Source organism: Gossypium raimondii, chromosome 10, assembly GCF_025698545.1.
Source record: "Gossypium raimondii isolate GPD5lz chromosome 10, ASM2569854v1, whole genome shotgun sequence".
Lineage (NCBI taxonomy): Eukaryota > Viridiplantae > Streptophyta > Magnoliopsida > Malvales > Malvaceae > Gossypium > Gossypium raimondii.
In genome coordinates this window covers 40,838,250-40,910,338 of record NC_068574.1, presented here as the reverse complement: position 1 = coordinate 40,910,338, position 72,089 = coordinate 40,838,250, and the positions used below count along the sequence as shown (strand labels likewise).

Here is a 72,089-nt window from a genome sequence, read left to right as displayed (position 1 = left end):
TACCTTGTAAGAAATATGGGTAATGCTGAGAAAAGTAAAAGGGTATCTTTTATCCTGTTGGGGTCAATGTTTAAGTCAGCAACAAGGAAACAAAGGTACTAGGGGCTTCCGAGTTACTCCTTCGGCTTTTCTCTATTCTTACACTATCTTTATCTTGTTTTTATCTCTTTAACAGAGTACGTATTCAAATAGCAAACAAAAATATTAATTCATACAGTACAATTTCATTTTAATTTTAAAAAATTAGTAATCTAATTTAAACTCTTATCATTGTTAACCAGTAAGATTAACAAGTGGATGAGGTGATGACTTGGATGGCAATTTACCTTCACATGAGACAGAGAGCCATTGATGATGGTTGTGATGTTCTTTGTTTTGGAGTGATAGATATAGAGTTTGGAATGGAACCTACCTCTTACAACTTTTATTGTGAGTTTTCATATGAGAGACAAGGTTATCTATATGTTTAGAAACTGCTGATAGTGAGATCATACTCTGTGGAAGGTTAGTTAAGTGCGTGATTCATTAAATTCAATTAGGTTTACCGGACAGTATAGAGATACATGATGGAGGCATAACAAACATAAACATCAAAATACATTCTAAAAATCTAATTTCCTAATTGTTATCTGTCTCCTTACAACTTCTCCAACCATTAAAATAGTGATCACTCTCGCAATAGGTCAAACCATATCTAAACACTAACTAAAAAGAATGTCCCAACATTACAACAAAGGTTTTTCTTTTTGGAGGCCGGGGGAGTAGGTTTTCCAAATCCATGTCTTGTGAGCGTGAAAGCCAAGAGATCTTAGCATAATGTCCCCATTAGTGAGATGTTTGCCCTACACTCCCTCTAATAAATTAATTCATTTTTTTCTTTTTTCTTTTTTTTGTGTGTGCCTGAAAATATAGTGGGAGATTCAGGTCCCCTACACCAAAGTATTATTTTGGGGTATTTGGTGTTAGTGGAGGAGCATAAAAAAAGGGCACAGTGTTTCATACGTCATATGCAAACACTTGAAAAGCAAAAAAGAAATAAAGTAATGATGATTTGACTCTCGGTCACCATAATTTCATCAGCAAATCCCACTAAAAAAAAAAAACTTGGTTGATTTTACAATTGTCCTTGCCACCATACATTTCCGTTTATTACTGTGGAAAACAACTAGTTAACAGTTCACTTATTATTACAAGTACTAGATCCTGTCTATAGAATCCTGGTTGGAATTTAAGCTTAGAGAACCATGTAATGAATCTATACACGTGTTTGGAAGCCAAGAAAATTGAAAAGGATAATTCAAGGTCTCCACTACTAATAATTCTGGTGGTGTTAATTTAAAGAAATTTATTTCATAATTTTTTTTACTGAAAATACATCATTTATCAACTCTTAATTTAGTGGATTTAAGAGATGATAATGGATCCTAATAGAATCCAATTTACGTGGTTGTTTTCAATAATCTTTTTTCTCTAATTAACTCCAGGTGGATGCCAAATTGCTACATTTTAGTTGGTTTCGTTGTTGAATCTTGTAGTCCAATATACATATAAACTTACGATTATTAATAAACAATTTGATGGTGGGATCTTCTCTCCTCTTAGTCTTACACAAAATAGCTAACCTTTTAACATTCTAATTCTTTCATTTTGTTTACCATATTTTACTATTGCAATGAATACCATAATCCAACAATTAATATGACATAGATTTATCAGGTTTATTCTTTAAATTAACTACATTTAATAATACATTATGCATTCATGTTTATATAATTTTAAAAGAAAAAAAACCTTGGAATAATGATTTAAAAAATACGTTATCTCTCCATTTAATTTTTTTACTTCTTTTAAATTTATAATATTTATCAAATCATTCTAAAATAGATAAAAAATTACTATTTTTAATTTTACTAATATAATCATACCTTAAATAAATTTTCATATTTAATAATATGATAATACATAATATATAAAAGGTTATTTTATAATGCATAAAAAAATTCATGGTTTTTTTTTTAAATACAACCTACAATTATATCAATGACTAGTTTGTGGCCCATGCGATTCTTGTTAGTATTTTAACCATCATTGAAGCAGTTTCCATCTTTGTGCTGCTTCGATCTGGTAAGATTAATTAAGAGCAGTAAGTATTTTTTATATATGTTTTAGAGTACATGTATAAAATTCGTGATTACTTCTCTTAATAGTGTCGTCTCAAATGTTTAAACTTATATATATTTTTTTAAGAGTGCAATTAAGGTGTAGCCAAAGGGATAGGCAAAGGCCTTAGATCCCCTAGGCTCAATAAGAAAATTGCCAAATAGCCTCTCCAAAATTAAAAGAGTAAGTTTTATCCTTTTTAACCTTTAATTAAATGAAAATACCATAATTTTAGTTCCTTCAAAGCTAATGATTTAATTTAAGTATTTTAATATAAAATTTTTAATTTTAGCTGTCAAATTTTATAATATTATCTTGGTCTCCTTAACAAATTTTCTAGCTTCGCTTTCTTTTTAACTGCGCTCAACATTTGTTGGAAGAGTAAAAATGTTTTAAAGGGTTCACTTTGCTACTTTTTGTGGAGCAGTGTAATATAGGGAAACCCCACCTCCATAGCCCTAAGAAGCTCAAACAAAGGGGGAGGGTGTTGGTGTGGTTTGTGGAGAATGAGTTAGCAATGCAGAAGGCAAAGCAATAAGTAATTGAGGAGACGTGGTTGAGGCCCCAACTTATAATGACCAAATAAAAAACCTTGAAACAAGGGGTTCCATAGTGCTTTACTGCTTTCTCCCCCACCCTATACCCCATTTTTAATCAAAATCTCTCTCGAATTACTTCTCTTTATTTGGAATATTCTTCTGCTTAGATACCTTATACTATGCTAAAAGCATCTTCCCTTTTATTTCTTTTGCATCTCTCATGCAACTGAAATTGCTTTACCATTTCCCCCTAAAAAATAATCAAAAATTTTAGGTAACCATCCTTTTCCTTCCAATAACCATATAATTATAACAACTTTTTATTTTTGTTACAGGAGATTGAAGGATTTGGCCAATCAAACTATAGGTCTAGTGACAAATTTTGTGTAGGTTCAAGTTGGTATTTGCAGGGCAAAGTCAAAATTTTTTTATGTAAACACCAGGCATATGCAGGTTGTATGAATCTATATCCCAATTTATGAAACCAAGTCCATCAAACAAATCTTTATGATGTGAAAACATATTATATTAATATATATATTTTTTTTTTCTCAAAGAGACAGAAGATTCACGACTATTGTCACATAAAAGAAAGCAAAGCAAAGCATGTTTATAAAAGGAAAAAAAAAGCATAAAATTGAACAATCAATGGAACAATGAGTACAGCTTTCTTTTCTTTCTTTCTTTCTTCTTTTTTTTTAAATTCAGTAATTAACATATAATTCTAAGGCAAAAGAGCATTTATTTGATGAGATTTTTCTTACAATATTGAATAGATAAGCATTTTCCTCTATCTGGAATTGTTTTATTTAGAAGCAAAATCCCAAGCTTTTTCATATTTGGTAGACGATATCTGCTTAACTCATTTACATCTAATTTTTGTAGTACATACACACTTTTAGAAGAAAAATAAAGAGCTAAGGATTACCTTTTAATGTTTGAAATTAAAATTATTAAAATCGACAACTTGATCATAGTACATTAAATACAAATTTAACTAATCTTAAGAAAGTGCCCTACTTAAAAGCACTCTTTACCAAAACTTTTAAAATATTAAAATTTGGACACCACCTATGGTGAAATTAATAAAAAATTATTAAAATGAAAAATAATGAAAATTATTAAAAAGAACAAGATAAGTTATTTTCTTTTTACAAAGATAAGGTGTTATTTGATGGTTAAAAATTATCATGCAAATAGTTTTTAAAGGTATAATGATTTATTTGGTTCTTTAATTTTATAAAAAAAAGTAATTTTAGTTATTTATTTATTTTTCGTCTCTTTTAATCTTTAAGCTTGTATTGTTTGTCAAAATCACTCCAAAATTAATGAAAAGTTAAAGTTTACTAACTTTGTTGTCGTGGCAATCCACATGTATACCACTTTAGCAATTAATTAATTTTTTAAAAATTAAAAATATTTTTATAATTTTATACTTTTTTTAATAATTTTTAATTTTTTAAATTTAAAAAATTTAATTAATTGCTAACTTGGTGTCCACGTGGCAATTCGCAAACCATCGCACTGTAAAAATTGGATAGGTTCGATCTATGGTCATTGGGTCCTCCTAAAAAGATCTACTAAATTCATCAAGTTGTTCCAAAGAATCAAAACGGCCAGTTATTAAAGGAATTCCTAGTCGACTCTCTGTAAAATACTCGTTTGGACAAGAACTTCCAAGCACATCATAAGCTAAACTTATGCTGACGAATAACCAACCTACGATGAATAGGGAAGATATAGGAATGCTATGAATAGCCCAGTATCGAATACTGGTAATAATATCAGCAAAAGAATGTTCTCCTGTGCTTCCAGACATGCCGAGCTCCACATATTCTTGTAGGGGATTGATTCCGTAAAAGATGAGATCAGTAAATGGGAATTCACCGAAACTCAATCTTTGTGAGATCGTCAACATTGTACCAAATGTATTTTTAGAGTATATCGAATCAGTATAGCTATCCTTCCTCTGACACAACAACGCAATTTCTAACAGTATATCAACGTGAAGTGCTAGATAATTTCTTTCTTCTTCTTGCTTGTCGATGTATAACCAGGTTAGTAAAGTTAACAGAGTTAACTCTTTTTATTTATTTTGAGTGATTTGACAAATAGAGCAAATTTAAGGGTTAAAATATGTGAAAAATTAAATAGAAAATTAAAATGATTTTTTAAAGTTAGAAAGCCAAATAAGTTATTATGTCTTTTTGAAATAAATTTATTTTCAATTTTAATTAAAACAAAAATATTTAAATGACAGTGCTTGAGAAATTGAAAGTGATAAAAAGATTAGGTGAAAAGTGTTGTTTTGTAAAATAAATAATTATAAATTTTTGACATAATTAATAAAAATAATTAAAATTTTATGTTAAATAACATTTATACTATTTATTTCTTATTTCTTATGTTTTATTTTTATTTTTAGATATCACTCAACTCAATTAAACGTATATGTTCATTTATACACCAATAATAGAGTTTAAAATTTCTTAAAATTAAGTGTTTTTAAGTAGTTTCTTTTAAGATTCAACTACTTAAAATACCCGTAATAATATTTATTGTTTGTTGAATTCTTTTAAAAACTTAAAATCAAGTTTATATCCAATTAGCTCGTAACATTAATTCAATAAAAGATCAAATTTAATAATATATCTATATACGATAAAATTGCCTCTTGAAAAGATTTTCAAACCCCCAATAAAAATACCATAATTAAATAGGAAAAAACCCTTAAATTCAATCCAATTGATAAAATTATTTTTAGAGATAAAAGTATAAAATGGAATCTCATCATAGTAATTTATTTTCCTTTTATCATCTAATAATAATAACAATCCATTATTAAATTCTTGATGCACCAATGTAAAACTTTCCTTCTTTTTTTTTTTCTTATTTATTTTGTGTGTTTAGTGCCAAAAGTTTGCTTTACTTTTTAAGCCAAAAAGCAAAATTTCCCAAGTAAAGTATGAGTTTTATAACTCCAATTTTCACAACATTATTTACCTTTTACTGTATTACTCCATAAAAACAGCAAAACTAGCCAATCAAAACACAATTTTAACTTTAATTGCCTTTTTTCAACTTTTTTTTCTTTCGCCTTTGAATTTCGTAATGCAAATGGTATGTAAGAGACTAAAAAGTAATTAATTTCCAATGGGGCATGGACATTACCATTATCGAAGACTTCTAATGGGCATTGCTTCACTATTGAGATCATTAATTACTTCATCAAATGGATAGAGGCTACTGCATGCGTCAATGTCATCATATGCCGATGGTATTGGAAAATGCATTAAACTTGAATGATAACGCGATAGCTGAGAGTTGTAATCAATTCAAAATCAGACACCACAGTTTGTCACTGTATAGCAAGACAATGAATTGCAAAAATGACAGAGACTTACAAGGACTGGCATGGGAAATCACCATTTGCCCTCCTTGCTTGACGAACATCTATCAAGATTTCTATCAGAGCAACGTTGTTCTCTTTGGTTTACGAGATTGAGGTAGTTTTACCTATTGAAATCCCCTCTCTCCGGGTATTAGAGTTGGAAGGATCCAATCGCGACGTGATCAGTTGGACCTAGGAAAAGGGTTAAAAGCTATTCATCAGGGTCAGATGTACCAGAAACAAATGATACGAGCCCATAATAAATAGGGTCATCTTAGAGAATTCCACGAGAGGGCTGGATGTTGAAAAAGATCCTTCCTCAACAAAAGGATTCTAGAGGGAAATGAAAGTCAAACCGGGAATGTCCCTATGTTGTAAAGAAGACCTTTTCTAGAGGAGCACTGATCCTGGGTGAAATTGCTAGTCCTATAAACTCAGATCCAGTCAAGAAATACTTCGTTTAAAGAAGAGGAAAGGACCAAGGTGAAAACTCGCAAAGAGCACTTCGAGTTAGAAAAAAATGTGAAAAATTAAAAAGTGAAAATGAAAAATAAAAAATGATGGAGAGGCTAAGGGGAAAACCCGCAAAGGGCACCTTAGGGCAAAGGGGATTTGAGTTGAAAACCCGAAAAGGGGGCTCAAATATTGATTAAAATTAGGCATGAGGTGATTAGAGCAACTCGAATTTTGATCATATTGAGGCATGTGGTGATCTTGCTATGCTTGAATCAACAGGAAAGGATAGGCGACATCTTGGGGCATCGACAAAGCAATGTAGATCTCCTAAACACATGTCAAACTTAGAATGGTCTTCAGAAAGTTTGTACAGAGAAGTTCAAGCTGCGATATCTGGGGCACCCAATTCTCGTATTATTTATATTGAATTTGTTGTTCTTGGAATACTTTTTTTTCTTTTCCAAGATATACATTCCCAATCAATTTCTTTATTATCCTCATTTACTATTTTTGGTAATTTATTCATTTTGAGCTATGCTTAGAACCAACTTTATTCTTATCCATTGTCATGACCCTTTTTTGCAAGCATGTTGCATTGGAATAATGATCAATGGACAAATAAAAATTTCACACAGGAAGTTTTGCATATTACTCTGAAAAGTTTCTAAATAATACGGGAACCTGAAACAAGACTATTGTTTAAAACGCACCAAATTTAAAGGTTGGAAATTTGAGAATGAAGAGTCTAAATTTAGATTTTCTCTTTGGATTTTGTTGTCAAATTCATTGATTGACAAGATGCCATAAACAAGCAAGCAATGATCACCAAGCAATGATCACCAAGCAATAGGAAGAGGTTACCTCGGACAAGAGAGCCTTCATTTGCGCATAAGTCTTTGGTACGACACCCTGGGAATGATGTAAGGAACCAGAACGAGTTAGATGCTATAATAGAAGAGGATTGAGGAAAAGCCACATATTTCTACCCTTGGATTGTAGTGGGAGAATGATGGTACAAATTTTGCGCCCTAATGGATTAAACTTTGAGGTTTACAGTGGGGGGTAACTTGGCTAAATGTTTCCTCAGAAAAGCCAGTCAAGCAAGAAGGCGTTGTAGCACGTCAGTCACAAAGCCTTAATAAACTTGGAGTAATGACAATCTAAGCGGGATCATTCTCGAAAAAAATAAAACTTTGCGTTCATGCAAACATTATTCACATGTCGAGTTAGGAGCATTGGATTCATCTTGATCATGCCATCTTAATCATTAGGCATAATTAGGTTCATTATACAGGTCATGTTCCCCACAGAACAGATCAGTGAAGATAGCGGATCTTGTCTTCTTGCATCGACCACGAAGCAGATCGAAAATACTAGTTTTACTTCCCAGGCGATGCAGTGGAACAGATTAAAGCCACATCGGTGAATCTTGCTTCCCCGACATTGCAGTTAAAAAGATTAAAGCTACAACGGCGAATCTTACTTCCCAAGTAGTGCAGTGTAACAGATTAAAGCCACAACGGCGAATCTTGCTTCCCTGACATTACAGTTAAAAAGAATAAAGCCACAATGGTGAATCTTACTTCCCAGGTGGTACAGTGGAACAGATTGAAGACACAACGGCGAATCTTGCTTCCCCGACATCACAGTCAAGTAGATTAAAGTTACAAGTTACGAATCCTATCTCCCCAACATGGTGGTAGAGTGGATCAAAGCAATTCCTATATCTCTGAAGATGCAGTAGGATGGAATGAGGCTACTTGAAGAAAAACACCAAGGTTCAAGCTCGACCGGGCAAAATTGGCCATTTTTTTAGTCTTTGCTTCATTCCCGTTACACGACCATGAAAAAAGAGGGGCAGCTGTAGAGCCCAATTTTTGCCCGGGCCCAGGCAAACAATAACCAACCAAAAAATAATAATAAAGTTCAAGTCCATTTACAATAGCCTGTGTGGCCCACTACCCAAACACTAGCCTAGCCCAATATCTAACCTAGTTAACCTAGCCCAAACCTAAACCCAACTACATCTAGCCCAAAACAGAAAAAGAACCAGAAACCCTAGCAGCAATGGCTGGCCTCCAGCGCCGCAGCCACCAGGGCTTTCCCTCGGCCTCACGCACGCCTCCGTACTCTAGTACCTGCTGCAAACAAACAAGTTAAAGTAGTAAAAACGAAAGAAGACAAAAATAGCGAAAAGGGAATGAGATTTTGATATTTTTCTCTTTTTATTACTGAGTATTTTCGATATAAAATGGATGAAACCGAACGAAAGGGGGGGACGGATATTGTATGAAATCCTTGAAAGAAAAGCAATAAAAAGACAGTTCTTAAAGGTGATTTCAAAGTTGTTATTTTTCTCTGTTCAATTTGTTCTTCGTTTTGATATATATATATAAGTAATAAAAGAGAAAGAGAGGTGAGGGGAGGGCTACCTGGTGGCGCAATCCTGGTTCTCTCCGTCGTCATCGGAGAAGGGGCTGGGATCGGAGGCCGTTCGAATGCTCTCAGAACGCAGAGCGGCGCACTGAGTGGGTAGACTTAGGTTTTTTTTTTAAGTTAGATTCAATAGAAAATGGTGCCAAATTTTAGGGTTTAGTTTAGCTTTTATATAAGAGAAACGTCGCCGTTTAGGGCCTATTCAGTGGCCTTAAAACGACGTCGTTTTGGACCTCTGACCCGCAACCCGACCCAACAGTCCACAGGATCCGCGTGTTTGCGGTGAATGGGCTTTTTGCGCGATTGGTCCCTCAGATTTTGCAGCATGGTGCGATCTGATCCTTTTTAGTTTTTCTGATTTTCGGTTGCGAATTTTGCTTCTATTTCGATTTGGTCCTTGGACCACATGCAGTCCCTCGCTTGAAATGCCACGTTTTGGGACTGGGAATTATTTCCCTGAAAGTCCCTCGCGCTTTGAGCGCATTTCATTTCAGTCCTCTGGCAACCCTGTTTTATTTATTTCGAATTAGCCTCGAAATTTTGTTTTTAGCTCAATTTAGTCCCTTTTTTTTCATATCTTTGCTATTTTATCATTATTTTTATTATTAGTAGTTTTGTTATTTTTATTTTTAATATTATTATTAACGTCATCATTACTATAGTATTATTATCTTTATTACTATTATTACTATTATTTTTCTTATTACTAATATTATTGTTAGTATTACTTTTATTATTAATATTATCACTGCTATCATTATTACTTATTATATTCCTATATTCATTCGTTTAGATTTGAGATATATTTATCTTATTGTATGTTGGTTATTATTATTTGCTTATACATATCCTTTTATTTCAAACTTTATCATATATATATATATATACACATGCATATATAGGTTTTATATTTTATAGTTTTTAATACGTACATACACACATTTTATAATATACATACATATATATATTTTCACATTTTTTAATTTTATTTATTTTTCTTGTTATTATTTATTTATCTATTTATGTTCCAATTATTATTTTAAAACGTTTTAATTCTATTTATTTATTTACTTGTTATTATAATTGATTTGTCTCTTTTATTTATTTATCTTAATTTTGTTGTTGTTCGTATTAATTATGCTTATATTTTCATATTCATTATTGTTTAATTCGCACATTAATATCGCGATTATGTCTACCATTTTGTCTTTTTATTTAATATAAATCATGGTTTTAAAATAAGCAAAATTTCACGTTTAGATTCGAGAGGATTGAGCCCTAACATATTGGGTTCCGATTTTCTTCGTTGAATCCAAATAGTCAAAAACGCTCTTTAATTAACACACAAATAAAAAGCTCTTTCTCGGGAATTCAATACGTGGTGTCCTAACGCATTGGATATGACATATTGTTTTCTCGAGACGAGAATTCTTCTAACAAATGAAAATAAAGGTAATATTCAATATTTAGGAATTTTGTGAAGTCGAACCCTAACTTACTGGGTTTTGATTTTCTCACTTGACCCTAAGTAATCAGATATCCTTCTCAAAATGCATAGGCTTTAAAAGTCAAAAGATAAACTTAATTTTGAGGATTCAAAATGTTACACTCTAACTTACTGAGTGTGACAATTTATTTCTTTGGAGTAAGTGAGTCTCATCATCCAATTCATTTTATCCAAATTTTCTCTTCAAAGGATTGTATTCTAAAATCTTTTCAAATTTTCGACACTAGGACATTAAACAATCAATTCGATACCAAATTTGGGCGTCACGAGGGTGCTAACCCTTCCTCGTGCGTAACCGACTCCCAAGCCTATTTTCTCAAAATCTGTAGACCATAATCGTTTTCAAGGTGGTCCGATCACACCTCAATAAAAGGTCAGTGGCGACTCCAATTTTCTTTTTTTAATAAGTCGACAACTACATTTTTGTTTTCAAAAAAATGGTTTCGATAGCTTGGCGACTCCACTGGGGACTTCAGTGAGTCAGGCCGTAAAATTGATTGTTTTTTTTTGTCGAAAATTGAAAATTTGATTTGGAAAATTACGATCCTCTCTTTGCATTTGTTTGTATGATTACTGTAAATTGAGTTTTATATCTTGGCATCATATTGCATAAAGGCTATTTAGTCTTACCCTTTTAAGTGGGAGTGAGAAGCTACTCTTTCGTGAGGTTTTCACCTCCGTGCAGGATAGTGGATCACTGTCGGGATACATCCGTACCTATGTCTTCGTGAGATTTTCATCTCCGTGCAGCCATAGGGAAATGTATTCCCCTGAACCGAACTCGGTCTGTATGAGCCTATAATAGGTGAAGATCAAGGAATCTGCTGGTTCGGGTACCTTAACTTTAGAGCCAAATCGCATATAGAAGAACTTAGGAACCCATCCTAGGTAGAGCCACTCCAAACCCCTAGTGGTACCTGACTAGGTACTTTTATTTTCCTTGTTTGCTTTTGTTTTGTACTAACATATCTTGTTTTGTTTTGATTATGATTGCATTGCATTGTATCTGCATCTTAGGAAAGAGATATTTATTCAAATCCAATTACTAAATTAGAAAGCTTGTCATGGAATACGGATTCCTTGATAAAGTGGAAAACAATACGGCTGCCTGAATATATTCTAAGAAACACAAGAAGAACGAGGGAAGAGTTCGTGACCTTACTTCGTGGCCTGAGGATTCAAGGCGATTGTTTAAAAGCCTTCGACGTTCCAAGAAGCTGACGAGCCTTATGAAGATGGGCAGATGATGGATCACAACCATGATCAAGAAAAGGAGCTAGCAGTGGCATCTATCGGCGAGATTGTCTCAAGCATGCAGATAAAGAAAAAGATCGATGTTGTCTTTTGAAATATAAGGGAGAGGTCGTACATGCATCTGCTTTATGTAAAGGAATTTACTTTCTAGTAAAGTTTCCTAAATGTAATTGAATCAGAATCAACGTCTCTTTAGGCATGCATTTCATACATCTACATCATATGCATTAAAATCCATTAAAAGAGTCTAATGGAGTAAATTTATTTCAGTTAATCTGAAAAACCAACCAACAAAACATCCTTACGGTACTCGTCACAAAACTAAGGAAATGGATCAAAGATTAGAGAAATTAGAGCAAATTCAAAAGGATATGCAAGAACGGTTACAAGTACAAATGCAAAAGCGGCTAGATAAAATCCAAGAAGACATGATGGAAAAATTGATCAAGGCTCAAAAAGATGCGATGGTTGAATTGACCTATCTACTGACTAAAGGAGTAAATAAGGGGAAAGGTCCTATGGTAAATGATGAAGAAGAAGACAAGGATAGACCTATCTATCCTCTAGGCTTTACGCCTCTGCATGCACAAGTTCAGACTGAGGTACCTCCGCGCAGATCCTCTGTTTCAATTGGGCCTCAGCGGTTTCAAACCGATGTTTCAATACCGGTGAACTTTCTGGCCGGATCAGGTCCTAACCCTGGTGATAATCCGTTTAATCTTGCCGTCCCAGATTTTGATGAAACAGCTGAAAAAGGAAAGGCGAATGCGGAATTGCCAAAACAGTGGGAAGATAGGTGTAAATGGTTGGAGGAAAAATTCAAAGCCTTGGAAAGCACCGATAGTCACCATGGAATAGATGCAAAAGATCTGAGCTTGGTTCCAGACTTAGTACTCCCTCACAAGTTCAAGATGCCTGAATTTGAGAAATATAGTGGGACCAGTTGCCCTGAAGCCCATATCACCATGTTCTGTAGGAGAATGACTGAGTATATTAACAACGATCAGCTATTAATACATTGTTTTCAGGATAGCCTCATTGGAGCAGCGTCGAAATGGTACAATCAGTTGAGCCGTACCGAGATTGGTTCATGGAGGGACCTAGCACAGGCATTCATGAAACAAGACGGTCATGTAACGGATATGACCCCCGATAGAATCACCTTGCAAAATTTGGAAAAGAAATCGAATGAAAGCTTTAGACAGCATGCACAGAGGTGGAGAGAGGTTACAGTCCAAGTCAAGCCGTCACTCCTAGAGAAGGAAATGACGATTCTCTTCATCAACACACTGAAAGCCCCGTTCATCACGCACATGTTGGGAAGTGCTTCAAAGAGTTTCTCAGATATAATCATGAATGGTGAAATAATTGAAAACGCCATCAGAAATGGAAGAATAGAGGGTGGAGAGAGTAACAAAAAATCAGTCTTAAGGAGAAAAGAAGATGAGATGAATAACATAAGTTACTTAAGGTCAGTAAGTCATCCAGGTAAAGGGGTCGCTAGTCAACAAGGTTCATTGAGACAAGAATCTGGAGTGAAACCAAGTACTGAGAAGCTCCAGTTTACACCAATTCCGATGTCGTATAAAGAGCTGTATCAACGCTTATTCGATGCGCACATTATTGCCCCTTTCTACTCAAAGCCCCTGCAACCTCCGTACCCCAAGTGGTATGATGCGAATGCACAGTGTGATTATCATGCGAGAATTGGGGGACATTTGATAGAAAATTGCACCGCCTTTAAAAAGCTTGTTAAAAGGCTCATTAACATAGGTGTTGTCAAGTTTGATGACTCTAGTGCAGAAAATCCGTTACCCAATCATAATTGATAATGGAGTGAATGCAATGCATGAAGAAGAGTGGGAAATGTTCACATCAACGAAAAGCAACTGAAGGATGGACCTTGTTAGATATTCGCCCTTATAAATTTGGGAGTGTTCTAAGCAATTAGACTGCGGAAGAAATCCCTATAGTTTTTAGAGCTTATTTACAGTAATGTTCAGAACATTTTGTTGTTTTTAGCCTAAAAATGATTGAAATAGGCTCATGACTGAACGTTATTATTTTAATGAAAAACATCTTTATAATTATTACTGAGCCAATATTTTCATTCTTTACAAACAATTCCAGATTCCTTCATTCTTTTGGATTTTCTTCCAAATTATTATTCATTCATTCATAATCATATGGTACAAATAATTATTAATGAATTTATATATTCTTTTGTATATTCTTCGGTACTTATTATGGGTCTCCAGATATCAATTACGTGAATGACTCTGCTACAGACCTAGATTTTCCTTTTGAGCGGGGCATGTGTTTAGAGGGATCTCATGACTTTGAAAATGACAAAGATTGTACCTTATCTCCGAACTTGTTGAGGATGGTTGAACAAGGGGATAGACAGATCCTACCTCACAAGGAATCATTAGAAATTGTGAGCTTGGTGAAGATTAGAATTGACCTAACCGTAAAGATGAAGCAAGACTTTGTTGAGTTACCTTTAGAGTTCAAAGATGTCTTTGTAGGATCATACCAGGATATGCCCAGGTTAAACGCTGATAAAGAAATCTGCACAACAGCACGATGTCAAAATTTGTAGTATGAACAATGCAATTTTTTGCCGGGGTAATGCCTCTCTCGTTGACTCAGCATAGCTTTGCCTATTTCAAGTCGAGTTTCCATCCCTTCAAGATGTTGTTGGATTTTACTTTGATTAAAGAGGAAGATCCAAAGTTTTCTGTCGTAGTTGCACCCCAAAAGGATCTATGAAAGAAATCTGATACTAAAGAAGGTTTTTCACATACAAGATGAAGGTGGAAGATCTTATGTGGGAGACTTTATCAAGAAAAATATTGGTTCTGGTCAAAAGGGATAACAAGGACTTGTCTAATCCTATGGGTTCATATCCAATTCAAAAAAAAATCAAGCAAAACCAAAATAAAAATCAGAAACAAAATAAGAAAAAGAAAAATGAAAATCAAAGTCAAAATGAAAATAAAAAAGAGAGAAGGAAAAAAGGAAAAAGAAAAAAGAAAATGAGAGGCCAAGGCGAAAACCCGCAAAGGGCGCTTTATGACCAAAGGTGGTTTTAAGTTGAAAACCCGAAAAGGGCGACACAAATTTTGAGCAAAATAGGGCATGGACATCACCATTATCGAAGACTTCTAATGGGCATTACTTCACTATTGAGATCATTAATTACTTCATCAAATGGATAGAGGCTACTGCATGTGTCAATGTCATCATATACCGATGGTATTGGAAAATGCATTGACCTAGAATGATAACGCGATAGGTGAGAGCTGTAATCAATTCAAAATCAGACACCACAGTTTGTCACTGTATTGCAAGACAATGAATTGCAAAAATGACAGAGACTTACAAGGACTGGCATGGGAAATCACCATTTGCCCTACTTGCTTGCCGAACATCTATCAAGATTTCTATCAGAGCAACGTTGTTCTCTTTGGTTTACGGGATTGAGGTAGTTTTACCTATTGAAATCCCCTCTCTCCGGGTATTAGAGTTGGAAGGATCCAATCGTGACGTGATCAGTTGGACTTAGGAAAAGGGTTAAAAGCTATTCATCAGGGTCGGATATACCAGAAACAAATGATATGAGCTCATAATAAACAGGGTCATCTTAGAGAATTCCACGAGAGGGCTGGATGTTGAAAAAGATCCTTCCTCAATAAAAGGATTCTAGAGGGAAATGAATGCCAAACCGGGAATGTCCCTATGTTGTAAAGAAGACCTTTTCCAGAGGAGCACTGATCCTGGGTGAAATTGCTAGTCCAATAAATTCAGATCCAGTCAAGAAATATTTCGTTTAAAGAAGAGGAAAGGAAGAAGGTGAAAACTATCAACGGGCACTTCGAGTAAAAAAATGTGAAAAATTAAAAAGAGAAAATGAAAAATAAAAAATGATGGAGAGGCTAAGGGGAAAACCCACAAAGGGCACCTTAGGGCAAAGGGGATTTGAGTTGAAAACCTAAAAAGAATGGCTCAAATATTGATTAAAATGGGGCATGAGGTGATTAGAGCAACTCGAATTTTGATCATATTGGGGCATGTGGTGATCTTGCTATGCTTGAATCAACAGGAAAGGATAGGCGACATCTTGGGGCATCGACAAAACAATGTAGATCTCCTAAACACATGTCAAACTCAGAATGGTCTTCAGAAAGTTTGTACAGAGAAGTTCAAGCTGCGATATCTGGGGCACCCAATTCTCGTATTATTTATATTAAATTTGTTGTTCTTGGAATACTTTTTTTCTATTCCAAGATATACATTCCCAATCAATTTCTTTATTATCCTTCTTTACTATTTTTGATAATTTATTCATTTTGAGCTATGCTTAGAACCAACTTTATTCTTATCCATTGTCATGACCCTTTTTTGGAAGCATGTTGCATTGGAATAATGATCAATGGACTAATAAAAATTTCACAAAGAAAGTTTTGCATATTACTCTGAAAATTTTCTAAATAATACCGGAACCTGAAACTGGACTATTGTTCAAAATGCACCAAATTTAAAGGTTGGAAATTTGAGAATGAAGAGTCTAAATTTAGATTTTCTCTTTGGATTTTGTTGTCAAATGCATTGATTGACAAGATGCCGCAAACAAGCAAGCAATGATCACCAAGCGATAGGAAGAGGTTACCTCGGAGAAGAGAGCCTTCATTTGCGCATAAGTCTTTCGTACGACACGCTGGGAATGGTGTAAGGAACCAGAATGAGTTAGATCCTATAATAAAAGAGGATTGAGGAAAAGCAACATATTTCTACCCTTGGATTGCAGTGAGAGAATGATGGTACAAATTTTGCGCCCTAATGGATTAAACTTTGAGGTTTACAGTGGGGGGCAACCTAGCTAAATGTTTCCTCAGAAAAGCCAGTCAAGCAAGAAGGCGTTGTAGCACGTCAGTCACAAAGCCTTAATAAACTTGGAGTAATGACAACCTAAGCGGGATCATTCTCGAAAAAAATAAAACTCTGCGTTCATGCAAACATTATTCACATGTCGAGTTAGGAGCCTTGGATTCATCTTGATCATGCCATCTTAATCATTAGGCATAATTAGGTTCATTATATAGGTCATGTTCCCCACAGAACAGATCAGTGAAGATAGCAGATCTTGTCTTCCTGCATCGACAACGAAGCAGATCGAAAATACCAGTTTTACTTCCCAGGCGATGCAGTGGAACAGATTAAAGCCACATCGGTGAATCTTGCTTCCCCGACATTGCAGTTAAAAAGATTAAAGCTACAACGGCGAATCTTACTTCCCAAGCAGTGTAGTGGAACAGATTAAAGCCACAACGACGAATCTTGCATCCCTGACATTACAGTTATAAAGAATAAAGCCACAATGGTGAATCTTACTTTCCAGGCGGTGCAGTGGAATAGATTGAAGACACAACGGCGAATCTTGCTTCCCCGACATCACAGTCAAGCAGATTAAAGTTACGAGTTACGATTCTTATCTCCACGACATGGTGGTAGAGTGGATCAAAGCAATTCCTATACCTCTGAAGATGCAGTAGGATGGAATGAGGCTACTTGAAGAAAAACACCAAGGTTCAAGCTCGACCGGGCAAAATTGGTCATTTTTTAGTCATTGCTTCATTCCCGTTACACGACCATGAAAAAAGAGGGGCAGCTGTAGAGCCTAATTTTTGCTCGGGCCTAGGCAAACAATAACCAACCAAAAAATAATAATAAAGTTCAAGTCCATTTACAATAGCCTGTGTGGCCTACTACCCAAACACTAGCCTAGCCCAATATCTAACCTAGTTAACCTAGCCCAATCCTAAACCCAACTACATCTAGCCCAAAACAGAAAAAGAACCAGAAACCCTAGCGACAATGGTGGCCTCAGTATGCAGACCACCGTGGCTTTCCTCGGCCTCACGCACGCCTCCGTACTCTAGTACCTGCAGCAAACAAACAAGTCAAAGTAGCAAAAACGAAAGAAGACAAAAATTGCGAAAAGGGAATGAGATTTTGATATTTTTCTCTTTTTATTACTGAGTATTTTCGATATAAAAGGGATGAAACCGAACGAAAGGGGGGGACGGATATTGTATGAAATCCTTGAAAGAAAAGCAATAAAAAGACAGTTCTTAAAGGTGATTTCAAAGTTGTTATTTTTCTCTGTTCAATCTGTTCTTCGTTTTGATATATATATATATATATATAAGTAATAAAAGAGAAAGAGAGGTGAGGGAGGGCTACCTGGTGGCGCAATCCTGGTTCTCTCCGTCGTCATCGGAGAAGGGGCTGGGATCGGAGGCCGTTCGAAAGCTCTCAGAACGCAGAGCGGCGCACTGAGTGGGTAGATTTAGGTTTTTTTTTTAAGTTAGATTCAATAGGAAATGGCTGCCAAATTTTAGGGTTTAGTTTAGCTTTTATATAATGGAAGAATCGGCGCCGTTTAGGGCCTGCTTCAGTGGCCTTAAAACGATGTCGTTTTGGACCTTTGACCCGCGACCCGACCCAGCAGTCGACAGGATCCGCGTGTTTTCGGTGAATGGGCTTTTTGCGCGATTGGTCCCTCGAATTTTGCAGCATGGTGCGATCTGATCCTTTTTGGTTTTTTTGATTTTGGGTTGCGAATTTTGCTTCTGTTTCGATTTGGTCCTTGGACCACATGTAGTCCCTCGCTTGAAACGCCACGTTTTGGGACTGGGAATTATTTCCCTGAAAGTCCCTCGCGCTTTGAGCGCGTTTCATTTCAGTCCTCTGGCAACCCTGTTTTATTTATTTCGAATTGGCCCCGAAATATTGTTTTTAGCTCAATTTAGTCCATTTTTTTTCATATCTTTGCTATTTTATCATTATTTTTATTATTAGTAGTTTTGTTATTTTTATTTTTAATATTATTATTATTAACGTCATCATTACTATAGTATTATTATCTTTATTACTTTTATTACTATTATTTTTGTTATTACTAATATTATTATTAGTATTACTTTTATTATTAATATTATCACTGCTATCATTATTACTTATTATATTCTTATATTCATTCGTTTAGATTTGAGATATATTTATCTTATTGTATGTTGGTTATTATTATATGCTTATACATATCCTTTTATTTCAAACTTCATCATATATATATATACACATACATATATAGCTTTTATATTTTATAGTTTTTAATACGTACATACACACATTTTATAATATACATACATATATATATTTTCACATTTTTTTAATTTTATTTATTTTTTCTTGTTATTATTTATTTATCTATTTATGTGCCAATTATTATTTTAAAATGTTTTAATTCTATTTATTTATTTACTTGTTATTATAATTGATTTTTCTCTTTTATTTATTTATCTTAATTTTGTTGTTGTTCAGTATTAATTATGCTTACATTGTCATATTCATTATTGTTTCGTTACGCACATTAATATCGCGATTATGTCTACCATTTTGTGTTTTTATTTAATATAAATCATGGTTTTAAAATAAGCAAAATTTCACGTTTAGATTCGAGAGGATTGAGCCTTAACATATTGGGTTCCGATTTTCTTCGTTGAATCCAAATAGTCAAAAACGCTCTTTAATTAACACACAAATAAAAAGCTCGTTCTCAGGAATTCGATACGTGGTGTCCTAACGCATTGGATATGACATTATTTTCTCGAGACGAGAATTCTTCTAACAAATAATAAAGGTAATATTCGATATTTAGGAATTTTGTGAAGTCGAACCCTAACTTACTGGGTTTTGATTTTCTCACTTGACCCTAAGTAATCAGATATCCTTCTCAAAATGCATAGGCTTTAAAAGTCAAAGATAAACTTAATTTTGAGGATTCAAAATGTTACACTCTAACTTACTGAGTGTGACAATTTATTTCTTTGGAGTAAGTGAGTCTCATCATCCAATTCATTTTATCCAAAATTTTCTCTTCAAAGGATCGTATTCTAAAATCTTTTCAAATTTTCGACACTAGGATATTAAACAATCAATTCGGTACCAATTTTGGGCGTTACGAGGGTGCTAACCCTTCCTCGTGCGTAACCGACTCCCGAACTTATTTTCTCAAAATCCGTAGACCATAATCGTTTTCAAGGTGGTCTGATCACACCTCAATAAAAGGTCGGTGACAACTCCAATTTTCATTTTTTTATAAGTCGACAACTATATTTTTGTTTTCAAAAAAATGGTTTCGACAAGACTAAAAAGTAATTAATTTCCAATTAATAAGGTCTAATTATGCCCAGTCGCTCTACTCTTTAGTCATTTTACTTTTAATTTCATAAATCTAGTCATTTTTCTTTGTCTAATTTAAAAATTAAGATAGCACTTTGATATGGTTTTCGAGAATATGATTCAATTGATATACATAAGAAAATACAGATCGAATTTCCAAAAAGTTACACTGATACATTTTATTCACTATGCACTCTACTAGAAATGTGAAGGTAAATTCAAAGTTACGTCATCAAATAAAATATAAAATATTATTAATTTAACAAATTGATATTTATTATTAATAAAATTATTTTATTATTAATAACCATGTAAGTTAATCTATTTATTTTAAATAAAAATAGTTTAATAAAATTATCTTAAAATAAATATTTAATATGTATGTACATTAGAATATATTTTAAAATTTAATTTAATAGTATTTAAAATAAATTTAAAATTAAATATTTTTTATGATTTTGTGGTGAAAAGTATTGCACATAAATAAATAAGAAAAGGGAAATTTTGTCTCAGAAACAAGTTTTAACTTATCAACTATATGAAAAGTTACATTCCTACCATTATTCAAAGGAATAACATCTCCAGATTTGAAGGAAGTAACTCGCAATCATTCGCAAAAAAAGTAATATTCTAAGGAAATTTAAATATTGATCACTTTTTATCATACCAAACGCTCTCTAAAATCTAGATAATACTATTAATTGGCTTTTGTTAAATTTGTATGGAGTTATCAAATGGGCTTAATTTTTAAATAAGACCAAGTTTCCTTAGGGGCTATAAATTTCAAAAGTGAGAAGAATAGAGGGAGTAAAAACATATATAAACCTTTCCAATAAGAAGAAGCTAACTCTCCACTTTCTCCACACGTTTCTATCTCTTCTCTTGTATGTCTCTCTCTTTTTCTCTATATATAAACCTCACTAATTCCCTCTCAAACCCCTCCGTGCCCTCTCTCTCTCTCTCTCTCTTTCCTTTTTCTTTCTCATTTTCCCACTGTCATCTCCCACCAACATTTCTTTTTTCTCTCCACCAACAATAACAATATAGAAGAACACCAACACAACAACAATGGTGAAGTTCTCAAAGGAGCTTGAAGCTCAATTAATCCCTGAATGGAAAGAAGCCTTCGTTAACTATTGGCAACTCAAGAAACATGTAAAGAAGATCAAGCTGTCTAGGACTAACAAACAATCTGCCTCAGCCGAGTTTACCCATGATTTTGGTCGCTCAATCCTCGACCCTATTCGTTTCATCGCCTTGAAAGTAGCATCAACGACCAAGCACTTCTTCACCTCCTCCAACAACATTACTGATGAGATCATTCAGGTATAAATCATTAATAAGAATCACAACAGGAAAAGTGGGTTCTGCTCCTTTTTTGCATTTCTTCAGTGATTTCCACATAAAGTTGTGGAAAATTGAACTTCTCTTAGAATTTTCTTCTTCTTTCCCTTCCCTATTGTTTTTCTGCAGATATTGTTTCGCCTACGTACACTAATACTATTTCCCTTCCCCCCTCACAAACCGATTTTCTCACCGTTTGATCAATGGGTCCCATATATCAAAGCTTCCCGACGAATCTCTATATTTTGTGAATAAAAATTCAAGATTAATATCAACTCAACTATTACACTTTATAGTTAAAGTTATATGGTTAGTGGAATTATTACATCTTTTTTGTCGTTTATATTTAGTTATTTATTTTCATTTGCTTGCAAAATATTTAAAAAATTCATAATTGGAAACACTTCCTTTCTCTACATTCTTGGATATATTTAGTATAATGTTGGATGGAATCTTGAAGATCAATATAATGGGGGGTTGTCTTCTTCTTTATTTGTGATCATTATTTAGGCTACTTTATTTGCAAACTTCCTTGAGAGATTTCTGATTTTGTCACGAAAGCAAATAAGCAACGGTTTCAAGTTATAATATCACGAAACTAACGTGAATATAGAGACGAAGGAAAACAACAGCTTATACCCAAAAAACCAGTGAAAAAGACATCAAAGCATGAGCCTTCCATATATATACCAGTGCTTTTCATTATATACTTTTTTCATGTTATAGGTAAGGAGTAAAAGCATGGATTCAGATGAAGAAGTACTCTATCAAACTGAACTCCTTCAATTGTTTTCTGAAGAAGACGAGGTACGTTTAATTATACCCCCGGTCCCTATACTTTTCACACTTTCAAATTTTAATCCCCTTAATTCATAACTGTGGTAGTCGTCTTTTGATAAATTTGAATATTGGGTATTTAATTGTCAAATGTTAGTCAAAGTACCATAAAGGCCCCATATTAGGAGGTAGATTGTATTTTGCCGCTTCTACTAAAAAATGGACAATTAGTCTTTGAATGTTAGAGCAAAGAGTAATTTGGGCCTTCTATTTATTTATTTTTCATTTTTACTATTAAAAATTAATCTTTGTATGTCAGCATAAAGTATAGGTAGCACGTACAGGGACTGATTTGCCTATTTTTTTAGTAAAGGAGGCAAAGTATTTCTACCATCAAATGTTTGATTTAAAACATTAAAATCCATTTCATAACACATACCCGATAGTATTATAATTAGAAGGACTAAATATTAAAAGTATGAAGAGTATAGGGACTGTAGACGAATTAGACCTATGTATATATAAAATCATCTTTGCAAATAAAAGCTCAAAACGATTCGATAATTGCAGGTGAGGTTGTTTTTCGAGAGATTAGATGAAGAGTTGAACAAGGTGAACCAGTTTTACAAGACGAAAGAGAGTGAGTTCTTGGAGAGAGGGGAGATTCTGAACAAGCAACTTCAAATACTGTTAGACCTTAAACAGATCGTCGGCGACCGCCTACGCCGGCGGAAGTCCAATGCAGGGGGTCTTCTTCATCGTTCATCCGCCTCGTTTTCTTCTACCAACTCCGATTCTTTCTCAGGTGCCCATCATTTTTCTTCTTTAATAATCTCAAAATATTATGAAAATAAGATTCTAATTTGAGACAATTACGCGTATCGTGTTCGATTTTGTGAGCTCAAGCTTAGCTAGACGGGTCATATGATGATTTTCAATTGCTTGTGGAAAGTTGGTCTGACGTGGCCTTATAAAGTCAATTTTCTTTTTTTTTTTTACTATAGTCAATTTCGTATGTCAATCGTTTGGTTATATGATTATTTGGTACTTTTAATATATATATATATATATATATATATTTGAAGTATGGCTTTTTAATATATTTTTTATTTTTAAAAATTTGTATGAAAGATTAACGAAGATGTTAGTGTTTTGGGTTTAAGTTTTCTTTTAATAAATTTTTAGTATATATATTTTATATAAAAATTATAAAAGGATAAAGTTACTTTTAAAAATAATAAATTTTAAGTTTTTTTAAATTGAATTAATAAACTTGTATCACTAATAATAGTATATATATATTAACAATCAACATTAAAAAATTAATAATACAAAGAAAATTATCATAATTAACTTATAAAATAAAAACAATTTCTTTAAAATGATATTATGTTTTTGTTACATTTTAAATATATAAGCTTTTATAATTATTCTTACATTTCATTTTGGATGGGTTGTGGGTAAAATTATTATCTGTAGATTGAATAAATTACTCGACTTTCGAACAAGTTTAATCATGAGTGTAGACATTTTGAGAATTAAAACTTAAAAAACACTAAACTCAAAATCTCACTATAAATCACCGACATAAAATAATTTAAATTCAAAATTAATTAAAGTACAATCCAATCAAAATCCTAAGTTTGAAACAAAACTGAAGTTAGAATACGATATAAACAGAATACGAAGGTGAGCAAAATGGGATGCAATTTATATTAGCTATAAAGTTAAATTATTAAAGAAAACACAAGAAATGATAAGGAAAATAGTAATAAAATAATAAAAGTACGTGGTATGATTGTAATTGTGAGAAAGGAGTTTTGACTGCGGTCTTTATCTGGAAAATATATGAATATGATTGTTACTTTCTCCTTAATTTAATATTAATCAAAGATGGGTGGCTCCACAAATCATTCCACAATTATATTTTCCTACATTGCGTATCCTACTTCATTCATTTTCCTTCTCTTTTATTTATTTATTTATATGTACAAGTATTTATTGGTCTAGGAATCATAGGGTTGGGGTTGGATTCATTGGATTACTTATTTTACTATTACAAATAATATGTTAATATTGATATTTAAATTTAAAATATAACATTTTTAAAAATATTCACTATTAATTCAATTTAGTTCATACTAGTTTGAATGGTTTAGATTTTTATATATTGTTGTATCAAGTGTATTAATCTTGATTAAGACTTAGTTTAGGAATACTTTCAAAAGCATTTTGGAGAAAAAATTACATTTAAGACAAAAGTATTTCTAAACAAGCCAAAAATTATTTCTTTCAAACAAAAAATTGGCCTAAAATCAATTTTTCCGAAATTGAAATTTTAACTTCTCTCCAAATGTACTTTTTTTCTCAAAAATACTTTAGAAACATTCCTAAACTAAGCCTAAATCCGACAAGTCGTATTTATTTTTTGTTTTAATATTTTGTTTTTCATATACATATTTGAATCATATTTTCATGTCTTAAATTCATATCTATTCAAGATTTGAATTCCATAGTAGAACGAACTTCAACTTAAATATTAAAAAGAATAATTTTAAGAAATGTATTTTAGTGTGTTTGCATATTTTATCAATTTAATTATTATTGTTTAGTTAAATTTAATCATTATCTTTTCATTAAGAATTAAATTATTTTTTAATAGAAATGTTAACTAAAACATTAATTTTTCATAATATTGACATGATATTATTTATCTTATTTTTATGTCAACAATAATAAAATTTTATTTTAATTTAAAAATTATAATTTAATTTTGATAGGTGAAAAGAATTATCAAGTCAAATGAGTAAAATAAAAGGAAGATTTTAGATATACATGACTAAATAAAGTAAATGGAAAACAAAGGTGTAAGATGTGTCTTGTCATCTCTGCCTTACTTGTAACAACAAAACTAATCAGTTTCCACACCTCTAGGGTTCCAAACTTCAATCCCTAAATCTAAAAATGAATTAATAATACAACTATTTATATACATTGTATTGTATGTCAAATAGATAAAAGGCAAAAAAAAAAAAAAAAAAAAAGGTGATATGTTTGGCATACAGCAAAATTCATGCTGTCCATATGACTTCCTTTTCAGGTTTTGATTCTCAATAATACACCTGTCCGCCTTGATTGACTAAGTGACGTCCAATGTTCACATTCTTTAACAACCTTTGTTGCTAAAGGTTAAATTAATTTTTTTCATTTAAAAATATATAAATTAATCTTTATCTTTTCAATCAAACGACAAATTTGATATACAATCAATAATTTTTAATCATAAAAATGGTTGTAATTTGGAACAGTAGGATGAATTTACTGTTGCTATTTTACAAAACAAGTGGAAATAAACATCATTCATACATGAGTGCTAGTAGGCCAAGATTTGAAAGCTGGTTGAATTCAAATTCAATGCAATTTTGGTTTAGGAATTTGATTTGGGATTTTCTGTAGTAATTTAGGTTTTGAATTACACGGTGTAAATCTGCATAAAAAAAAAAAAGAGATTAGATTGAATTGATTAAATTGTGGTGGTTGAATATTGTTAAGTGGATTAATGAATGGAACTAATAAATGCAGAGAACCCCGCGGAATTCAATGATAGCTCCGCGGAGATGTCACAAACAGATGAGGTGATCGCAGCACTAGAAAGGAATGGCGTGAATTTCATGAATTCGGCAAGCAGCAGGGCCATGATGACTAAGAAAGGGAAGCCAAAGGTGGCGATGAGGATCGACATCCCAGCTACCACACCGGCTCGTACCATCTCCGCCGTCACTTCAATGCTTTGGGAAGATCTCGTTAACCATCCCAAGAAAGAAGGTTCTGGTGATTTCATCAACAGGAAGAAGATTCAATGTGCTGAAAAGATGATTCGAAGCGCCTTTGTTGAACTCTACAGGGGTCTTGGTCTGCTTAAAACTTACAGGTTATTTGATTTTTGACTCTTCACTGTTGCATGGAAATTAACATATGAACACACGTAAAGCTTCTTTCTTGCTTTAATTTGCAAGTAGAGATTGGTGGGTGATTGAGATTGAGAGCGATGGATATTACTTTGGCTGTTTCTGGATTTTAGTTTCTAGATTTGCTTTAATGGTCCACCACTTGACTGTCAAAATGTCATGCACGTAAATGACATTTAGAGAACCAGATGTGGTTTTGGGCCTCAACTTTGACTGGCCTAAAATTCTCCAACATTAGTGCTTTTTTGGAGGTGAAGTTTTTAATATTTTTATCCACTAAAATCAAGTAAAATAGAGTGACACTCTATAATTTTATGCATTATCAATGAACTAAATAATTTGTCGTTAGAGAAATCAAAAATGGTTTTGGGCCTCAACTTTGACTAGGTAGCCTAAGATTCTCCAACTTTAGTGCTTTCTTGGAGGTAAAGTTTTCCATATTTTAATTTACCAAAAACAAAATAAAGTGACACCGTATATTTTTATGCATCATCAGTGAACTAGACAATGTGCCGTTAAGAAGAAAATGAAGGATGGATGATAAATGGAATTCCCTTGAAGGGCTATTTATCAGCTTTTTATTGGTTTTATTGCATTTTTCTAGTTGCTAGAAAGATACTATTTTCTGTGCTGATCAGATTCTATTATGTATGGACCATTTTTGGCAGCTCACTAAATATGGTGGCCTTCACAAAGATACTCAAGAAGTTTGACAAGGTAATATATCAGCCTCATTACAGATTACAGAAATCCCAAATAGTGGAATGAATTCCAAAGAAATTCATTGTTTTGATGAGCAAAATATAAATTCTTTTATAGATCAGAAACTTTTTTAGGAATGCATGCTACAATTATATAAGATCTTTCTTTTGTTTTTCTATAAAAAAAAAATGGTGTATTTTCTGGTTTGGACAGGTATCAAACCAACAGGCATCAGCAAGTTATCTGAAAGCAGTGAAGAGATCCCATTTCATTAGCTCTGATAAGGTAAAGTTAGTATATTTCACATCTGTATATTTGGGTATATTAATTATTTCTTAAGCAATAAGGTAATTATTGGATGAATAAGAACCACTTCCACAACCTAATATTTTGAAGATAAAAGAGTTAGAATCTCATATGGATCATGTGATCACGTAACTTTGTATTATTAATTACTTTAATTTAGTGATCAAACTTTATTCATGATATTGAAATCTCATCATGTATTTTTCTTCCCTAATATCATGAATCCAATTTGGTTTGGTAATTAAGGTTGTAAGACTAATGGATGAAGTGGAGTCCATTTTTACAAAGCACTTCGCCAACAATGACAGGAAAAAAGCCATGAAGTTCTTGAGACCTCAGCAGCAGAAAAACTCTCACGTGGTCACCTTTTTTGTTGGTAATCATTTTACTTGGAAGTTGAAACATTTATTTATGAAGAGAGCGCATTGCTTTTTTTCCTCTTAATGACAATAACATAATCACTTTATCATCTAAAATTCAACATATATGACTCACTTGGCCAATAAAATAAATCATGGTCGGTAATATGATGATGATTTATTGAGAGGGGATCTGGGGCCCCTCGAAACAGTGAGGCTGACATTCAAAGAAAATTTATGGTCACTGATTTTACTTAATTTGCTCTTCTTTACTCTTTTTCTTTTTCTTTTTTTTTTGCAGGACTGTTTACTGGCTCTTTTGTATCATTGTTTAGTGTATATATAATACTGGCACACTTGTCTGGTATATTCTCACCTAGCAAAGGAATAGCATACATGGAGACTGTCTACCCTGTTTTCAGGTGCTCATACTCGTTTGCCTCTATGAGTTTTATCATTTCAAAATTCCATGTAATTTCAATCATTACAAATATAAGCAGTACTCCAATTCGGATTTAAGTGTCACATATAAGTATGTATTTGACACGTATATGTTCCGATATTTTAAAAGGAAAATAAAGATTAGGAGCATCATAGTTGAACAGAGAACTTGCAAGTATAGCATTAATGTCTCAAATGCACAACAGAACTGACCCTATAGCCTAGCCTACTAAACTGTTTACCAAGTTTAAGTTTACTTATTAACAAGTAAAAATGGGACACTTAGATTGGTTTCAATTACTGACAGGAAGAATTAATTTCAATTTTGTGCAGTGTATTTGCATTATTAAGCTTGCACTTGTTTTTGTATGGGTGCAACTTGTTCATGTGGAAAGCCACAAGAATAAACTACCACTTCATCTTTGAGTTTGCACCAAGCACAGCCCTCAAGTACAGAGATGCATTCCTTATTTGTACCACTTTCATGACTTCTGTGGTTGGTGCCATGGTCATCCACCTGTTATTAAGGGCTGGACGCTTTTCACCTTCTCATGTTGACGCCATTCCTGGAATCCTCCTTCTGGTACTGGTTAAACAACTCCGTTAGTTTCTATACTGTTCGTAACCAAAAACTTTTGAAGTATATGAAGTTGTGCTGATTTCCAATCTCAATTTCCAGATTTTCATTGCCTTGCTGGTGTGCCCATTTGACATCTTCTATCGGCCAACTCGATACTGTTTCCTACGAATAATTCGTAACATAATATGCTCTCCATTGTATAAGGTAATTAATACACTTGCAAGTTTCTTGCCATTATCTTTTAATTGGTTTTGTATGAAGTTTCAGAAGAGGTAACTTAGCATGTTCTTGCTTTGGCTTATTGTGTATATATGCAGGTCTTGATGGTGGATTTTTTCATGGCTGACCAACTTACTAGTCAGGTAAATTATTCAGAGACAAGCAATGGAAACTAAAACAAAATATTAGCTCTCATTTTAGAATTATTTTAGAATCATCACCATCATATCTATCTTTTTTTCTTACTACAGATTCCTTTGCTAAGACACTTGGAATCAACAGCCTGCTACTTTCTTGCTGGAAGTTTCAAAACCCATGAATATGCAACATGCAAAAATGGAAAACTCTATAGACAGCTTGCTTATGTTATCTCATTTTTGCCATATTATTGGCGAGCCATGCAGGTACATGGAATCCCTTGCATTTCATTATTTTTCCCATGAAAAATTGCATAATCATTACATGACATCAGTTTTTCAGCTTTCAGTTATTCAATTAACACTGTTTTTCAATTTAATTTCTAGTGTGCAAGAAGATGGTTTGATGAATATGACCTGAACCACTTGGCTAACATGGGGAAATACGTTTCTGCCATGGTGGCTGCCGGTGCCAGGCTCACATATGCTACACAAAGCAACCATCTATGGTTTTCTGTAGTCTTGGTGACTTCAGTTGTGGCTACGGTTTACCAATTATACTGGGATTTTGTCAAGGATTGGGGGCTTCTTAATCCAAATTCCAGAAACCCTTGGCTTAGAGATGATCTAATTCTAAAGAACAAGAGCATTTACTACCTCTCCATTGTGAGTTATCCTTGGTCAAATTTGATACCATTGTCTTGTTCATATATATATACTATTTTTTTACCACTGAAGCCCATAATGACACAATTCTGTAATTACAGGCCTTGAATGTAGTTCTAAGAGTTGCTTGGATAGAGAGCATCATGCGGTTTCGGATCAATCCGGTTGAGACAGATTTGCTAGACTTCTTCTTGGCTTCCCTCGAGGTTATCCGACGAGGGCACTGGAATTTTTACAGGTATTTATAACCATCAAACATTCCTAAACAAGCCATATGATTCTTAAGTGAAGTCTTCTAATCTAATCTAACACTTGAGAAACCGTTACTGAACAGGTTAGAGAATGAACATCTAAACAATGTTGGCAAGTTCCGAGCTGTAAAGACTGTTCCATTACCCTTCCGTGACGCAGATTCCGATGGCTGAAAAAGATTGTTAAAAGTCAGGGAAGAAGTCCCTAACCAAGCTTACATAGAAGGCAATCCAGGGATCAACATTTGTTATAACAATGTGGAAGATCTGATCTCCCCCACCATCAATCACATATCCATTCCAATTTGTAGAGTACTTAAAGTGCAAGAACAAGTACCAGCATCCAAATGGCAACATTCTAACTTGGATTTGCTGGTATCTGAATCAATCTGATGTCTTCAGCCAATACTCAAAGGGCATTCTTTTTTCTCCCTGTAAGTCTCTGTTGGATATGATGAAGAATGTAAGTTTAGAATTCCTTTTCTTTTTGAAGTCAAAATGTATATTTGATTGTCTGTATAATGATGGGACTATTGATCATCAGGCACAATAAATTTTCTAATTGTTCTTATCTTGTACAGCTTTTCTTCTCCAAATTATTGTTAATGAGAAAATATTATTCCATTCCCTTAATGATAGAAGAAAAATATGCAGCAATTCAGGGGAAAAAAAACAGGCTCATTAAAGAGCAAATATTGACTAACAAATTGAATATGTACTTGTTCCTGTTATGTTCAGTGATTTGGTGGCAAACGGCCAGATTCGGATCAGTTTTTCTTCAGATTTCAATATTTTTGGGTTCAGAGGAGTTTGAATTTTTTCAGATTTGGATTTTCTCAAGCTTGACCTTTTCGGACTCAAATTTTTTGATGTTGATTTTTTTCGAATTCGAGCTCAGATTGATCTGGACGGGCTATTACAAATTTAAGTACTTTTGAATTTTTTAAATTATAAATATTTTGTTTTCAAATTAATAATTCATTTTAACAACACAATTCATATTTATTTTATAAAAAAGCATAATGTATATATATATATTTAATAAAGTTCTTTTATATGAAAATAATTAAATTGCTAATTGTATATAAATTTTATCATATCATATCATATGTATATTAACTGAAGAAGCTATATTTTATTGTTTATTATTTTATATTGACAATTGGGTTATTTTTATCTTTCTTATTAAATTTATAAAATTAATACTCATATTTCAAAATACTTATTCTAAAACTCAAATATATTATACTAAGCTCAAACTTAAATAATATACTCATTATGAAGAAATTAAACTCAATACTCAAATATAATTTATAAAAGTTAAAGCCCAATTCAAAATCTAATTTAATAAAAATAATATTTTATTAAGATATTAAATTTTAATAATATTTTATGTATTACAAGTTATAGACATGTATTGTAATATACTAAATTACACATAACTATTGATACTATATATTTTGTTATAATCTATAATATAATAATAGTTATATATATGTATTAATAGTTTTAGTCATAGTTATATACTGTATTATATATTATGTAGTGGTATATAATCTATTATAGTTAGCTATTACAATTGATTTAATCAACCAAATCAAGTCAATCCAAGTAAATCGGTTGGTAAATTTGATTTTTATTGTGGACCAGTTAGATATATTTTAATTATAACTCGACTCGTATACTTGCGGATACCACCTCGTAGTTCTCTATTTTATTGCAGTATTCACACTTTGGACGTTAGTATATCCAGAGGCGGTCAAGTTGTTGGTGCCGTTGCCGGGGAGGCAACATCACTAGTTTACTTTTAATCTTTGCACTTTAATTAGAAAATTAGGAAAATTTTAAGTTATAGATACAATTATATTATATTTATTGTTATTAATCCTCTCTTTCTGGGTTAGTGTATGACTCGCAGTAGGGGCGCCTATTGTAGCAACCATAGATCCAAAGAGAATAATTTGAATAAATCACCGACAACAATAGTAGCAACAACAAATGCAAGAACAAACACCACCAGCTGCTTGTAACGTACCATGAGAAAAATCCACTGTTCAATGACATTGACGATAACGCCCTAGGAAATCCACCAGCACCACAACTTCTTGCAAACGTACATATGACTTGGAACAAGAGAACTTTAAGGGATTATGCCTTACCAAGTCTGGATATGGTTCAAGAAGCTATAGCAAGGTCGACAGTTACAGCTAATAATTTTGAGATCAAACCGGCGATGATTCAGATGATCCAGAATAATTTGCAGTTTAGATGTACGATGACGGAGGATTCTAATCAATATTTGAAACAGTTTCTCCAACTTTACGATACTTTTAAGTATAATGGGGTCACTGATGACACTATTCGTCTTCGGTTGTTCCCCTTCTCTTTGATTGATAACGCATTTTCTTGGTTAGACTCATAGGCACCAGGTTCTATCACAATATGGGATGAACTCGCTGGAAAGTTTTTACAGAAGTTCTTCCTGATTAGTAAAACAGTCCAACTAAGAAGAGAGATTGTTGTCTTTAGACAAATGGAGGGAGAAAATTTTTATGAGGTGTGAGAATGTTTCAAAATGTTGATTCAAAAATGCCCGCACCACGGATTTCCTGGGTGGATGCGATTGCAGGTATTTTATAACGGGTTGGACGCGAACGCACAATTTGGATTAAATGGAGCAACAGAAGGAGTCCTTATGAACAGAACGTATGAGGATGCATACGAAATTATTAAAAACATGGCATTAAACTCTTGTCAATGGTCGATTGAATGATTCACATACAGCCAGAGACTTGTTACGGTTAAAGCTATCTAAGAGGATGATAAATATCATCAGATAATGGATAAACTCAATTGTATCGAATCTGCTTCTACACCGTCTATGCATGGAGGAGACAAACCACTCTTCCATTACATCAATAATCCCGCTGAGGATGTAAACTATATCGGGAATAGGGATAGAAACCCTTATTCAAATACATACAATCTCGACTGGAAGGATCACCCAAACTTGAGATAGGGAGGGAACCAATGAGCAAGTAGTAGTTCAAATCAAGTTAAAAATACTAATTATCAACCTCTTTATTTGCAGAAACCCTAGCATAGAACCAACCCAAGTGACTATATTACATGTGGTTAACATCTGGATAGAATTGAGGGAGAGATGCAGTCAATGAGAATCGATGTCAAGTAGGTGCAGCCTGAGTGCACCAATTCAACAAGAACATTGACTAAGCTCGAAGATCAAATGAGCCAATTGATGAGCATGATAAGCGACATCAAAAGAAAAATTGGCACAGGTATTCCCAGTAATACAAAAGACAATCCACAGAGGGAAGGTAAGGAGCACGTGGAAGCGATAGCACTTTGATCAACCAAAGTACTAAGTAGCCCAAAAAACCTTACTCCGAAGGTAATTATGGAGAATATTAATGACCCTCAAGAGGAATCTTCAGAAGCTGAAGATGAACAGAAGCCATAAAAGGTAATGATACTGACGACTGAATTAGAAAAAGAACCACCTAAAGATGCCAGAATCACAAAGATCCCATTCCCTTCGAAACTTGAAGAAAAACAAAAGTGGGATGATGATAAATTTGTAAGTTTCCTGAACCTGTTTAAAACATTAAATGTTAACCTACCTTTAATTGAGTTAATTGAAAAGGTTCCCAAGTACGCTAAGTTTTTAAAAGAGATGATGGAAAGGCGTAAGAAAATTAAGGTAGGAGAACAAGTTAATTTAAATGCTTAATATAGTGTGATTATTTCAAGACAAGTACCTCAAAAATTGAAAGACATCGGGATTTTTACTATTCCTATAGAGATAAGGAGTATTCATTTTATTAGAGCTCTATGTGATTTAGAAGCTAGTATTAATTTGATGCCTCTATCAATTTTTGAAAAACTCGGGTTAGGGGATCTTAAAACTACTCAGATAACATTATAGTTGGCTGATAGGTTTTCAGTACATCCGAAAGGGGTATTGGAAGATGTGTTAGTCAAGGTGCGAAGTTTCATTATTCCTACAGATTTTGTGGTGCTTGATTTCGGAGAAGATCGTGAGATACTGATCTTATTAGGAAGACCCTTTTTAGCTACTTCTAGGTCTACCATTGATTTAAAAAAGAACGAATTGATGAAGAAAATCAATAGTGAGACAAATATTTAAATGTGGCCATCAATTAAGTGAAGAGGAATGTAGGAGGAAGTTAGGAGAGTAGTGTAAAAAATTATCTATTTCTAACGTTCCCAGATCAAGGGACTCACTTCCTCTTATGCATACAGAAAGAATAAATAGGTTCAAGGAAGGAGACAAGCGGGAGAAGGTGAAATGGCACGACAAAAAATGGACTAATACTGATAGAACGAGAAGATCATCCATCTGTGAATTGACAATACTGTTGGATGAATCTGGTAGCAAAACTTAAAATTATTTGAATTACCTAAGTTTTGTAAATTACTGTATATTTAACAAACCCCATAGTTTAGATTCTCACTTCTATTTAATACATGTTTATTTTTAGACGAACCATTGAACCTAAACCATCGATGGTTCCCAACCCCTCTAATTTCACAAACCCAAATATCAGAAAGTATTTTGTAGAACTACAAGGAAAAACCTTTATTCAATAAAGGGGATTTGATCCATCGATGATTTTGTGTAAATAAATATGGACTTTAGTTATATATCATAAGTGGGAATATTTTTAGACAATCCTGAAAGAAAATGTTGTGGTCCTTATTGTTCAAGAATTTTATGCCTCTTTATGGGACTTAGAGTTTAGAAATACTGAAGGCTATATGTGAGAATCGGTGCTTGTGTGAGGGAAAGAGGTGCGAGTTACCCCTCGAATAATTTGTGACTTTTATAATGCTCCATACAATGAGAATAATTTTATTGATGAAACTGATTTAGAATATTTTTAAGATATAGATATAGATAATATTATAAACTTTTTAGTTGAAGAAATGGGTGAATGAAAATATCACTTAGGCACCAATATCTCAGTATTCTTTCATCAAGCCATTATGTTTCCTGAGGCTAAGATGTGGATTCAATTTGTGTGCACACTAATAGTACCTACTTTAAATGTTTCTAATGTTAATACCTTTTGAGTAGTTTTACTTTATGCAATTTTGTAGAAAACGCAGGTATGTATCAGCAAATGGATCCACCAGAACATGAAGAGGTGCATTAGTGGCTAAAAGGTGAGAGTTTTCTTTCCCCATCTAGTGACGACTTTATGCAAAAAAGGCGGGTTTACCTATGACATCCATTGAGCAGTCACTAAAACCTTCCCGAAGCATCATAGGGGACACCTTGTTCCAGCAATACATTGAGCTGGAATCCAAATAGATAAAAGATTGGATTAAGCAACTACAAGAAGCAACAACTAAACCAACTTCATCACAAAGGTTAACACGAGCTCAATAGGAAGTTGGTGAGAGTAGCCATCCAAAGTTAGATTGGATGATTCAGTGAATGCAAGAATCGAGACTAATTTTTGAAGAATTTGCTAGGCAAAACAACATCCGGGTCTTGAATTATACACTTGACATGTTTGGGCTGACAAATATGGAACAAGAAGAAGAAGCGCATGAAAGAGAAGAAGAAAGAGAATATGAGGATGATGATAAGAGTGAGGAGATGGATGATGAGGAGGATGATTGAACTATTTTATAATTTTAATACTTGTACTAATTTTTGGATATTGTTGACTTAGAACTTGTATGAGTAGGATTAATAGTAGATTATTTTTATTGCATTTTGCTTAAGTTTTCTATGTAGGAACCCAACATGAAAGACACACAAACAATTCAAACTTTATACAAGCAAAGGGGGAAGCACCCAACAATAGGTGTTGGAGCGATCATGGTTAATTAGATAACTTATTTCCTTATCTTTTAAAGGATATACATTAAGGATAATGTATTAACTAAAGTGTGTGCGTGTGGGGGGTAACATAGAAAACTTGTTTATTTGTTTCTACATTTTTTTCATCTTTTGGTGTGCTTGAGCTTGTAGAAATACAAGTGATTGATTAGGAGCATGTACATAGGTTGCTTGTGTTATGACTGAATTTGGTATGATGATAAGATATTTTAAATATTTGATTATTAGACTACTGAAGTTCTATATGTTACAATGTAAATAGGTATTAAACAATCAATTGTACTAAGTGATATAGAAAATACAAGGAAATGAACATGCTAGTACAAATGATAAGTGGTTGAATTTGTATTTGTTTGGTTGATTAAGTTTGTGCTTGTTGAGATATTTAGGGATGACCTAATGCATTGTTTGGAACACATCCAGAGCTAAAAAACCAACCTATTAATATTCACCATTAGTGCAAACTTTTGAGCCTATTGACAATTCTTGATGAACCTCTTTACAAACCTCAAGCTTAAAAACGTTAATTTGTAATTGCCCTTTTTCTTTGGTCCTACGCTACACGACTATAGACGTCTTGCCACACGTATTGAGGGTTAAGTAGATACATCACAGTGAATTTTATAGCTGAGCGAAATGGGAAAGATTAGTGTGATATGAGAACTGTAGGTTAGCCTGAAAGTGCAAAACAAAAGAAAAATCCAAAAAGAAAAAGTAATACAAGTAGAAAAAAAATTTTGAAAAGTAAAAAGCATTCATGAGTGAGATAGACTAAAAAAGAAAGTGACAAAGTCACAAGATTAAGAAAAACTCGTTCATTATGTCATGCTATAATTTATTACATATAGAGAGACAATGAAGGTGAGAGAAGGAGAAATAAGGTGGTGAGCGGGTAAGGGTCACTAAGGGGGGAAGAATAGGGACCAATATGATGTGCGAAACTATTTTCATGTTTGTAACCTTCTTGATGCTAGCTATCTTTGAATTCCATACCTGCCCTGAGCCTTAGGACGTTACAAGCCGAAAAGTCCTATGTGACTTAAATATCCTTATGCATGAATAAACATTACATTAAACAATTGCATAATAGACTATTTGTATTCTACTCGGATAATCAAAGTACTTGAATAATTTGTTGATGGATCCCTACAAGTGAGACCCTTAATGCTTGTATATTTTGTAACATATTGAACTTAGATGTTTGTGATCAAAAGTGGTAAGTCAACTACTAATCATGTTAAAGTTGTTAGTAAATATGAAAAGCCTAAGTCATATGCTCCGTGTCGAAACCATTTTTATTTTTGGATAAAAACAAAAATTAGTTGTCGACTTTAAAAAAAAAATTGGCAGTCGCCACCAATCTTTTATTAAGGTGTGATTGGATCACCTAAAAAATAGCTTTGGTCTACAAGTTTCGAAAAACGGATTCGGAGTCGATTCACGTCGAGGAAGGATTAGCACCCTCGTAACGCCCAAAAATTGGTACCAAATTGATTAATTAATGTCTTAAAGTCGAGAGTTTAAAAAAAAATACTATCCTTAGTTAAATGAAATTATTTATTAAGACTTTCTCTTTTTGAAAAGAAAAATATCACACCCAATGCGTTAGGGCACAACATTTTATTCTCTTCAAGATGAGTTGGTCCAAAAAACTCGTATAATAAAATTTAAGAAAATAATTAATTGTTTAAAATTTATGAAGAAATGCAGCCCAATACGTTAGGGCATGATTCCTTAAAAGTCTAAACATTCAATATTTCCTTTATATTAAAAAAAAAAATCTTTACCTCGAGAAATCAACGTGTCACATCCAATACGTTAGGACACAACACATTGAATTCCCGATGATAATTTTTATTTTGTTTGATTAAAGAACAATCCTCGATTGTTAGATTTTACGAAGAAAACCGGAACCCAATACGTTAGGGCTCAATTTTCTTGAAAATCCTAAATCTGAGTATTATCTTTATTTTGAAAATTTTCCATTTTAAATTCGAGTAAAAGATAATGTAATGTTATAATGTATGTATAAATATCGTGATAACAAATACAATAGTAATAAATACAACAATGGCATAGAAATAATATAAACAAATAAATAACTAAATAAATAAAATAAATCAATAACATGCAAAGCATCAAATAAATGAGCGAAATAAAAAAATGCTTTTAAAATATAAATGAAAACATAAATTGATAAACAAAAGAAGAAAATAAACAAAAAATATAAAGAGAAAAATGGTACAAAATATATACATGTACATATATAAAAAAATTATATACATAGATTATAAAAAGATAATTACATATATATATATATATATATAAACAAATAATAATAATTACATATATTAAAATTAATTAATTTAGAAAATATATATATATATATAAATTTATGAAGAATAATATAAGAAAACATACGTATATACATATTTATCAAAAAAATATAAAAGTATATATATATGCATATAAAAGTTAGGAAATAAAAATGTATATGTATGTAAAATGTAAATGTATATATATATATATAAAAGTTATGCAAATAGAATAATAATAATAATATATATATAATATGTGCATGTGTTTATCAAAGTTTTTAAACAAATGTATGTATATATATTATTGTAAAAAATATGCGTATGTGTATATATAGTAATAATAATAATAATAATAATAATGATAATAACAATAATAATAACTTAATAACAAGAAAATAAAATTTAATAATAATAAATAATAAATAATAAATAATAAATAAAAAAGGACTAAATCGAGCTTTGACATAAATTCTGGGCCTAAATCCGCAAATAAATGAAGTCGAAAGGACCCTATTGAACACGTCAAAGAAAATAAAAATGCAAGAGAAAGAGAAATTTGAGGGAATACTCTTAAGAATTATTATTACTCCCAACTTCCCTCCTCTTACAATGAAGAGAGAGGCCTCTATTTATAGTTGAGCCTCCCCAAATCCAACGGTACAGATCAATTACATCAACGGCTAAGATTAAAGGGTATCTACAAATTAAATCTCTAAGATTATAAAATTATATCTTCTAAGATTGCATATCATATCTAAGATTGCATATCCTTGAAGATTATGTTTCCATAAGCTTGTAGATGGACCTTCAACCTTTTCAAGTAATGGGCCATTTCGATCGGGCCAAATGATATAATTTTGTATTGGACTTAGACTTTGTTTTATTATTTTGGGTTTATTATTTTTTTGTGAGCCCGGGCTAAAATTGGGTATTACAGTTGCCCCTCTTTACTCGTTGTCGTGTAACAGGAACGGAGCAAAGACTTTAGAAATGGCCAATTTTTGCCCGGTCATGCTCGATCTTGGTGTTCTTCTTCTTCAAGTAGCCACATTCCATCCTACTGCATCTTCAGAGGTATAGGAATTAGTGTCTCGATCCACTCCACCGCAACGTCGGGGAGATAGGATTGGTGACTCGTAACTTTTAATCTGCTTAACTGTGATGTGGGGGAATTACGATTCGCTGTTGTAGCTTCAATCTTTTAAATTGCAATGTGGAGGAAACAAGATTCACTGTCGTAACTTCAATCTGTTCCATTACACCGCTAGGGGAGTAAGATTCACCGTTGCGGATCCAATCTGCTCCACTGTAATGCCAAAGAGATAGGATTCGCTGCCCACAGCTTCAATCCGCTCCACTTCAACTAATCCAAGCCTTAACGCCAAGGAGATAAGATTCGCCATCGTGGCTTCAATTTACTCCGCTATAACGCCAGGGAAATAAGATTCGTCGTTGTGGCTTCAATCTTTTCCATTGCTACGTCAAGACGATAAGACTAATGTCTTCGATCTGCTTCATTGCCAGTACAGGAAGGCAAGATTTGCTATTTTCAACCTACTCCACTGCTGCTCAGGGAGATAGGATTCACAATCTTCAACCTATTCCACTGCTGACCAGGGAGATAGGACCTACAATTTTCAATATATTCCACTGCTTCCCAGGGAGATAGAATTCTCAATCTTCAACCTATTCCACTGCTGACTAGGGAGATAGGATTCACAATCTTTAACCTATTCCACTGCTGACCAGGGAGATAGGGCTGGGGTCATCGATCTGCTTCGCTGTCGGTGCAGGAAGGCAAGATCTGCTATTTTTAACCTGCTCCGCTGCAACCCAGTGAGGCAAGTCTGGTGTCTTCGATCTACTTCGCTGTCGGTGCAGGAAGGCAAGATCTGCTATTTTTAGCTCTCTCACACGCAACCTGAGGAGGCAAGGTGGTGTCTTCGATCTTTTCTTTGTTGGTGCAGGAAGGCAAGATCTGCTATTTTTAGCCTGCTCCGCTGCAACCCAGGGAGGCAAGGCTGGTGTCTTCGATCTGCTTCGCTGTCGGTGTAGAAAGGCAATATCTGCTATCTTTGTTCTACTTCACGCCAATACATGAAGACAAGATCTGCTTTCTTCGATCTACTTCGCCACCAGTATGGGAAGACAAGATCTACATCTTCGATCCACTTCCTACCAATATAGGAAGACAGGGCCTGCTATCTTCGATCTACTTCATACCAATACATGAAGACAAGATCTGCTTTCTTCGATCTACTTCGCCACCAGTATGGGAAGACAAGATCTGCATCTTCGATCCACTTCGCTACCAATATAGGAAGACAGGATCTGCTATCTTCGATCTACTTCATGCCAATATATGAAGGCAAGATCTGCTTTCTACGATCTACTCCGCCACCAATATGGGAAGACAAGATCTGCATCTTCGATCCACTTCGTACCAATATAGGAAGATAGGACCTGCTATCTTCACTGATCTGCTCTCTAGGGAACATGAACTGTATAATGAACCTAATTATGCCTAATGATTAGGATGACATAAAATGAATCAAATGCTCCTAACTAGTCATGTGTGAATGGTGTTTGCACGAATGCATAATTTTTTTTTCCGAGAATGATCCCACTTAGGTTGTCATTGCTGGAAGTTTATTAAGGCTTTAACACTGATGTGCTACAACGCCTTCTTGCTTGGCTGGCTTTTCTGAAGAAACTTTTAGTCAGGTTACCTCCCACTGTAAACCTCAAAGTTCAATCCATTGGGGCGCAAAATTTGTACCATCATTCTCCCACTGTAACCCAAAGGTAGGAATATATGGCTTTTTCTCGATCATCTCCTATCACAATTCAAGGATACAAGATCTAAATCTCTCTGGTCCCTTACACCATTCCCAAGGTATCGTACCAAAAGCTCATGCATAAATGAAGGCTTTCTTCTCTGAGGAAACATCTTCCTACTGTCTGGTGATCATTGCTTACTTGTTTATTTAAGCTTTGTCATTTTGTTCAATTAATGTTTTTAACAATAAAATCCAAAGAGAAAATCCTAATTTAGACTCTTCATTTTCAGATTTCCAACCTTTAAACATGGTGCGTTCTAAACAATAGTCCTATTTCACGTTCCTGTATTATTTAGAAACTTCTAGAGTAATATGCCAAACTTCCCTTGTGAAAGTTTTATTAGTCCATTAATCATTATTCCAATGCAACATGCTTGCAAAAAGGGTATAACAATGGATGAGAATACAATTGGTTTTGAGCATAGCTCGAAAAGAATAGATTATCAAAAAATAGTAAATAAGAATAACAAAGAAATTGATTGGGAATGTGTATCTCGGGAAAGAATGAAGTATTCCAAGAATAACAAATTCAATATAAATAGTATGAAAATTGGGTGCCCCAGATATCGCAGCTTGAGCTTCTCTGTACAAACTTTCTGAAGACCATTCTGAGTTTGACATGTGTTTAGGAGATCTACAGTACTTCGTCGATGTCCTAATATGTCGCCTACCCTTTCTTGTTGATTCAGGTATAGCAAGATCACAACATGCCTTAATTTGATCAAAATTTGAGCTACTCTGATCACCTCATGTCCCATTCTGATCAAAATTTGAGCCGCCATTTTTGGGTTTTCAACTCAAATCCCCTTTGGTCTCAAGGCGTCCTTTGCGGATTTTCACCTTGGCCTATCCTTTTTCATTTTCTTTTTTTTTTGAAATATTTTTTTGATTAAATCTAAACTCATAGGATTAGGCATCTCCTTGTTATCCTTTTTGATAAAAATTGACGCTTTTCCAGATAAGACCTTCTACATAAGGTCCTTCCCAGCTTGGGATAAAGTTCTTTTTGTATGGGAAGGATCTTCTTCAATACCAGGTCCCTCTCAAGGAATTCTCTAGGGCGGACCTTTTTTGTGAGCTCGCATCATTTGCTTTTGGCGCATTTGACCATGATAGATAACTTTGAACATTTCTCTTCAATGGAAATTGGATCCAAAAACTCAGAGAGAAAGAATCTTGTCTTCAATAGGCAAAACCGCGATGGGCCCAAGAGAAAGGAATTGCCCTGGTAGAGTTTTTTTTTTGCGCCATCTTTTTTTTGGGCAAAATGGCATTAATCGTGAACAGACTGCAAACTTTTGATATTGTGCTGTTGTTCAAATTTAGTACATTGTCAGATATGATCCTTTTGGCGTTCCATATTGATATATGATTCTTCACGAATTTGCTAACTGTCGACTTTGTGACATTGACATATGAAGCAGATTCCACCCATTTAGTAAAGTAATTGACGACCACAAAGATGAATCGATGACTGTCAGATTCTTTTGGCGAGATCGACCAAATGACCTTCATGCCCCACATAAGGAGAAGTCATGTATCCCAATGATTCTTTGTAGGGTAAGATCCGTTTCTCGACTTGTTCTACCATCCTTAACAAGTCTGGAAATAGGTTAAAATCTATGTCATCTTCAAAGTCATGAGATCCCTCTAAACACATGTCTCGCTCAAAAGGAGATTCTAAGTCTGTAGCAGCGTCACTCATGTCGTTGATATCCAGGGACCTATTGTAGGTACAAAAGATTATACAAAGAATGTATGAATTTAAGAATCTATACAGTATGATTATGAATGAAAGATTTATTTGGAAGATAATTCAATAGAATGAAAGAATAAAAAATAATTATTCGTAAAGAATGAAAGAATATTGGCTCAAAAATGATCGCAAAGATGTATTTTTTTAAAATAATGACGTTCAAACATTAGCCTATTTCACAAATGAGTTCTTATTGCCTCTAGGCTGAAAGCAACAAGTGTGTTCTGAATATTACTCTAAGTAAACTCTAAATACTATAGGGATTTCTTCTGCAGTCCGATTATTCAGAACACTCCCAAGTTTATAAGGGTAGATGTCTAACAAGGTCCCTTTTCAGTTGTCTTCATGTATGACATTGATGTGAACATTTCTTTTAACTCCTTTATTTTTTATTGTCCATCATATTTTGTTGGACCTTAGCTAACGCTCTTGCAGCAGTAGCTGGTCCTACCTCTCCCTTTGGAGTTGTTCAAGTCTTTCCAATCTTTGGTCCATTACTTTGTTTTTTCCTCGTGTACCGATATACTAGGATAACTGCGAAAATTTTAGAGTCATTTTGTGAGATTTAATGTATATGATGCAATGCAAAGGTAATGCAATGAATGCCATGAATACAAAAGAAGAAAGACGTTGATTCTGATTCAATTCTATTAGAACAAATTTTCTAGAAAACAAATCTCTTTACATAAAATTGATATTTATACGGCCTTGCCCTCATACTCCAGGTGAAGACATCAATCCCTTTCTTCATATCAGGATGTTAAAATCTCGTAAACTTTCTAAAAAATGTGTCTCTTCTATCTCCTTTTTGCTTGATTCGGGCCGCGAATTATTGCTCATTCATCCTCGTAATTCTCGTTGGCTTCTCTTTAAAAGGTCGGGAGGTTGACGACTCTCGAATAATCTTTATCAACTTGAATCCTCGGGCAACGAAGCAAAGTTCGTAGTCCTCCCTTAGACCATAATTTTTCTCTCGTTACATTTTCTCGGACTATATTTGGACGACCGTATTATCTCCCACTTTATCAAGAAATCCATTTTCTTATGACAAGCTCTCTATTTAGATCCTGAACGTGAATCAACACCTCTTTTCTATGATGAAAATGCAATGCAATCATAACCATAACAAAACGAAACAGGTTAGTGCAAAATAAAAGCAAGCAAGAAAGAAACAAATTGAGCATCTACTCGGGAAACCACTAGGGTTTGGTGTAATTATTCCTAAGGTGGGCAACTAGGGTTCACTATATGTAGTTTGACTCTAAGGTAAGGGTACTTGAACTAGCAGATTCCTCGATCCTCACCCATTATAGGCTCATACAGACCAAGTTCAGTTCAGGGGAATGCATTTCCTTACGGCTGCACGGAGATGAAAATCTCACGAAGACATAGGTACGGATGTATCCCGAAAGCAATCCGCTATCCTGCATAGAGGTGAAGACCTCATGAAGGAAATATCTTCTCACTCCCACTTAAAAGGATATAATCGAGTGGTTATGTAATGCAGTATGCAGAAACATCAAAGTTCAAACCAATAAAGTAATTACAAACCGAAGTAATTATAATTGTAACAAAAATGGACAAAATACAACAAAATGATCGTAAATTTAAAAAGTCCCTAGTGGAGTCGCCAAGCTGTCGAAACCATTTTTTATTTTTGGAAAAAACCAAAAATTAGTTGTCGACTTTAAAAAAAACAAAAATTGGGAGTCGCCACCAATCTTTTATTAAGGTGTGATTGGATCACCTAAAAAATAGCTTTGGTCTACGAGTTTCAGAAAAACGGATTCGAGAGTCAGTTACGTACGAGGAAGGATTAGCACCCTCGTAACGCCCAAAAATTGGTACCAAATTGATTAATTAATGTCTTAAAGTCGAGAGTTTAGAAAAATACTATCCCTAGTTAAATGAAATTATTTATTAAGACTTTCTCTTTTTGAAAAGAAAAATATCACACCCAATGCGTTAGGGCACAACATTTTATTCTCTTCAAGATGAGTTGGTCCAAAAAACTTGTATAATAAAATTTACGAAAATATTTAATTGCTTAAAATTTATGAAGAAATCGCAGCCCAATACGTTAGGGCACGATTCCTTAAAATTCCAAACATTCAATATTTGCTTTATATTTTTAAAAAAAAAATCTTTATCTCGAGAAATCAACGTGTCACATCCAATACGTTAGGACACAACACATTGAATTCCCGATGACAAGTTTTATTTTTTGATTAAAGAACAATCCTCGATTGTTAGATTTTCTGAAGAAAATCGAACCCAATACGTTAGGGCTCAATTTTCTTGAAAATCCTAAATACGAGTATTATCTTTATTTTGAAAATTTTCCATTTTAAATTCGAGTAAAAGATAATTTAATGTTATAATGTATGTATAAATATCGTGATAACAAATACAATAGTAATAAATACAACAATGGCATAGAAATATTATAAACAAATAAATAAATAAAATAAATCAATAACATGCAAAGCATCAAATAAATGAGCGAAATAAAAAAAAAACATGCGTTTAAAATATAAATGAAAACATAAATTGATAAACAAAAGAAGAAAATAAACAAAAAAATATAAAGAGAAAAAGGGTACAAAATATATACATGTACATATATAAAAAGATTACATACATATATAGAGATTATAAAAAGATAATTACATATATATATAAAAAATAATAATAATTACTTATATTAAAATTAATTAATTTAGAAATATATATATAAAAATTTTATGAAGAATAATATAAGAAAACATACTTATATACATATTTATCAAAAAATATAAAAGTATATATATATATATATATATATATATATATATGCATATAAAAGTTATGAAATAAAAATGTATATGTATATAAAATGTAAATGTATATATATATGTATATAAAAGTTATGCAAATAGAATAATAATATATATATATATAATATGTGCATGTGTTTATAAAAGTTTTTAAACAAATGTATGTATATATATTATTGTAAAAAAAATATGTGTATGTGTATATATAGTAATAATAATAATGATAATAATAACAATAATAATAACTTAATAACAAGAAAATCAAATTTAATAAAAATAAATAATAAATAATAAATAATAAATAAAAAAATTAAATCGAGCTTTGACATAAATTCTGGGCCTAAATCCACAAATAAATGAAGTCGATAGGACCCTATTGAACATGCCAAAGAAAATAAAAATGCAAGAGAACGAGAAATTTGAGGGAAGACTCTTAAGAATTATTATTACTCCCAACTTCCCTCCTCTTACAATGAAGGGAGAGGCCTCTATTTATAGTTGAGCCTCCCCAAATCCAACGGTACAGATCAATTACATCAACGACTAAGATTAAAGGGTATCTACAAATTAAATCTCTAAGATTACAAAATCATATCTTCTAAGATTGCATATCATATCTAAGATTGCATATATCATATCTAAGATCATATCTAAGATTGCATATCCTTGAAGATTATGTTTCCATAAGCTTGTAGATGGACCTTTAACCTTTTCAAGTAATGGGCCATTTCGATCGGGCCAAATGATATAATTTTGTACTGGACTTAGACTTTGTTTTATTATTTTGGGTTTATTATTTTTTTGTGAGCCTGGGCTAAAATTGGGTATTACACTCCGAAGTCAATATTTTTATGATATTTGTTCAAGAGTCATCTATTTTATTTCTTGTTTTTGTTTATGTTGCTTGAGGACAAGCAATGACTTAAGTGTGAAGGTCATCAGCTAACCTAGGGTGAAGGACGACAGCCACCTAAAAGCTATAAATATGCTCCCTTGGCACATGTTATGGACATCATTCCTTTAGCCTAAATTCTCTTTGTAAAATTTAGTTTAGTTTTCTTTCGTTCTTAGGTTTTAGATTTGTTTTAGTTGATTTCAAGATATCTGAATTGTGGAAGCATTCAAACTTTGTGGATTCGCAATTAATATCAATACAATTAGACTCTTTAATTTACTTTATCTTGTTGATTTAATTAGCATGTTTTCTCTTTATACCAATTTCATATTGTCTATGAAAGCCATGAGGAACTAGTCCCTCTATGGGGGATTAGCGAGTGGAGGTATGATCTATTAACTATTTTATAGGGTTACTCAATGAATCAACTATTTGGGAAATGAAGAACGTGAGAAAAACACTAGGCCTGACAACCCTAGGAAGCCATCAAGGTAGGAATTAACCCAAAATTGGTATTGCCCATTCGTGAACACCTTCACCCCAAACTAGTTTGGACTGTGAGGTAGGAAGATAAGTAGTTATTGCTGACTCATTATGTTAGTGGAAGATCGGAAGATCCTGTTAGGGCAATGACTAGTTAATTGACTAGGAACCTGAAATGACAGTTTATGGGGATTAACGAAGTCAACTAATCACCCATAATCGAGATTTGATTTACTCTACTCTTCTATCTCCTGAAATTTATTTTTTTATGTTATTTAATTTTATTATTATAAAAACCTTTAAGAAACCCCTTTTATGTTCTTGTATTATAATTTATTTAAAGTACTAATTAGATCTTTTAATGTTTAGGCTAGAATTGATCTAGCACTTGCCTCCCTTGGGTACGATCCTTGGAGTACTCACCTACTTCGTTGTAAAAACTACATTACAACTCGACCTGTATACTTGCAAATACCACATTGTAGTTCTTTATTTTATTGCAGTATTCACACTCTGGACATTATTACTGTAATACCCTGAAAATTACTACAGTGAGAAAGTAAGATAGTATCCTCGATATAGTAAAAATAAGGAAATAAAGTGACAAAAAGGGGAAATTTTGAGTGATGTCAACATTAGGAAGTATATTATGGTATATTATATATTAATTCAAGAAAGGACTAAATTGTAAAAGTGAGAAAAATTTTATTGTCTAAGAGTAAATACTCAAGATTTGAGGGGTTCAAGTGTAAATATCAAAAAGTTGAAGGACCAATAGTGAAAATATTTTAAGGGTGGAATAATCGAGAAACTAAGGAAAATGGATGAATTAGGACCAAATTGAAAATATGAAGAATTTTGAGGGCCTAAATCGTAATTTTACCAAATTAAGTGATGACTCAATGATGAAATTTTAAAGATTATAAACAGCAAAATGGTCAATTAGAAGAGAGAGAAGTCTAGAAGGCAATGATGATGTTGGTGATATTTTAGATTAATTAATTAAATAAATATTAGTTTATTAATATTTTAATTTGATTTTAAATGATATTTTATTATTTTATTAGTATTTTATTTAGTATATATAAGAAAAAGAAGATGAAGAATCATCCATTCCACCATTTTTCCATGCATTTCATGTTAGAAGAGAAGAGAAGAGAAGAAAGAAAGTTTTACTTTCTTTACAATTTGGTCCTCCCACCCAAAATTCACCATTTTCACTTAGAAATCAAAGAAATTTCCATAGCCACCAAGAGAGAAAATTGATAAGGAGACTATGGGGAGCTAGAATATCAAGTTAGATTCAAGAAGTAGAAGCTGGAGGAGAGAGAAGATCAAGTTAAAGATTGAAATCAATAGCACAATGTAAGAACATCAAGATTTCAATATATTTTTAAGTTTGATATTATTGAAAAAGCATGGAAATGATGTTATAGTAGAGTTTTCTTAAATAAAGTATTATGTTCTTGATATATTAGTGAAGGAAAATAAGAGAAAGTGATGGGAAATATTATAGAGAAAGGGAATAAGGGTGTTATAAATTTAGTAATCAATATTTTGCACTAAAACAATTTTGGAAAGCAATGAGGTTAACTTTGAAAAATCACCATAAATTTTGGGAATTGAATTAGAGTATGAATAAAATATTTAATTAAATATTATTGGGTCTAGTTTCTCATAGAAGAAACGGTGTAAGTAATGAAATTGTAAATAATGAGATATAATAAATTTTGTGAGACAAGGTTAGAATGAATTTGGGTTTCCCATTCGAATTGGAAAAATCATTAAAATTGTAAAAAATAATCATGGGTTATAAATTATATTTTAAAATCCTTAATGAGTCTATTTTAAAGAGAAATAAATGAGGACATCATACGAATTCTGTACAATGAGATAATTAATTTTAGTGAAGAGGGTTGAATTGTCAAACAATGAAATATGGAAAACTTTAAAGAATAAACTGTACTTATTTGCTTAACCAAAAATTTTGAAAATTTTATAGTAAGAAGATATTGAGTCTAGTTTCATATAAAATTAACGGATCTCAATTGAGTTACGTAGCTCAAGACATAAATAATTTAGTGACTATGACTCAAGTGGAAAACTTTGAATGAACAAATAAGTAAATAGTGAAATTATAGATAATGTTACATATAAGCATGTTATATACATTAAGGATGTGGAATGGAGAGGAGGAGGAGGAAAATATATGACTATTCAACTAGCATGAATTTTCATTAAAATGACTCATTTGCATGTTTTAGATTGAGGATTAAATTGAATAAAAGTAATATTTTAAGGGTAAATTTGTTAAAATGAAAAAAGTGACCAAATTGCATGAAATGAATTGTTTTATTATTTAAATTAATAAATTGAATGAAATATTAATTGAGATCAAGACTGGGTGGAAATTCGAGGAAAATAGAAAAATACCAAAATGTCCCTAAATTTTGATATTTCTGTAATTTAGCCTGGCAAGTTCGTGTAACTTGAATTATATTCTTAAATGCTTGAAGTGTTTGTTATTGATGTGAATATGATTTGAATGTTCATTATATAAAAATTGATGAAACATTGATATATTTGATAAAAAGGGGAAGAAATCCCGGTTGAATAGAAGGAAAATTCAATGGATCTCTAAAAATGAATTGACGGTAAAAAGGATCTAGCCCAGATGGGTGATCCTATCCTGATATAATCCTCCCGAAGAATATGTGGAAAATGGATTTAGCCAAGACAGGTAATCCAAATTAGGGTCTGAATTTAGCCTGGACTTGTAATTCAGATCCAAGCTCATTAGAGTAATTGTCATTGTAGGGGATTTAGCCTGGACTGGTAATCCCGACAATACTCTATGAGTTTATATTACAGGGGATTTAGCCTAGACTGGTAATCCCGCTGTAAGGATGAGGTTCGCGGGAGTGTGCTCTCTTAAATGGAAATGTGCGCACATGAATATGAATTGACAGACCCGGATTTGTACACTAAAGTGTACCCCTGACATCGAAATTCTGAGAAATTCAACGGGATAAATATGGAAAAATAAAAAGGGAATAAAAATCATGGTATTGATGAGCTCATCAATCATTGTATATATATTATTGATACATGGAAATTATTGAAATAACTTGAATGTTGAGTTTGTGCATGTTAGGGGAATAATGCATTGAATGACATGTATAAGTTAAATTGGCCAACGTTTGCTCATTAATGTTTTAATTTTGATTGGTTTCAAATATGAATGCTACATAAAATGAAATGTCTGATAATTAACTTGTGAACTCTAGTAATGCTCCGTAACCCTGTTCCGGCGACAGATTCGGGTTAGGGGTGTTGCAAGTACGTCCGAAGGCGGTAACTTACTAATGTGGATTGGAGGTTGGTGATCTAAAAATTCAAAAATTGGATGTGGAACAGACTTACGACGGCTCCAAAAGAGTAGTTGCTCTTCTTTTGGTGTTTGAAATGCATGTTTCTATGCTTATAATCAGTAAATTTAAATAGAATTTTGATGAGATTTTTACTTGAAACTACTTAATTTCAATTGAAAATATAAGCACGTCGCACCACATCTTGTGCGTGGCACGACACGATGCCCTAATGTTGTCCATGTTACATTTTAAATGCTTATGTCGCATCACCCCTTTCTAACACCAAGTTCCTTTACTTCGAAGAGCCTGTGTCGTGCCACAGCCTATGTGTGGCATGACACGAGTTTGTTACTAGCCTTTTGGGGTATGTCGATGTCTATCGGTCGTTCGTTCTTGTCCGGTTGAGCTTCTCGTTGTTCCGTTATTTTCAAAAATCTAAAATCTCCTAATTCTAACACATAATTACATTCTAATTATCTTAAAATCTAACTAAAACTATATATTAAAACTAATGTACAAAATTTTACAAATTTATTGAAGTTTAATGGTTGATATTATGTTGCACTACTGAACATGAATGACAATTCTCTAACTTTCATCATTGATTTCAATTGGCGTTCACGACCCTCTAGGGCCTTCTAATTGTTTCTTTTTCCATTGGAGTCTCTCCATTCATCTCATTCGAGATCAATTGTTAATTTAGAAGTGGCCAGAAATGGCCTACCCAACAGAATGGGGGGTTTTTCGATCTTTCTCACAATCAAGAACTACAAAGTCAATGGGAATCTTGAATCCTTGTACCTTGACTAATGAATCTTCGAGCACACCTTTTGGGTGCACCAAAGATCTTTCAGCTAATTGTAGTATTATCTATATGCTTTTTAGTCCCAGAATCTGATTTTCTGATAAATCGATAGGGGTATTAAAGTTATACTAGCCCCTAAATTGTAAAAGGCTTTACAACAATGTTTGTTCCCTATCTCAATTAAAATTGTAAAGCTACATGGGTCTTTTAACTTCGGGGGTATCTTTGTTATGATGTAAGTTGAAATTACCATTTTAGGCACAGATTCAACTACCTCCTCAATTGACTTGTGGTTCTTGGTTTCTTCCTCTTTTGTTGGTTTTTCAACTTCTTCGGGAAGCTCATCCTCTTAATATATGGGCATGGTTGATAGCTTTGGTTCTGTGTTCACTCATACCGCGATTGCTTTTTCTCTCTTTTCACTCTTTTCGAGGATTGTTTTCCGTATTATTAGGGAGATTTTGACCATTTTGTTGTTAGAGCATTGTCATGAGCTGGCTCATTTGATCAAAAAGGTTGTCCATCCGGGATTCGATTCATCCATATATAGTTTGTACTTTTTGAATATTCGTCTTCATAGCTTGTGTTTCCCCCTTTAATTGATCAAATCTTTTCCCGCATGTAGTGTGATCATTTCCCATAGCTCTTAGTTGTACTGGTGGAGGTTGATAAGGAGGATTTGATCGAGTTTGGGCTTGGCTTGTGCCTCTTTGATTACCTCTCCACTTAAGGTTTGGATGATCTCTCCACCTTGTATTGTGAGTGTATGCATAAGGGTCTCAACCCCTATTATTCATGTAGGTTGCCTCCTCTGGTTGGCTTTCATAATGTGGCTCCGCTCTTGTCGACTTGATAGGTGTCTCCAAACAGTTAAGCTTTTCTATTATTTGTTGGAATTGAGCATCGTTGTTTTCCTCGTTTACCACTTTTGTTTTTGAAAGCTTGGGTTTGTACATGAATCTTTCGTTAGGCCACATATACAAATTCATGACCATGTATTCTATAATTTTGTAGGCTTGTTCGTACGTGTGAAACATGAGAGATTAGACGAATGCTCCATCTAGGCTAGATCTAATGTGTTCATTGACACTATTATAAAATATTTGTATTTGGAGCCATGCTTTCAACCCATGATATAGGCACTTCTTTAGCATCGTCTTAAAACACTCACATGCCTCGTATAGAGATTTACCTTCAAGTTGTTTAAAGTTTGTGATCTCTCGCCAGAACTAACTGGTTTGACTAACTGGGAAAATTTTATCAAGAAATTTTTCCACGAGATCGTTCCATGTGGTAATAAAACCCGGTTCTAATGAGTCTAACCAATTGGCTGCAGTATAACATAATGAAAATGGGAATAACCGAAAATGTACAGCATAGTTGAAGGTGTAGCATAGTTGAAGAAATCACTTTAAGTATTGGTTTAGGTCTTCAACCATGTTTCCCTTGAACTACAATGTGTTTTGAATCATCTGGGTTGTGGTTGTCTTCATCTAAAATTATTGGCGTTAATCGCTAGCCGCTCAATACTTCCTCGCACCGCGTTTAAGGTAGGTAAGGTGTACTCATGCAACAGACGCTGAGCCAATGGGGATTCTTAGCGATTATTTTTTTGTGGTTCTCGTGGCTCTTCAAACAATAGATTATCCCGGGGAAAATTTATTACCGCGGAGGGGGTTTGTTGTCCATTATTTGACTGTTGTGCCTGAGTAGTTACTTCAGATCTAGGTATGGTTCAATTGGAGTGCTAGAGCTTTGGGCAATACACGACCTGAAACAAAAATAAAAATACAATTAAAAATAAAAATAAACAAAAAAAAAATCGTATGTATTGGTCCTAACGTTCCTACTTATCTTATTAATTGTGAAAATATTATTTTCAAAATTTATTGTCAAAACCTCCCTAGCAATGATGCCAACAACTTGATTGCCTATAAATGAGTTGTCATTTACAGAATAAATATAACACCAAAAATATAAGAATTGAGAACAACAGTGTCTGCAAGTGCATGGGTCGAATTGTAATATAATTGTACAACGAAATACCAGAAGTATTCTTAAGATTATACCCATGGGAGGATGGAACAAATAATGAAAATACTTTTTACAATACTAAACCTAAGTAGTAATAGTTAATTCCTATATTATGATGGATCATAAAATAAAGTAAGATGACTAAAAATAAATAACCAACAGAAAGAAAAAAAAAGAAAGAAAGAAAAACAAATGAATTAAACCGATAAACCAATCAAGAAAATTAGCTTACTTCAGAGTTTGTAACAAACTTCGGATTGGGGGTCTAGAGTGGATTAATCACCAATCAAGCAATTATTACCTCCCAACTCTAATTAAATTAATCGATTGGTTGATACTTATTTATCTTCCGACCTCACTTTCTCAACCCAAATAAATTATGATTTACTCAAGTCGACTTATCTTCCGATTTAGTCTAGCCTATGATCACTTATTAAGGTTGTCATGCCTAACATTTTAAGAATACATAATTTATACCAACTAATCCATCTCGAGAAACCCCAAATCATTCGTTAGTCAAATCCCCATCCACTCATTGATCTCCCCTAAGGGATTTAGGCACTCATGTTATTCATAATCTCAACTTCGATTTAATAAATCATGTAAGAAACGTGACCGATTAGGAGAAGAAGAGAGATTTTAATAATTGTAGATTGAGTATCGAATGGGGAACAAAGTAGCATATTTCTCGATTGGAATAATGAAATAAAAATAGTGCAAAGAAAAATATAAACTAAATACTTTAATTAGATAAACAAGTCCTTGAATCAAAACTGATTCAAGAAGAAAAACAAGAAAGTATCTAAAAACCAAAAATAAAATAAACTAAAACTAATTCTAAACTACAAGGGTTCTTGAAGGCATCTAGGACGATTGATAACTCTTGGAATGAGTTATATTTCATACCTTTAGACCTAGCTAATTGCATGTACTAAAGTACATTTAGTTGCAGTTTAGGACATTTCATTAGTATTTTTCCTTAATCATTGCATTAGGAGCTTGGACTGTGTTTAAATGTTATTTTTTTAATTTTAATTACTTGTGGAAGGACTGTGTTTGGTGCATTTGTAGGGGCAGGATGAGGAACAAAGAATAAAGGAGTGAAGGCTTGCCAGGGCAAAAGGGTGGACAGTTTGTTGACTTGTATGCCGTGGCAATTCATAGTTTCAGGAAGATGACTGAGTCAACACTCTACGCATACTAGTTTCAGCCCAATTCTATTTGTACCAGATAAATACGCCTAAAAAAAGGAGGAGATAAATCTTGGGAGATTTGTTTTATATTAGAGAAAAAGAATTTAAAAATAGGAAAGAGTTCATGAGATAATAAGCCGATAACCACCTACCTAAAAGGAAGGGCTTTTAAACCAAAAAGAGTTTAAAAAGAAAGAAGATAATCTTTGGTTGTTGGCTAAACCCTAGTACACTTGCTTATAAAAAGCCAATGACGGAGACCTCAACACAATAAGATAGAGAACAACAAGACGGGAAGATCCTAAGGCAAGAGTAAGAGGGTTCATTGAAAGAAGAAGTCATCCTCTTAGTTAACACAGGGCACTGTGCTGCTGAAGTGTGGACCATCAAAAGCTGTTCTCCCAACTTTCTTCTGTTATTTCCTTAGTGCTCTCTTATGAACGTATATGGTTGTAAATGATGGTGATGGTTTGGAATTTTATTTACCAACCGATGAGTTAAATCTCATCGAGTTGGGGTTCTTTTAATGATATTTAACTATTTTAAGTTTCCATGGTATAGATTTGATTATTTTACTGCCCATTCAATTGTTTAAGTGCAACCCCAAGGAATAGTCGAAGGCATATTATTGTTGTTAAATTTATTAAATGTAGGGAAGGTTAGATTACTTAACTAATATTGAATGGCATGAGCAACATTTGAATGATGCTTGCGTAATAAAGAAAGAAGTACACATGTTACTGTAATAAGACCCTGTATGAGCAGGGATAATAACTTGAGGTTTTGCCCCTAAAAGAGGTAGGCCACTTTAGGAATCTTCTGCACAGGAAGTTAATCTAGATTTTTCCATGGAATTATCCACAATGAAGGTTGATTTTGAATAATCCCAACCTACAGCATAAATATCGTAGACGCTATATCTTTATTCTTTGCTGAAGTATCATTGCCACAACATATTTAGTAGTTATTTATTTATAAAATATTTGCATATCACTCTCATATTTGCCATTACATTCCTACTATCACCTTTGCCATAACATTTCCAGTTATTTAGTAATTCCATATATTACTCATCATTGAATATTTACCTTAGTTTTGCCATAACATTTCATTCAATCATTTTCCCATAACATTAACCCGACTTTATTAAAATAACTTGATCAACTTTGTGCCTCCATCCGATCCTCGTGGGAATGATACTCACTCATCACTTTATTACTTGACGTGTATACTTACACAAAAATTGCACACCATTTTACACGTGACAACGACTTAATTACATTCAACTCCTAATGTCTTATTTATAGAGGTGTTGGTAGCCCAAATTAGGTCTTCGGCACGTTCTAGGTCTTCGTATAAGTTTGATTGCACAGATGAAAATAACCCTGAATTACTTGGGTTGAACATCGATGTGTGTCACGCCATACGAAGGTTATGGTGCAACATGACACCCTATTCCAGCCTTAGTTGATTATTTGGTGCTTAAAGGGCTCGAGAAGCTTATGCATCACTCGTCCCTTATTTCCACAATAGTTGGGCCTTTATATCTTCATCCCCACACTCAATTGAACAGATTAGCACAACCTAAGGCTCGTGTCAGCCTATTGGGTCACCAAACCTATAAAATGTGTTTAAAACACTTATTTTTATTAACTTTCTATCCTAAAACCTAAATATTGAAAATGATATATAAAACCCTAAATTGTTTAGAAAACAAGGTCCTTAAGTGTGAAATTGACCTAAATTGACTACTCCTTCTTGGCGATCATGCCGAATCAGTTTAGTCCACGACAGACTTCTTTTCTTTCTCTAGTCCTGAAAAACTTGTTATCATCCCAACTTCGAAGTTAAATGTGAGATTCCTCTACCCTTTGGTGGATTTAGACCCTTTTGGGACAAATAGTGGTTGGATTATTTTCTTGTAATCCATATTGTTCGAGGTGGCATGCTCGAATGTGTAATATATTCGTCTATTGTGGGCTGTTTTGATTTTTAGTACCCAGCTGACTATTGTCAGAATGGTTATTTGTGGCTACAATCTCTCTCTCATGTTGGTTCCCTACGGAACTAGTCATTTGGCGGGTACTTTCCCAATGGCTTCCCCTTTGAAAAGGAATAGTCTTGACAGACATATTTATCATTCAACATATCCTTCTTTGTCAATGGGTTCTAACCTACCTCTCATTTACGTGTGGATTGTTCGTCACGCATATGCTCAACCTTTTTTGAACAGGATTTCACTAAGCATTCCTTAGGGACTTACCTTAGAGAATCCTTAGTTGTAATCCTTGGATAAATCATCTTTCATTTGCCTCTACACCATGCTCCACTGGGACGTCAACTCCCATGACTACTTCTATTGGGTTGCCATCTATATTCCCTATTGATTTTCATGACTACTATTGCAGTAGTCCTTTCACCTTTTCACTTCGTTTCCCATTCATTGGCAGATTTGTTTGTCCCGTCGATTAACCATCACAAGTCCATGTTTCATTTTCCTTCTAGCTCCTTTCTCCTTGTTTGCAAAATGTTCCACCCTAGTTGTCTTGATTGACTACCTATTTTTATTGTCCTGGTGGACTACTTTATACTTCCATAGCCAAACAATGGTCTTACGCATTAGGATATCATGTTTAATATCCTAGCAGACTACCCCATTTTTACTATCCCGGTGGACTATCCTATGTTTAGTGTCCCAATAGACTATCCTGTGATTATTTTCCCATCAGACTATCAAAGGATGCCAGAGCGTATTTCATCTATGATCTTAGTCCTATTTACCATTATGGCGTGCTTTCATATGATGTCGTAGTGTCTTTCAGCTATGGCCTGTTGGAAAAAAATCCAATTTGAAAACAGTTTTTTTGCACAACAAAAAATTAAAATTTTGAAAATCGACCCAATTTGTAATATTTATAGCTATAAACCTTAACTGAATTTGTACCTGTGTTTTTTACTTAGCAGACGTTTTTTGTTCTTGGCTTTCAACCAAATGATCTTCTTTGCTATTCTCGTACTTCAAATTGCTTTGAGTGTGGGCTCGAACCAATTGAATCGAAACACAGAACTAGAAAAAGTTGTCTCTCCTTTAGGGGTGAAACGAAAATTCTCTCTTCTTAGTAGAAATTGGTAGAATTGTTATTTCGAAAAAATATATGTAATAGTCAAGAATAAATTCTCTCTATTTTTTGGTAGAATAACAATCTCTCAAAGTTGTGTTAATAGCTCTACTAGTGCCATCTATTTATAGGAAGAGAAAGTAAAACCCTTGTTAAGTTGTAGTGTTTTATATCAAATAGAAAACAAACATCCTACTTAGAATAGTACTAGGGTGGACGACACATATTAGTATTCCTACTAGGGTTGCTGCCCCATTCATTTCCATGAAGGGTTTTTGGGACTCTCTCACATTGGGTCCAATTACGAGTACTTCCTTGGCCTTTTTGACCCAGTACTCTTTAATGTGATCCAATCGATTTAGTTTTTTATTTTCCAAAATAAAATTTAATATTTATATATAAAATAATTTTCTCATTCCTATTTTACCCCTAATTAAATTTTAACGATTGTACCCCTTATAAAATTTTAACGATCAACATGTTCACTATTACCGAATGATTAATTTTTATTTTGAGATTCAAAATAGTCCAAAAACATAAACTCATTCTTTAAACCATTTTTAAGTAATCCATATAAGATTGTAAATGGATCATTTCCATTTTCGGAAACCAACATTCATTTCCAAATGATTCTATTTCTCCATTTCAAAGAAAACCATAATCATTCCTGAATATTTCCTATGTCATTTTTCCTATTCATTTTGTTCATTTTTATTCAAACACGCAATTCATTTATGGTTTCAACGAACTAGCGGAGGGACTGATTGGACATATGTAATTAAGGCTCAAATGATTTGTAATTAGGTTCTAACTTTTTTTTCTATTAATTATAAACTCATTTAGTGATGAATTTATTTCACTTTAGTATTGTGACTGAGCTCTTCCCAATGACATACCATTACGAAAACAACTACTCAATACTCGTCCAATGAACTTGTCAAAAGTGTGTTACCCTCAAAGGATATCCTTAATCTCTTTAGGATAACATTCGTTCTCCCAATATGATCCTACGTCTCATGGTACCATTACATCTTCCTTCATGAAAAGTCAATCACTATCAAATAGTGATCAACTCATTCACCACAAAAATGAATGACCTGTAACCATATTTACTTTTCATCAACAATGTAATGCCAATGAAATGATATCATTTACCCATGTTCTGGTCTATGAATTCCACTGTTGTGAATGATACTATATACTATAGAAGTCGTACACACAATGCACCAGATGTAACGCCCCAAACCTGACTCGTAGGGTGGATCTAGGAAAGGTGCGTTACGGCCTTAAAGTCTTTTCGTTTTAGAAACATAATTGGCAGAACCTCAATTTTCAAAAATAACTAGGTATATCCAATAGTAGTAATATATAAAACATTTAACCTTGAGGAGCCAAACACTTTTTAAAATGCAAAACTTCATTGTAAAGATTTAAGGAAAGAGCACAGTTTGACGAATACATTTTTAGTTACAAAATATTGTTCTTCAAATTTTAAACCTTAATGCCACCCTCATTTGTCATGTATAATACCAAAATACTAGAAGCCTCACACAATATGTATCCTCTATCATAGTCCTTGAAGGTTCCTATATTCCTTTGATGGTTTTAAGAAGGGAAGATAAATGGAGTTAGTTTATAAAATTTAGTGAGGTCCAGAGTGAACATTAGGACATCTATACGTCACACAGATAGAAGGGCTCTTCCCAACTCAGTGGAACATATAGTTCGCCTATTGGCGAATAAACCATACAAACTAATTTTATGTAGCTTGCCAATTGGTGAATATCAAACTTACATAAACTTTAACAACATAAGATTAATTTTGTCGCATAAACTACACCTATGCATTCATGCAGACAACCTCCTTCATGCTAGCCAAAAACCCTAGTTTGTGTTTAGAGATTGTATCATTCGTTCGCTTCTTTTTCCTCTGTTAAATTTTGACAATATGGGTTGCATTACACTTGCCTTACCAGAGGCTACATAACATCGTTCATGTATCGCGATCTACCAGTTAAATGCTATTTGCAATGAAGGCAACGCCATAAATTCAATTCTTTTTTTCTGACCATATGGTTTCTTTTTTAGAGTAAGGGAGGTAATGATTCAGCACGAATTAAGGCTATTTCATTTCTTACAAAGACATGCAAAGCTAGACTTTTCACCAGACAAGAAAACTTACTTTGAACCAAACATGTACAGCACAGACATGGGGTATGAAGAAATCACCAAAAGATGCAGTAGAGACTAAACAACAGGTCCCTTACGCTTGTCTCAAGAGCTTTCGGGAGTTTCTTGAGCTATAACATCATGTTTTTTAGAAGAACTAAACAAGCTTTCAAGAAAACTTAATCAGGAAACCTAGAACATTGAAGATTCCTTCCCTTAACCTTTAGTTTGTTCCTAAATCATGAAACCCTAGGGTCCCATAAATAATCGCAAAAATAGCTAGAGTTTCATTGTTATTTACCAGGTTTCAAAAATGTTAAGTTAGCTTATTATAGGGAACTTTAATCCTTCAAACATGCCTTGGCTCTAACGCTTTCTCGAAAAACACAAAGATAACTTTGAATGGAAGTATGAATTGCCAAAGAAAGTGTAAAACTTGTTTAGGAAGCTAAGGTTGGCTTTATATAAGTACACACGAAAGGAAAACTTAATGGGCAAGCTTATTTCCCTCCACTAACTTCCCTTCGGTACCCGTGACTAATATTTTTCTCTCCCATCTTAATTGCATGTCCTTTCATTTTCAAAAACATTGTACAATCCTTACTAGTCCTATAACACCCCTAACCCGTGTTCGTCGTCGAATTAGGGTTACAAAGTATTATGAAACATGTTGTAACCTTTAACATCATTTAAACAATCATATATTAATTTAGATAAAAAATATTGAAATAAAAATAACATTCATAGATAATACATTTATGGACCTTAAAATGAGCTTACGGGACCCTAAAAATAGTTTGTGATCAATCAAGGACTAATTTGAAATAAAACAGAAAGTTTAAGAAAAATCTAAAAATTTTGAAAATAGGGTCACACGGCCGTGTGTCAAAGCTCAGGCCGTGTGGCCAAACCATGGACAACTCGAAACAGGGTCACACGACTGTGTCGTAGCCTGTGTGCCCACCCATGTACAATTCGAAGTAGGGTCACATGGTTGTGTCGTAGGCCATGTCTCAAACCATATGGGTATTGGAAATGAGGTCACACAACCATGTCACCAGGCCGTGTAACTCTTTATGGCCATGTGAGTTAAACCTGCACCAAAATTTATGAAGACACATGGCCGTGTGAGAAGGCTATGTGTGGCACATGGCCATGTGACATCCCGTGTGCACCTTCAAAAGCTTTCAAAACAAGACATCTTTTTAACCAAAACTTAGGTGCCAAGCTAACCCAAAATCAATCATTTTCTTACATCAAAAATATATTCAAATAAACTTAAAACATACCAAATCACTCAACCAAAGTGCCTAACCAATGTGCCCTCATTGACACCAAAATTTAATTATCAAAACTATCCATGTTTCACACCAAACTAGTAGCATTCAAGTTCATATATCCATACCTAAAATATGTACCAAACTTACCTTATTTCAAATGCCTTCATAATATTCACAGCAAATACCAAAAACAACTTTATATGTACATTTACATACCCAAAACCAAAGGTGCACACACAAACACACTCATCCAACCTTATATTAACCAAAGTTGCAACACGTGAAGTCAATATCCAAAAAACATACACATATCACACTTATTGCATGCCATACAACCCAAAAGTAAACATTCAAAAACTACCAAAATATCTTTGGAGAGAGTGATTCTGTAAGTTGATCCTGTAATAACCCAATTTGCCCTAGCCCAAACACAAAAAAATAAACCAAAACAAACACAAAGTCCAATTTTTTTAAATAGTCCATTATAAATCACCAGCCCAATACAAAAACCCAATTACAAACCCAAATTACCAAACCCTATCCCAAACAATAGGCCCAATGGCCCAAATAAACAAAAGACCTAATGGCCCAGCGGTCCAACAACTAAAAACAGTAAACAAAAACCCTAGTTAGGCTTGCCACCAGTAGTCACCGCTGCACTCCCACGCGCGCCGCACCTCCCCATGTGCGCCTCCGTACGCCAGCTGGCCAATGGCCTTGTACTTGCAAAACGAATGAGCAAGAAGGATCCAGAGGAAATAATACTGTAAAAAAAAGAAAAAGAAGGAAAAATATAAAAAGATGAAAAATGGTATTTTCGGGCTATAAAAAGGCCCCAATTTATGTATTTTTTCTTCTTCGATCTTACGAATACTGTATCAGCAAAAAAAAACTATTGAAGGAAAATCAAAAAGCAATAAAAAACAGAGTTTTTTGAAAGGTGATTTCAGATTTCATTTTTTTCTGGCGATTATTTTCTTTTCTATTTTTCTTAATTCCCGATTTGTTTTTATTTACTAAATGAAAAAAAAGGGTAACAAAAAATAATGGAGGGACTTACCTTCATAACGGGGCTGTCGAATCCCTTTTCCACTTCGTCGTAATCGGAGTTCGGATGGGAACGATAAGGTTTGAGATGGCGCAACTTTCAAATGGCGAGGAGGCTAGGGTTTTTATTATTATTTTTGTTTGTATTGTTACTTGGTTTTAAAATGGCCAGATGTAGGTTTTGTATTTTAGTTTTATAAGGATCATGAAATGTCACTGTTTAAGGCCTGTTTCAATGGTTCCAAAACGGTACCATGTTGGCTATACCCAATGACCCGACCCAAACGCGGCTAGATCCGCATGTTTTGGTCTTGGATGGGATATATGTGCCACGAATCCTTCTGCTTTAGTTCATGATTCTAATTTTGTTTTCTTTATTTTCTAAATTTACCTAGTTTGTTTTGGATTCTGTCGTTTTGGTCCCTTTAAACGCAACGTTTAGGATTAATTTCCATATTGGTCCCTCAACATTTTTTGCGCATCTATTTTAGTCATTTTATTTGAATTTTATTAATCTTTTATTTTTAATTTATGCTTAAAACTGTTCATTATCTTGTAAATTAATATTTTATTTTTTAAACTTCATTTATTTATATTATCTCTTCCAAATTATCATTCATACTTTTATTTATTTGTTTATTTTCATTTAAAAAATCAATTATGTTTATTTATCGCAAATTATTCTATTTATTTCAAATTATATATATCATTTGTATTATATTGTTTATTCATATATATTTATGTATTATTGGTTTTAATTCTAGTTTTATTTTAAATTTCATCTATATATAATTTATTTCAAGCTATATATGGTTTGTTTTCTAAAACTATTATTATTTATTCTATACTTTTCTATATAATATATATCTCGTTTTTAAATATCTTTATATATATCTTATGTTTTATATTGACACAATATGAGTTGAATCATGTATATATAATTTTAAATGATTTTATAAATGATTTATTTAAATTTGTTCTATATATATTATTTTATTTTGAATAAATTTGTATACTATTTTTTAAAAGTTATTTTATATTCTTTAAATTGCCTTGATAATATCCATTTTAAACTTTCTTTTGTATTGTTTGCTTGATGTTTTTTTATATTATTTTAGATTTTCCCATTACTCATCTCATTTTGTTATTAATATAGATGTTAAGATAACATGTTATATGATTATTGCTATTATGTGTATTGAATTTTTAATTTGTATTTATTGATTATTTGTCGCTCGTTAGTATACATTTTGTTTATAAATTATCACTTTACTTTGTACATTATCATTCCATCGCATTTTATTCGCTTAAAAGGTTACGTTTAATATCATTTATGTTTTGAAATCATTTTATTCAAAATCTTTCAAATAATTCTATACTCGATATTTGAGATCTTCGAGAAGATTGTGCCCTAACTTACTGGATTTTAATTTCCCTCGTTGAATCAAAGTAGTCGAGTATCTTTTTAAAAAAAAAATCAAAACATATAAATTTCAAATAAAAGGAATATTTTCGGGAATTTGAAATGTTGTGTCCTAACTCATTGGATATGAAATTTTGTTATTTCGAAATGAGGTTTTTAGAAATAAGAGCAATATTCTATGTTTGGAATTTTGAGAAATTGTGCCCTAACTTACTGGGCTCAGATTTTTATCTAACATAAACAATCAAATATCCTTTTTAAACTTCACTGCACGAGTTTTAAAAATCGAAAGACAAGCTCATTTTTGGAGGATGTGAAACGTCATATCCTAACTCACTGGGTGTGACATTTTAGCTCTTCGACATAAGGGGGTTATAGCACGCAAGCTGATTTATACAAGTGTCATTTTGAATAAAAGGATCGTATTTTAAAGTCTTTTCAATTTTTGACGTTAAAACATTAATTAATTAATTAGGTACCAATTTTGGGCGTTACGAGGGTGCTAACCCTTCCTCGTGCGTAATCGACTCTCGAACCCGTTTTCTCAAATATCGTAGACTGAAATCATTTTCAAGGTGATCCGATCACACTTTAATAAAAGATCGGTGGCGACTCCTATTTTGTTATTTTATTTTAAAAGTCGACCCTTTTTATCAAAAAATGGTTTCGAGAGCTTGGTGACTCCGCTGGGGACAAAAATAAGAGAGTCAAGCCATGAGTTGATTATTTCTTGTCTTTTTGTCGAAAATTGAAAATTCGATTTAAATTTACGATCTTTTCATTGCATTTTTATGGTCTGTATCATTTTGATATGTTGGTTCGAGTCTTTTAATCTATGTACATTGCATTGCATAACTGTTCGGTTATACCTTTTAAGTGGGAGTGAGAAGTTATTCCTTCGTGGGGTTGTCACCTCCGTATAGGATAACGAATCGCTTTCGGGATACTTTCGTACCTATGTTTTCATGATATTTTCATCTCCATATAGTCATAGGGAAATGTATTCCCCTGAACTGAACTCAGTCTGTATGAGCCTATAGTGGGTGAGGATCTAGGAATCTACCGGTTCAGGTACCCTTTCTTTAGAACCAAACCACATATAGTGAATATAAGAGCCTACCCTAGGTAGAATTGCACCAAACCACTAATAATCGACCAAGTAGGTGTTTTGTTTATTATTCCTTGCTTGCTTTAAATTTTAGTCTTAAATGTACTGACGTACTTTGGTTTTTTTTTTTGTGTTTGCATGACATTCTCATCATAAAAAGGTGTCGATTCACATTCAATTACTAAATAGAGAGCTTGCCATAGAGATTGAATTTCTTGATAAAATGAAAGATAATGTGGTTGTCCAAATATGGTCAGAGAAGACGCAACTTGAGAAAGGTGATAGTTTGATGGAGGGGTACACATCAGAATTATGGGACTTCACTCGTACCAGCGTGACTCAGAACAATCTCCAGGAGTTGATAGAAATATGGGTCCAATGGGATGATGAAGTCAAGCAGTTATTTTACTATAGTTATGGTGATCTGCCTTATCTACTTGATATCAAGGTAGACAAGCATTTGTTTTGAGCTCTAGCCCAATTTTGGAATTCTGCTTATAGCTATTTCACCTTTGGGAAGGTAGACTTGGTGCCTACTGTAGAGGAGTATACAACATTACTTCGTTGCCTGAGGATCCAAGCAGATAAAGCCTATTCTAGAGCCGTTAATGTCCTGACTTATGTAAAGAAGTTAATGAATATCACGGGAATGAGTGAGTAAAGGGTCATGGAATGGATCAAGGAAAAAGGAGAAAGCAAATGTATCCCTTGGAAAATTTTGTGAGATCTAATTTTGGCACACCCTGATACGAAGAAAAAGGTCGATGTTTTTGCTTTGAGTATTTATGGGCTAATTATTTTTCCTAAAACGCTGGGGCATATAGACGAGGTAGTTTCAAACTTGTTCGATATACTGGACAGGACGGTCACGCCTGTCCCGACGATTTTGGCCGAGACATTCAGATCTTTGAATGCGTGTCGAAGGATGGGTGAAGGAAGATTCATTGGATGTGCACAGCTACTGTTAGCTTGGTTTCACAGTCACTTCTGGAAAGTAGATAAAGTTTCTTATTGAGTATGCTCTAAGAATTATTCTCCGTTGAAAGAATTAGAGGTGACACCAAGGCGCGACAACATTATAGAGGAAGGATGGATAACAATCCTTTAAAATCTCCATGATGAAGATGTCGAATGGAGAGCTCTTTGGATGGTACCCGATGAGATTCTGTAACGATGTGGAAACTTCAACTAGGTCCCTTTGCTTAGGATTTGGGGAGCTTTCGGATATACTTCTCTGCTCGTTTTAAGAAAATATAAATCAAGACAGTTCGTACTGGCAACACAAGGGTTGGCTTAGTGTGAGTTTTCTTATAAAGGTGATAACTGTAAGAAAAAGATTCGAGAAATGTCTAACGCTTGGAATCAAACTTGCCGGATGAAAAGATTTACTGTAGGATCGATGACAACTTCCAAATTTTATGGGTGGTGGAATAAGAGGGTCAATGACAACATTTCTGGGCCGAGTCAAGAAGGTGTTCGACCGATGGAAGAATATCTGCAAGTGGTCCCATCTAAGATAGAAATCATAAAATAGGATTTTGAAAAGAGAAATTCAGAGCTGGGAAAGAAGATAGAATATTTAGAGGAAGAAAAAATGCACTTGAGATTAGATGTTGATGGTCAGAATCTAGAAACCAAAAAATTAAGGAAATGGAAGAATAAGGCCGAGGAAGATTTTGAAGAAAGATTATAAGAAGTTGCGTTTATCGATAAAAATCACTGGGTTGGGGAAAACTTCAGAACAGTGGCATCAAGAGATTCGAGAGGAAAAGATCAAGGCCGATAGGTGGGAAAGGAAATTCCAAGAAGCTCAAACACGAAACGAGGCCTTAGAGAAGAGTTTGTCAGAAAGCCGATAGGAAAAGGGTGAACTAAAAGTTAGAATGGCTAAACTTGAAAAATCTCTTCATCATTATCAAAATCATAATTCTGCGATGGAGCTAAGAGCGAGCTTGAGCAAGATCAAGGAAATGAAAAGAAGAGTAGAAGAATTAGAGGTGGCATTATAAAACTGTGAAATCTGGATTGAACTCCTTGAAGCAAGTGGAGAGTGTCAGAAAGAACAACTTCATTTTTTTCAGAACCAAGTTAGAAACAGAGATCATATTATGGGAGAAGCTGTGACTCAGATTCGGGAGGCAGCCAATTACTTACAGACTTTGGCAGTGTAGGCCGATATACTGAGTATAAAGTAAAAACTGGAATCAGACCGAGGGCAAGAGCTAGCTTCATTGCTTAGGAAAATTAAAGTTTTGAGTATTAGGGCAAAGCCATATATGTAATCTGTTTTAGGTAAAGAAATTTATTTCTAGTAAAGTTTTTTAAATGAGATTGAATCAGAATCGACGCCTTTTTGCATTCATTTCATGCATTTGCATCACATTACATCATATGCATTAAAGTTCACCATAAGATCCTAATTGGCTAAAATAATTTCAGTTAATCTGGAAACCGATAAAATCCTACCAACCAAACATCGTTATGGTACCCGAGCCAAGATAAAAGATATAGACCAAAGATTAGAAAGACTTGAACAACTTCAAAGGGAGATGCAAGACCAACTACAAACGCAAATGCAAGAGCAGCTAGCTAAGATCCAACAAGGCATGATGAAGAATAAAGAGATGGAGTTCTGTGAAAAAGTTAAAAAAGAGGGAAGTATATGCACATCAGAATCAATGACGGAGGTTCCAAAAGTCAATTATCCTATGGTCATCATTTCGTGACCAAAAAATAATGAAGCTGGAGTATAGGTGACACCAAAGATCATAATTCAGAAACGTGCAGTCCTTGCTTATAAGGATAGAAAGAGGGTCCCCTGGAATTATGATTGTAATGTGACAATCCCGGGAAAGGAGGATTTAGCCAAGGCTTCAAAAGAGGATCAAGATGTAGGTTCTCATACGCGTAGTGGGAGTTGCTACGTTCCGATATATGCCCGACCGGAACCTGTAAAAGGAAAAGCCCTTACGGCGGAGTAAAAGAAGGGAAAAATAGCCAAACCTGAGCAGCAAATTAATGAGCCAGTGAAAAAGGAGGAAGCCAAGGAATTTTTGAAGTTTTTGAAAGATAGTAAGTATAGTGTTGTGAAAAAGCTGCATAAATAACTAGCTCACATATATGTATTAGCTTTACTCTTGAGTTCGGAAGTACACCGAAGTGTATTGATGAAAATGCTAAATGAGACATACGTGGCCAATGATATTTCGGTCAATAAACTGGACCCGCTGGTTAATAACATAAGTGCTGATAACTTCCTTTTCTTCAACGACGACGAAATACTACCAGGGGGTATGAGATCTACTAAAGCTCTCCACATTACTACCAGAGGCAAAGGGTACACATTGCCAGGGGTTCTGATCAGCAATGGATCGTCATTGAACGTATTGCCCCTATCCACACTTAATAGGTTACCTGTGGATAGCTCACACATGAATATATGCCAAAATATAGTAAGGGCATTTGATGGTACAGAAAGGAGAGTCATGGGAAGAATTGAAATACCTCTATTGATTGGCCCAACTACCTATGAGGTGGAATTCCTAGTAATGGATATCAAGCCTTCCTACAATTGTTTGTTAGGAGACCTTGGATACATTTGGCAGGGGCTTTACCTTCATCACTAAATCAAAAGTTGAAGCTAGTGTCAGAAGGTCGGCTAGTGACAATAAATGCCGAAGAGGATATTATTACGGCCATAACCAGTGATGCACCGTACTTAGAGACAAATGATGAGGCAGTTAAATGTTCTTTCTGGTCTTTGGAGTTTGTGAATGCAATATTTCTTACCGAGGGGAACATGATTCTGGTGCCAAAAATATCCAAGACTATAAGGATGAGTTTACAGTTGATGGTAGGAAGAGGAGCCTTACCGGGAAAAGGACTAGGGAGACATCTTAAGGGAAGAGTTGAGGCTCCATTATTGAAGGACAAGCATGACCGTTTTGGCTTAGGGTACAAGCTAGATATAAGACAAAGAAGGAAGGAGTTAGAAAAGAAACATGAAAGAATGAGAGCACGTTTGAGCGGGGATGAGGTCAAATGGGAGCCTATGACCTTTCCCCATATATCCAAAAATTTTGTATCGAGAGGGATTATTCATCCCGAGCGAAGGACGCTAAAGAAAGAAAGTATTGAAGAAATGTTGGGAAACGTTCACATCAATGCCATAAACGAAGAAGCAACTGAAGGAGGGACCTTGTTGGATATCCTCCCTTATGAACTAAGGAGTGTGCTAAACAATTGGACTGTAGAAGAAATTCTTGTAGTTTTTAGAGCTTACTTAGAGTAATGTTCAGAACATACTTGTTGCTTTTAGCCTAGGAGTGATAAGAATTCCTCTGTGAAATAGGCTCATGTCCAAACATCATTATTTTAATAAAGTACATCTTTCCATTCATTTTGAGCAAATATTCTTTCATTCTTTCCATACGAGAAATTATTTTAGATTCTTTCATTCTTTTGGGATTTTCTTCCAAATCATTCTTTTATTACATTCATAATCATATCGTACAAATAATTATTCTTAAATTCATACATTCTTTGTATATTTTTTTGTATTTACAACATGTTCCTGGATATCAACAACATGAGCGATGCTGCTACAAGCTCAAAATTCCCTTTTGAACAAGACATGTGTTTAGAGGGATCCCATGACTTTGAAGATGATGTAGACTGTGGCTTACCCCCGGACTTGTTTAGGATGGTAGAACAAGAGGAGAAACAAATCTTACCTCACAAGGAATTAATGGAATCCATGGCCTTTCTCATTGATTCATCTTCGTGGTCATTGATTACTTTATTAAGTGGGTGGAAGCTGCTTCATATACCAACGTCATGAAGTCGGTAGGTAGTAAATTCTTGAAGAAGGAGATCATATGTCGGTATGGAATGCCAGAAAGAATCATATCTGACAATACGCTAAATTTGAATAACAACATAATAGCAGAAGTCTGCAGTCAATTCAAGATCAGACACCATAACTCGTTGCCATATCACCCCAAAATGAATGGTAGTAGAGGAAAGAAAAACAAAAAATAACAAAAAAATACAAAAAAAACAAAAAAAAACAAAGAACAAAAAACAAAACAAAGAACAAAAAAACAAAAAAATAAAAACCTCTACCGGGGCAACGCTTTTCTCTTTGGCTTATCACGGTTTTACCCATCGAAGTCGAAATTCCTTCTCTCCGGGTATTGGCTGAGCTAAAGTTGGATGAAGTAGAATGGATCCAATCTCGATATGATCAATTGAACCTAATTGAAGAAAAATGATAAAAGCTATTCACCACGGTCAGATGTACCAAAAACAAATGATGCGAGTTTATAACAAAAAGGTTCATCCTAGAGAATTCCATGAGGGGGACCTGGTATTGAAAAAGATTCTTCCCCTACAAATTGATTTTAGAGGGAAGTGGATACCAAATTGGGAAGGACCTTATATGGTAAAAAAGGCCTTTTTTGGAGGAGCATTGATTTTGACCGAGATGGATGGTAAAAACTTGCCTAATCCTGTAAATTCAGATTCAGACCTAAAGAAGGAGAAGGGACCAAGGCGAAAACCCGCAAAGGGCGCTTTGAGTCCTAAAAAAAATAGAGAGGCCAAGGTGAAAACTCGCAAAGATCGCCTTGAGACCAAAGGGGATTTGAGTTGAAAACCCGAAAAGGGCAGCTCAAATTTTGATCAAAATGGGGCATGCAGTGATCTTGCTATACCTAAATCAATAGGAAAGGGAATGCGACATCTGAGGCAACGGCAAAGTACTGTAGATCACATAAATACATGTCAAATTTAAAACGATTTTTTATAAAGTTTGTTCAGAGAAGTTCAAGCTGTGATATCTAGGGCACCTAGTCTTCATATTACTTATATTGAATTTGCTATTCTTGGAATACTTTATTCTTTTCTAGACACATGTTCCCAATCAATTCCCTTTTTATTTTTTACCGTCCTTGATAATTTCCTCATTTTGAGCTATGTTTAAAATCAATTCATTTCTTATCCAGTGTTATGATCTTTTGCAAGCATGTTGCATTGGAATAATGATTAATGGATTAACAATACTTTCACAAAGGAAGTTTTACATATTATTCTAGAAGTTTCTAAATGATACAAGAACCTGAAATAGGACTATTGTTTAGAACGCACCTGGTTTAAATGTTGGAAATATCTGAGAAGGAGAAGTCTAAATTAAGACTATCCCTTCAAATTTTTTTGTCAAAATATTGATTGAACAAAATGACAAAATATCATGTCGGTGATGAAGCTTCAATGAACAAACAAGCAATTATCACCAAGCAATAAGATGAGGTTATTCTTGAAGAAGAAAATTCTACATTTGTACATAAACATCTAGTCACGACACCTTGGGAATGGAGTAAAAGACCAAAGAGATTCACATCCTGTACCCTTGAATTGCGGTAGGAGAGGATTGAGAAAGAGCCAGATCTTTGGAGCAATCTGATTAAGTAAAATTTGAGTGTTTCTTTGGAGATACCAACTGGACAAGATTGCGTTATAACATGTCGGTGATAAAGCCTTATGGAACAACGAGCAATAATAACTCAAACATTAAGAGATCATTTTCATGACATTCTGCATTCAGTCATACACATCTAATTAGGAGATTTTGATTCATTCTGATCATAACATCCTAATCATTAGGCATAAATTGACCCATGAAATTGATTCTACAGGTCATGTTCCCTATAGAACAGATCAGTGGAGTTACAAATCCTATATCCCTGAAGTTACAATGGGATGGATTGAAGTCATTACAGAGAATCTTATTTCCTTGGCATTGCAGTGGAACAAATTAAAGCTACAAATTATGGCGGATCTTATCTTCCTGAACTTGCAGTGGAGCAGAGTGAAGCCACCAGCCTTATCTCCCTGAAGTTGCGGTGGAGCAGACTGAAGACAGCGAATCTTATTTCCCTGGCGTTGCAGTGGAACTGATTAAAGCTACAAATTATGGCGGATCTTATCTTCCTGAAGTTGCAGTGGAGCAGATTGAAGCCACTAGCCTTATCTCCCTGAAGTTGCAGCAGAGTAGACTGAAGACAACAAATCTTATTTCTCTGGCGTTGCAACGGAACAAATTAAAGTTACAAATTATGGCAAACCTTATCTCCCTGAAGTTACAGTGGAGTAGGTTGAAGTTACCAAATCTTATCCCCCTGAAGTTGCAGTGGGGTATATTGAAGCTACTAATACTATTTCCCTAAAGTTGCAGTGGAGCGGATTAAAATGACAAATCCTATACCTCTAAAGTTGCAGTAGGTCGGATCAAATTCACCAAAGCCAAATCTTATCCCCCTAAAGTTGAAGTGGGGCAGGTTGAAGCTATAAGTCTTATCTCCCTGAAGTTGCAGTGGATTAGACTGAGGATAGCAAATCTCATTTCCCTGAAGTTGTAGTGGAACAGATTGAAGGTATAAATTACAGATCTTATCTCTCTGAAGTTGCAGTAGAGCAGATCATAGCAAATCCTATTTCCCTAAAGTTGTAGTGGAGCGGATTAAAACAATGAATCTTGTACCTCTGAAGTTGCAGTAGGTCTGATTAAATCTACCATAGCAAGTCTTATCTCCCTGAAGTTGCAGTGGAGTGGACTAAAACCACAATTCCTATACCCCTGAAGAGGTAGTGGGATGGAATGAGACTACTTGAAGAACAGAAGCACCAAGAAGTCCAGATTTGGTGAGACCGGAAAAAATTGGTCATTCTTAAAAGTCTTTGCTCCATTCTCGTTACGCGACAACGAGCAAAGAGGGTCAGCTATAATAACCCAATTTGCT

General features: G+C 33.7%; 2 protein-coding genes and 1 non-coding gene across 3 annotated transcripts; 2 read left to right on the top strand and 1 right to left on the bottom strand.

The window, feature by feature from the left end:
- Positions 1–20,910: 20,910 nt before the first annotated feature.
- On the top strand, positions 20,911–30,311 carry LOC105777906 (phosphate transporter PHO1). The gene is made up of 15 exons (XM_012601418.2): positions 20,911–21,316; positions 22,061–22,141; positions 22,682–22,916; positions 25,694–26,042; positions 26,748–26,796; positions 26,995–27,066; positions 27,334–27,463; positions 27,748–27,868; positions 28,221–28,470; positions 28,567–28,671; positions 28,785–28,829; positions 28,938–29,090; positions 29,211–29,489; positions 29,591–29,727; positions 29,824–30,311. The coding sequence occupies exons 1-15, from the start codon at positions 21,059–21,061 to the stop codon at positions 29,912–29,914; spliced, it is 2,355 nt and encodes a 784-aa protein (XP_012456872.2). The 5' UTR covers positions 20,911–21,058; the 3' UTR covers positions 29,915–30,311.
- A 1,548-nt stretch (positions 30,312–31,859) lies between these two features.
- Positions 31,860–35,411, top strand: LOC128033971 (uncharacterized). Its single transcript, XM_052622469.1, has 2 exons — positions 31,860–32,149; positions 35,261–35,411. Exons 1-2 carry the CDS (start codon positions 31,860–31,862, stop codon positions 35,409–35,411), a joined length of 441 nt encoding a protein of 146 aa, XP_052478429.1.
- LOC128034269 (small nucleolar RNA R71) lies at positions 32,241–32,347 on the bottom strand. The gene has a single exon (XR_008190399.1). It is a non-coding gene; the product is annotated as a small nucleolar RNA R71 (small nucleolar RNA).
- Positions 35,412–72,089: the final 36,678 nt, after the last annotated feature.

Bases quoted from the DNA above. Each gene is read 5' to 3' on its own strand.
- LOC105777906 (XM_012601418.2), top strand. From the start codon at position 21,059: ATGGTGAAGTTCTCAAAGGAGCTTGAAGCTCAATTAATCCCTGAATGG. The intron at 26,043-26,747 runs GTTATTTGATTT...CATTTTTGGCAG, and splicing joins GGTCTGCTTAAAACTTACAG to CTCACTAAATATGGTGGCCT. The intron at 26,797-26,994 runs GTAATATATCAG...TGGTTTGGACAG, and splicing joins TACTCAAGAAGTTTGACAAG to GTATCAAACCAACAGGCATC.
- LOC128033971 (XM_052622469.1), top strand. From the start codon at position 31,860: ATGACTTGGAACAAGAGAACTTTAAGGGATTATGCCTTACCAAGTCTG. The intron at 32,150-35,260 runs GTTAGACTCATA...AGAATTTGCTAG, and splicing joins ATTGATAACGCATTTTCTTG to GCAAAACAACATCCGGGTCT.